The sequence below is a fragment of the Ruditapes philippinarum genome, unplaced genomic scaffold (genome assembly GCF_026571515.1).
Source record: "Ruditapes philippinarum isolate M1 unplaced genomic scaffold, ASM2657151v2 ctg219_1_1_1_1, whole genome shotgun sequence".
NCBI classification, from domain to species: domain Eukaryota; kingdom Metazoa; phylum Mollusca; class Bivalvia; order Venerida; family Veneridae; genus Ruditapes; species Ruditapes philippinarum.
In genome coordinates, this window is record NW_026859162.1 from 5,619 (window position 1) to 77,707 (window position 72,089).

The 72,089-nt window shown below is 31.2% G+C and overlaps 5 protein-coding genes across 7 annotated transcripts; all 5 read right to left on the reverse strand.

Moving 5' to 3' along the window:
- Positions 1–4,712: 4,712 nt before the first annotated feature.
- On the reverse strand, positions 4,713–19,153 carry LOC132755467 (major facilitator superfamily domain-containing protein 10-like). The gene is made up of 12 exons (XM_060746333.1): positions 19,057–19,153; positions 14,523–14,748; positions 13,824–13,920; positions 12,990–13,093; positions 11,443–11,601; positions 10,898–11,089; positions 10,415–10,511; positions 9,507–9,618; positions 8,404–8,459; positions 7,637–7,780; positions 6,107–6,244; positions 4,713–5,549 (listed from the first exon to the last, which is right to left on the reverse strand). The coding sequence occupies exons 2-12, from the start codon at positions 14,739–14,741 to the stop codon at positions 5,440–5,442; spliced, it is 1,428 nt and encodes a 475-aa protein (XP_060602316.1). The 5' UTR covers positions 14,742–14,748; positions 19,057–19,153; the 3' UTR covers positions 4,713–5,439.
- Positions 19,154–25,371: 6,218 nt separating this feature from the next.
- On the reverse strand, positions 25,372–29,900 carry LOC132755468 (uncharacterized). 3 transcript variants are annotated; one of them, XM_060746336.1, is made up of 5 exons: positions 29,734–29,900; positions 29,027–29,175; positions 28,682–28,793; positions 27,777–27,944; positions 25,372–25,961 (listed from the first exon to the last, which is right to left on the reverse strand). In XM_060746336.1, the coding sequence occupies exons 2-5, from the start codon at positions 29,135–29,137 to the stop codon at positions 25,723–25,725; spliced, it is 630 nt and encodes a 209-aa protein (XP_060602319.1). In that variant the 5' UTR covers positions 29,138–29,175; positions 29,734–29,900; the 3' UTR covers positions 25,372–25,722. The 3 variants fall into 3 exon arrangements, with proteins under 3 accessions (XP_060602319.1, XP_060602318.1, XP_060602317.1); XM_060746335.1 differs by having other exon boundaries at positions 29,027–29,166; positions 29,715–29,900; XM_060746334.1 differs by having other exon boundaries at positions 29,715–29,900.
- Positions 29,901–30,753: 853 nt separating this feature from the next.
- Positions 30,754–34,496, reverse strand: LOC132755492 (protein crumbs homolog 1-like). Its single transcript, XM_060746373.1, has 6 exons — positions 34,459–34,496; positions 33,692–33,817; positions 33,374–33,417; positions 32,573–32,947; positions 31,355–31,454; positions 30,754–31,132 (listed from the first exon to the last, which is right to left on the reverse strand). Exons 1-6 carry the CDS (start codon positions 34,494–34,496, stop codon positions 31,075–31,077), a joined length of 741 nt encoding a protein of 246 aa, XP_060602356.1. The 3' UTR covers positions 30,754–31,074.
- A 4,276-nt stretch (positions 34,497–38,772) lies between these two features.
- LOC132755489 (neurogenic locus notch homolog protein 1-like) lies at positions 38,773–52,630 on the reverse strand. Its single transcript, XM_060746371.1, has 8 exons — positions 52,342–52,630; positions 51,536–51,679; positions 45,710–45,801; positions 43,492–43,617; positions 43,226–43,269; positions 41,565–41,939; positions 40,747–40,846; positions 38,773–39,960 (listed from the first exon to the last, which is right to left on the reverse strand). Exons 1-8 carry the CDS (start codon positions 52,381–52,383, stop codon positions 39,897–39,899), a joined length of 987 nt encoding a protein of 328 aa, XP_060602354.1. The 5' UTR covers positions 52,384–52,630; the 3' UTR covers positions 38,773–39,896.
- A 5,057-nt stretch (positions 52,631–57,687) lies between these two features.
- Positions 57,688–64,978, reverse strand: LOC132755469 (putative ferric-chelate reductase 1). Its single transcript, XM_060746337.1, has 12 exons — positions 64,833–64,978; positions 64,342–64,433; positions 63,328–63,421; positions 62,728–62,925; positions 61,883–61,981; positions 61,416–61,584; positions 60,911–61,027; positions 60,163–60,278; positions 59,700–59,786; positions 59,072–59,228; positions 58,325–58,477; positions 57,688–57,891 (listed from the first exon to the last, which is right to left on the reverse strand). Exons 1-12 carry the CDS (start codon positions 64,938–64,940, stop codon positions 57,710–57,712), a joined length of 1,572 nt encoding a protein of 523 aa, XP_060602320.1. The 5' UTR covers positions 64,941–64,978; the 3' UTR covers positions 57,688–57,709.
- Between the last annotated feature and the right edge of the window lie 7,111 nt (positions 64,979–72,089).

The window sequence follows — 72,089 nt, forward strand, 5'->3', positions numbered from 1 at the left end:
ACACCCCTTAGTCCAAAATTCAAGTTTGTATGTCAAAAAACACAAGAATGAAGGTCAAATTATATCAAAAATATCAAAAGTAGGTCAGTTGATATCAAAATTCATTTCGGCATCAGAATTTACAAACCTGGTCCAAATTTACAATCTGAATGTCAAAATACAAGAAAGTAGGTCAAATGGTGTCAATAATATCTAAAGTAGGTCAGCTGGTATCAAAATTGAATTCAACATCAAAAATTACACAAATTACACCCCTGGTCCAAATTTCAAGTCTGTACATAAAAGACAAAAAAAGTAGGTAAAGTGATATCAAATATATCAAAAGTAGGCCAGTTCATATCAAAATTCAATTCAGGATCAGAAATTAAACCCCTTGTCCAAATTTCCAGCAGGTACATCAAAAAACGACAAACTAGGTCAAACAATATCAAATAATAATATCAAAAGTAGTCAGTTGATATCTTAATTCAATTCGCATCAGAAATTACATTCCTGGTCCAAATTTTAAGTCTCTGTACATCAAAAACAAGAAAGTATGTGCAATGGTTTCAAAAATATCAAAAACAGCTCAACTGATGCCAAAATTCAATTATGCACATGAAACTCAGGTTCAACAGTATGTCCCAAAATTTATTGAAATGTGCTTTCTCCAAGTTTAAATCCAATTCAACAAAAAATGAAAAAAAAATACAATTTTTAACAAAATTCAATAAAAAAATTGAGCATACAAACTCATCTTTGTTAGTATACAGAAACAAATGTAATGTTTCTTTAGGCCTAATTTTTTTCCTGGTTAATGACCTACAACTGACCTTACAATGATGCAATATGATGTCCGAATTCTAGAGCTGAAAGATATTTACACATCATAAACAGGTCATGACATTAAGACTTTCTCCAAGCCATTGAATCTCTTTTGGAAAAATTGCATAACATATGTACACATTCCAACATGAGTTGTTTCCCTTTCATTATGAAAAGATATCCTATGCCCATCTTTGAGTCATAGAAATTTATTGAAATTTATGAAATTCTTACTGAAAATGTCTAATTTGGATAAAAGAATGAATAAACTATGTATGGGAAGCTGCATATCCTATTATAGGCCAAGTAAAGTTGGTCTTTTCTATATAAAAAAAAACAGTTTTTTTTAATGACACTATCATTATATTTATACTGTGACCACCTATAGTGTGAAGAGTTTAAAACATAACATATCTACTTTGTGTGAAGTCAAAACACGTTTATTTTATATTTATAAAGAGACTGTGTATCCATTGTCAATATTTTCTAATATTAAATTTGAGCATAGAATATCTTTAAACTATAATTTGAAGAAATGCCATGACCTGGGGCATTTAAGCTTTAGCTTAAACAGGGCCAATCAAATTAATATGAGCAAACTTGATAAAAGACTACCTAAGAATGCTACAGACAAAGTTTGGTGATCATCCATCAAATATTTCAGTAGGAGATGATGTTCAAAGGTTTTTCTATTTTTAGCTTTAGCGGCCCCTAAAAGGGGCCAATCAAATTAATATGAGCAAACTTGATAAAAGACTACCTAAGAATGCTACAGACAAAGTTTGGTGATCATCCATCAAATATTTCAGTAGGAGATGATGTTTAAAGGTTTTTCTATTTTTAGCTCTGTTGACCCCTAAAAGGGGCCAATTGAAATGACATGAGCAAAATTTAAGTGTGACTGTCACAAAGATGCTACAGACCAAATTTTAGGTAAATCTGCCCATCAGTTTCAGAGAAGAAGACGATTGTTGACGCATGACGATGGACGCCGGAGTATCCCCCTTTGATACTAATAGCTCACCTTGAGCCTTCGGCTCTGGTGAGTTAAAAAGCCAAATTAGGCGGCAGTAAAATTTTGATTGTTTGTCATGATAAGAATTACATGCAAGAAAAATATCATGTATTCTGACAGCATTTTAACAAAAGCAGTAAATGAAGAAGCGTCTTAATTTTGTCTTATTTTGTGAGTTTCATTTTAAAATGAAATAAAAATTCCTGATCATAACATTTAACCTTTACAATGGAAAAAGACATTTACAATAATGTATGTTATCTATGACAGGTATCATCACTAAGGGATAATCACAAAACGTTAGTACCTACTTCAGTTTTTCAAATCAATTGTTTATTTAGAACATGGATTTTTATTGCTATAAGTTTAATCAAATCCATTAATTAAATAATTATCATTTATATTATTGTAACACATAGCCATGACAGATGACTGCCTGAAAATTACAGACCTTAAATATCAAAGATATAATCAATATAAGGTGTCATAAATGGGACTTATGAAATATCAAAACCTGCAAGGTGTAATACTGTGTAAAAATCACATACAAAATGGAAGCTTGGCTGCGATATCATATATTTATAAACTATGTGACATGTACTGCTGTGATCTGTATTTTGTCATAATATCATATGGTTCCAGTAACAATTTTTATTGTCACATTTACACGGTAATGGTCATATAGCAACATACTAGCTTTACTTGTGGAGGAATTCTTGACAATTATCATATACACTTATTAGCCATAAAAGTGAATATATTAAATATGAAATAACATGTATATAAATCATTTTTTCAAAGACTTTGTCAGCTACAAAAAACCCAAGTAATTTATCTACACGGAGGGAAAGATAAGTTGTCCAATGAAACATGTGAGTAATGTATAAAATTCAAACTTAGCAAAGTGATAATTGCTGCTCTTTGTGAATTGACAGTATAATTTTATGTACATTATATATAAATGTACATGTACAATAAAATTGTTAAAACTTTGCATAATCTGTTATGAGAGTACATGTATAGGTATAATCTGAAAGACTTGATTCTTGTATGTTAAATAATACACAACATGACTGTTAAGAGTGCAAATATGAAGTAAATAGCCAATTCAACTATATCTCCCTTCACCATAAATCAAATAGAATCAAATATAGTTAGCAAATTAATTTTAAAACAATTATCTGAATTTTCTAACAATTATCTGAATTGACAGTGAAGACATATTTACAGGGCTACAGAACATCAGTAAAGCAATAAAAAATTAAGTATATTGTATTTCACTTCAAATGTGAAACAATAATCTTTAACTTTGCACTGGTGTGGTACGATGATGCATGGTTTGGGCTTGAACTTAAAATCCCCTGGTTGAAAGAAAGACACTATATAACTTTAAATGAAAATATTAAACATATGTAACAATTTACTCAAACTCGTTTACCACTATTCTTTATACAAATGGCACAAAACTTGCTGGATATGCATCAAAGACATGATTTCTTCCTCAGGCATGAAAATATGCATCAAGAAACATAGAAATGCCATGAACCCAGGTTTTGAACATGAAAGCATTATTCTAATTTTGGTAAGAGTAACCCTAACCTTGACCCGAGGAAGCCTAAAAGCAATTCAAAGCGAGGTCTCCACATAAACTTGCTATATACCAAATCAGATTACAATAATTTGTTCCAAACTTTATTAATCAGATAGAAACTGTTTCACGCCTGCCAAAATATCTGACTACACGTGATTCTCCAATCTAATAACTAGTATTTTCAAAATTGAAAACCTGGTTAATAAACATAAATATATCTGAGATCTGGACAAAACTTCAAGTAAAGTTCTAAGCATATGCTACTCAAAATAATTAATATGATTAAAAGATATGTTTATTTATATAGAAAAATAAATCTGAAGCATATAAATTTTACAATGATACAAAATAAGGAAGAATACAAAATAAGTAGACATAACAAGAGCTGTCGGTAGGACAGCATGCTCGACTATTCTTAGTGCTTGATAGTAAAAAAAATGCCTGATACAGTTACCTCCTCCTGTTTACAGGTTGGGGTCATGATGGTGAACAAGTGTGCAAAGTTTCAAAGCCATATGTCAATGGACTTTGAAAATATTTGAACTATTACAAAAACTTTAACGTAAATTCTAAGTCGAAAAAGGGGCATAATTCTGTCAAAATGCTTGATAGAGTTACCTCCTCCTGTTTACAGGTTGGGGTCATGATGTTGAACAAGTATGCAAAGTTTCAAAGCCATATGTCAATGGACTTTGAAAATATTTGAACTATTACAAAAACTTTAACGTAAATTCTAAGTCGAAAAAGGGGCATAATTCTGTCAAAATGCTTAATAGAGTTACCTCCTGCTGTCTACAGGTTGGGGTCATGATGTTGAACAAGTGTGCAAAGTTTCAAAGCCATATGTCTATGGACTTTGAAAATATTTGAACTATTACAAAAACTTTAACGTAAATTCTAAGTCGAAAAAGGGGCATAATTCTGTCAAAATGCTTGATAGAGTTACCTCCTCCTGTCTACAGGTTGGGGTCATGATGGTGAACAAGTGTGCAAAGTTTCAAAGCCATATGTCAATGGACTTTGAAAATATTTGAACTATTACAAAAACTTTAACGTAAATTCTAAGTCGAAAAAGGGGCATAATTCTGTCAAAATGCTTGATAGAGTTACCTCCTCCTGTCTACAGGTTGGGGTCATGATGGTGAACAAGTGTGCAAAGTTTCAAAGCCATATGTCAATGGACTTTGAAAATATTTGAACTATTACAAAAACTTTAACATAAGTGGTTACGCCGACGCCGACGCCGACGCTCGGGTGACTGCAATAGCTCTACTTATTCTTATCGAATAGTCGAGCTAATAAAAAATATGCTCCCATTTACCAGAAGGGTGGAAGACATTGAAAATACTATTCTCTAAAGTTAAAACAGCATATAAGCATAGAAATATGAATACACATTAGAAACACTCCAAACATCAATGTATATGTTCTTCTTGTGGTAAAACTAAGTTTCTCACATATCTTTCCTACATATAAAAGCTAATTCATCATATTGACCTGTTAATTCATCAATAAGAAGCGTAACTGCATAACATACATAAGCAAAATAAAGGGTTGCATACAAAAATTAGTTTGACATTTTCTCGTAACATCAGATGCCTGCAGCTGATGTAATATCTAAAGTTTTAAAGTAATGACATATCTGCTATGATCTATATCTTATTTCTATCAATGAAAATAACCAATGTCCTTCTAGATCAATGAATACATATATACTTTATGCCAGCATTTCATGCAAACATCTATTAAAAATTCAAAAATGTAATGTTAACAAAACTACTTTGGGATAAAAAGATTATGCTGTTTTCCTTGACTATATGTTAAAGCTTAAATGGACATTTTTAGCAATGAAATGCTGTGTTTTGAACATGAACATATGAGTGAATCATTTCTATAATTTCTAATATATCATTCTGACAATTGGTAACCAGCCATATAACATGTACAAAAATATTCTACAACAAAACTTCAAAAATCTATAACAGATAAAAAATAAAATAAACTCTGTAAAGGTATGGTATCCATACATCTATTGTTTTTTCACATGATCTACAGAGATACGTTTGAGAAGAAGGTAGGGCAGGCAGAGGAAAACTCCACCTGTTATATAACACACGGTAGCTCCACAACTCCAGTACACTGAAATATAATAGTGAGATTTAAACCCTATGCCATCAACATAAAACAGTTAATCAATTACAGTATGCAAAAACAAAACCGTTTTGTAAAAACAACATTGAGACCAGTTCTGAACAAATGGTCAAGAACCACTTTCCCTAGCACAAAACAATGAAGTACAGAATTAATCAATAACATTCATAATGCAAAAACATCTTTACCTTTATATTTTAAAGCCAGAAACTTTTTAACACAATGTGCATTCAAATCAAAATTTTCTAGTACTCATTCTTTAAATTTTCGACTCACTAGTTTGTGGTACTTGTACAAAACAATGACAGTACATTCAGCCTGATACTACTGAGCAAATTCAATACAGACTTTAATTTGGTAATTTAAGTCTATGAAGATGCCTGTATCCTTAATATCATAACAAGTAACCTCAAAATAAGCTTTGCAATCATTAACACTAAATTACATATTAAACAAGTATCTTCAACATTTATGCAGTGTAAATCTTTAATACATCATCTGAGGATAAATTCAATATGTAATAGATAATAAATTATTTTACTTACTTGTTGATGCAAAAACTGGACCTAGTGCTCTAGCTAGGGCACCTAATGATCTAAATATACCCATTATAGTGCCCTTCTGGTCATTACCTCCATATAGTGATATCATAGTGGTCAAACATGGTACAACAGTAGCTGATGCTGAAATATGTATCATAATAACAAATACAAAATGATGAATAAATAAGTTTGCCATTTGAATTACGTTTGTTGCACAGCAATGTTTTAGACCAAAACAAGAATTAAAAGAAAACCCAAACTTAAACATGACTAGTGACACACTTCCAGGGCTCTCGGAAACGCTTATTTGAGCGTATTTTTACGCATACTTTTTGCAAAAGGACGCTTAAAATATCCAATCGTCAGTCCCTTGTACGCATAAAAATTCCAAATCCGCGTGTCACTGCGTCCTTCTAATATGCAATACACAGCGGCTAATGTGTAAATTTTAAGGCGGGGCTTTACGCTTGTCAACTGCAATGCATCATCAGCCAATCAGGACGCAAGTTTTTCCAATAATCTAATTGATTGCAGCTGAGGTCGCGTGTTTATGATGTTTCGGCATGCGACAAACACGGCATAGTCAATCAGTGGAAATTGCGGTGTTGATTTTATTGACCGTTTGAAGTCATATGTGCTGATTCTTAATAATTGATTGTTTGACGGATAATTGACGGATAATTGATGGGGACTTGTGCATGCGTTTTTCACAGGTGTCTCGCGTAAAAGACTAATTAATGCTACTCGATTTTTAATTGCTTTTAATTATTTTAACAATGGATACGTTTACCGATATAAATGTTGGTCAACAGATCGTGGACATGTTATTTGACAGTAAATGTTTATTAAATAACTTTGGTGTTATAAATGATTGTGGATAAAGAAAAGACACAGTAAAGATAAAGATATTTTTATTAAGTGTGTGTGTAAACTTATAGCATTAAGCTGAATGTTTTTCTTGATTCTACAATATCACACACCAACACAATTTCCCAATGCACAACACCAATATCGCACTTTTAAAAGCTACATGTACCAGAAGCTCTTAAATTAGGTCCAGGACATATTACCTCGAGCACATAAGGTAGATAATAAACTGTTAGGTAACCACTCATATTGAAAATTCTATCTTTCATAGCAGAAACAAATTTGGACCTTCAAACCTTTAAAAGATATTCTTCAATAATTAAAAGATAATTATCCCTTGTAGGAAAGATTTATCACTTGTTTTTCAATAGAATTTCTTACATTTTCTTAAATGTTTAGCTTGGTTGTAATTTACATCAACACCTTTTTTTGTCTAAATTGTTATAAGAATTACCCTGTTTGTAATTATTCCGTCACCAGAAAACACTATGGTACATGGTGGAATGACCGACTCTCAGTTAGTTTGATAGGGTATAGCTACTCAATGGCCATACTTTATACATAAGATTTTTTATTTTTAAGTAAAACAGCCTGTTATACAAATTGATAGCCATAACATTTCAGTAGCATTGCTTTTAAAGAAAAATATTGTCACAGGGTACTTACCAAATGAGAAAAGAGCTAGTGATAAATATATCCAGACAGCAGAGTAAGCAAATGCCATGATTATAAATGATGGTACGAGGATGAGAATACCCTGTGCTGCCATCTTAACTTCCTTCCCAGCAGATGCTCTACGAGTATAACCACCTAAACCAGATAAAATGTAAACTTAGATAATAACTGTCCTTCACAAACAATGCCTATTACTATCACAGATGAGAAAAATCTGTGTCTGATAACAATTTGTAATTGTCTTGAAAGTCTTAATAGCCTATTTCTGACATTCAAACATAATATGATGTATATGTTTTGTATGGACGTGACTTTAATAAAGATTATATATATTTCTTTGCTCAAAATGATAAAAATGAATATAAATGAATATAATTATCTAAAAAAGAAAGAAGCATAAATACCCCTTAAATACCTGCTACAAATGAAATCTCAATAAATTTAATTCACAGTTTTGCTTTGAGTTTCAGTTTAATGAAAATGTAAACTGATTTGCATTTCAGTACTTAAATTACTAGATTATATCCCTGAGTTGTAATTGTCACTAATTTATTTATCTATTTGTTTATCTATAATTAGGCAAATCATTATGTCAAACAAAATACCCAGTGTAAACAGCAGTTATGTAAGAGAAATGACTGTTAGACTCTATAACCGTGTGCAACAGTCATTGAGAAAGTTCACCATGCCCGCCACCCATGGATTACACATTGAATGTTATCCGTATTGAGCTAAACAGAAGGATATAAATATCATACCTTGTACAGCAGCCATTATAAATCCAATAAAGAAAAACATCTTTCCTTGCTGCATACTGTAAAACATATCATGAGAGAGTGTAAAACATCTTTTTAAAACAAATTTCATCTGATTATAAAACAGCTTTATAAATAAATATCATCTTTTTAGTTTGGTTTTATCTTGAATTAATATAATATTACCAGTATTCCATATATCATGTTATCTTTGAAACAAACTGATTAAAATCATCTCCTAACTAATGCTATGCATAAGGATCTGATCACCACCAATAGGTTGTCATGTTCTCGTGACCAATCATTGGCAAGCTTTCACAATTCTAAACATGATGCTGTCTCTAAATTCAATCGTTGGAAAACTGATACCAAGTAGGTAAATTTCACGATTTTGAGAACTAACATTGTGTTGTCCATACTGCCAGCAGGGACACTGGCAAAACAATCTTGCCAATAAAAAATTTAGTCTATTATTTCCAGTTTATTTGTTTCAAATTACTTCAAACATTTTTTTCCCAACAAAAATCGACAATTTATTCTACTTCCGTGGACAGCAATATTTTGCTACTTCATCTATTGCCTATCTGTAAAGGACAGTTTGACTGCATGGCTAAAAATAGTTTCTCATCATAATGAAGGCAAAATATATATACAGTATGTGGCAATCATAATTATATACATGTAAGAAATAAGTAGATCTGAACTTTAGTCAGATTATCTTTAAAATTACATTAATACATACCATGTTATCTTAAATACAATATGAATTCATATATTATATATTATACCTTGAATTACCAATGTGTACCATAAAATTAACTTGAATATAATATGAATTTCTATCAAAATATTATCTTTAATAAGTTATAAATCTATATCACAATGAAAAAATTTATTTTAAAGAATAAGAAAAATAAGTTGCGCGACACATTCAAGACAATTTAAAAAATTTTACATCTGATTTTTCATTTATGATACAAACTTTCTTCATAGTAACCTTCAAACATTTTTTATGCTCAGCGGCCCTCAACACTTTACCATGGAGGCCCTGCTGCCTATGAAACATGATGTCTGAGTAAATGTTAAACATAAGGAAATAACTTTACCTGTCATAATTTAGCCTGTTATGGGTCAGGAAGGTCAAGGTGAACTCCAAACCAGAGTAGAAAAACAGGTAGAGAAAATACACAACCCCATACTTCCTTATATCTGACATATCTATAAATAGAATGTAACAATTCATACATGTCATCATTTTTTTTCTTTTTCGTGAGATCAAAATTTAAAGATCATTACTTATACTGAATAGAATGTTAACTGAACTCAAAATTTTTAGATATATCTGTCTGAAGGCTGATAAGATCAAAAATTTTCTGTAAGGAAAATATTAAGTTATGGCCACATAATTGATAAATATATTTTGCCTTTTTCAAACGGAATGTAAGATTTCCTGCCCTTTAAAAATGTGTTGAGCATCTCTTGCTTTTTCCCCCACGGGAATGTTTAAAACACGGATATATCAACATAAATCCCCTTTTGGACAGTTTGCCATTGTTGTCAGATATCTAAACAAGGAATGAACAAAAGACTACAAAAGACTTCTTGATTCAAAGTATATATTTTTTTAAATATTCAATGTATGATGCAGTTTGTTTTTATTTGGGGACCCTACAGCTTTACCAATTGGGGAGCTCAAATACTACATCTAAATATATTAATAATTTTTTGGGGTTGGGTTTAATGTTGCACCAACATAGTATAGGTCATATGATGACTTTCCAGCTATACTGGTGGAGGAATACCTCGGGTCCCCCTCTGTATATGATTTCAGGTACAAACGGGCATCTGAGTAGAGCAAGCGATTTAAAGTATGAAACTTAATCAATGAAGCTCTATGTAATCCTTATATGCCATTAGTCTTTTATTAAAATGATAAAACTAAAACACATGTTCATTGGAGCATATCAGGAAAAATACATTGTGTGTTCAAATTTGGGCAATTCTTGTAACATACCTTTTGTAGACATATTTGTAACAGATGAAAATTTAAATAATGACACTGGGTTGATGAGGTATGAAGTATTCTTCCAGCCAGATGATATAGACTTGGCCTAAAATATAAATTAAATCAAACGTTTATTCTTTTCTTTTGCATTATATGTTGAATTTTAAGTCATACTTTCAACATCATATGTACAACTTTCAAACTTTAGGAGCACACCCCTCTGTGTATTATTTTAGGCACAAGTGTGATCATTAATGCAGAACCACCAACCTTTCCATAAGTCAGTGGACAGCAAGCTCACATTTAAAATTAAATATAAGTCATCTTAAATGTCCAGATATTGACATAGTATGTATATTTTCTACTGCAGTTTTCTCTACACAAATAATAGTTGATTTCAATAGTTTTTTTTAAATGAACATATTACACATTTAACACACACATTATAAAACAGAAAAAACAACAACAAAACAACTTAATTTGTGAACCTACCCTTTTAGTTTGAGGTAATGTTTCCTTGAATAAGACAGCTATATATATGACATCTATCACAGACAAGACAAGGGCAAATAATGCTGGATACACGTAAAACTCGCCTTGTTGCTCCCGAGCCCAGCGGGAAAATATAGCACCAATCAGTGGACCAAACACAAAACCTATAGAAAACGCCACTCCTATCAGAGCCTGAAATATAATCAAAATTATGGAATTAATTTTTTTTAAATTGTTCCAAGGTTTAAATACTTCTCAAGTCTCTGTTATATATGAGTGCCAATATTACACAATAAATATTGAAAATAAACTGCTTTTTGGATATTTTCTTTTTTTTTCAATTTCAAATTATCAAATGCATAGTATAATTTAGACCTTTCCAAGTGATAAGTAAAGGATACTGTAAGTTGCAAAACTTAATAATGAGCTAATAAAGAAGTAATCCTAAATTATTTTTTCATTCTTCAATAATTGAATTATCAGATTTTTCCATTGAACTTCATGATACCTATTGTCATTTGATTACATAAATAAACACATCTCACCATGCCTTTTCCACGTCTCTGTGCTGGTAGAATATCAGCTACTATTGTTGTACTCAGACTTATATTTCCTTTACTTATTCCTCCAACAAATCTAGCTATCACAAATAAACCAAAATTCCTCGAGACCGCCCACAAAGCATAGGAAAATGCAACACCTACCTGAAAATGTTAAACATGAAGTTTAGAAAAATGTATACTGACCTAAATAGAGAATGTACAGCCTTTTGAGGCTGACACACAGCAAATTTTTTATCTTAACCATGAAATGATAAAAACAGAGGTATGTTATAGGTATACTATAAGGTTATTATGTTTACACATCTATGCTTTCTGAGCAGACCCTAGGTTGTTTTGCTTATTTTATTATGTTTATATCAAAACTTCTGAAACTACTACGGATACTCCTAACATGAATTAAGTTCATTACAAAAATTCAAAAGTTTTGGGTAAAGTATACATTTTCAACAAATCTGAGGGAGTGATTTGCTTGACCTTGATAACATACTTGTATACATGAATGATTCTTTAAATAAGTTTTCTTAATTGTCTCTAATTAATTATCAGATTAAAAGCTATAAGAAGGATAGCATGCTTAACAATTTCAATTGTTTGATAATATAACAAGAGCCGGAAAAAAGTAGGAATCAACAAAGAGGAATACTTCATTGGAAATACATGTATATGTCATAATAGTAAGTTATGTATTTTAAATATTGAAGACAGAATTTTGTTCATAAAGGACCATATTTCATTCAAGATACATGCCCGTGCAACAGCTTTTAAAAAGTGACATTTAATTATAAAGTTTCAAGTGAATCCTATCAGTTGTTTTGAAGCTTTATGTTGCAGACCAAGATTTATATTTAGTTTTGAAAGGGACCTAAATAGATCTAAAAAAATATTCCATGCCAGAGTTATCGGACTTAAATGGTGACCTCAAATCATGTTTCCAAAGACATTAATTTAGTTTCAGTTGAATACCTTCAGAAGTTTTAAAGATTGATGCTAAATGCACAACTTATATCAAGCTCAGAAAGGGACATAATTCAGTCTAAATCTCTACCAGAGTTATTGATTATGATCCCAAAGACATGGGTGAAATTGTAAGCAAATACAATGTATCTTTAGTGATTGCTGAGATATGTACAAGAAGTTGCTCAGAAAAGTGTTATGTCAGCACACAGGTCAAAAGGATAGCCCCACTCTTCTTTGAATAGATAAAAATATTTTTTCCCCACACCCAACACCACAGCTGTGACTTGACACTCGACTATTCCAAACAGCAAACAAGATTCAATGACCCTAGTAACTCTAATATAATCAATAGGCTTATAAGGTACTTTTTTGTTTGTTTCATTTTACGCATTTTCTCAACAGTATTTCAGTTATATAGGCGGTAATAACGTACATGTATATTAATAATTAAAACTAGCAACAACCAAATGTGACATATAGCCATATATATGACAGACAGGCAGAATTATTGACAATATTGACAATATACACATACTGTATCTACCATTTTGAAATAATAAAACATATGTTACCATGGAGAGAACAAGAACAGGTTTTCTACCATAAACATCTGATGTAGCGCCTATCACAGGTGAAGCTATAAACTGCAGCAGTGAAAACATGGACCCTATCAAACCTGAAAATATTATATAAATACACGATATTAAATAAGTGTAGATTTAATACTAAACTTATTGAAAGAGTTGCGTAAAATCATATTATGCGAGCCTCTGTTCAACTTGGTCAATGAATTTAGTATTGAATCTATACAAATATAACATTCTACTTATCACATATATAAAATAAGAACGGTAAACTGTCAAAAAGAGTCAATTTTTATTAAGGTGCCTATAGTGTAACGCTAATATCAATGCACTTTAACGCTGTTTATATATAACGCAAATGACATAACATCAAAGTGTTATTACACTATTGTATTACATCTCTGCACTGCAGTATATGTGATGAATGTACATGTATTTGAATTCAACTTCTGATACACTCAACTTCTTTATCTACTGTTTTTGCAAGGATCAACAATATTTCACTTTAGGGCAGTCTGAGAACAACTTTGAGGAACTCATATGAAAACTTTACAATATTCAACCTATTTATGTTGTAACAATGATAATCAGATATTCAAATTTAGGACAGGAGGTCAGACACTGGAAATAATTTCCTCACAGGTAACTTTGCTAAAACTTCCTTCTACATGTATATTTGTTTTGTTTTTTCCACATATTATTATATCTGAGGTAGAAATGAAGAAAGAGCATGGAAAAGTACATGACATCAGATTGCCAAAATATACAAAACCACCAAAATACAATATTTTACAATTAATCAAAATAAGCTTTTGTTTTTACCTCCAAATAACACAGAATTCCATCTTGGGGTGTCTGGTGCCCCTACCAGCTCTCTAAAACTGCTCACTGAATCTTTCAAACTTTTATATAGACCATCCTGAAATCAGTTATAATATGACATATTAAAAGATGTCAAACTGTACAAATAAAAAATAAATAAAAATGTCCTTTATCATGTTAATAAATACCGTTAAACCTTCTTTGTTCAAACTTGAAACGTTTGAATACCTTCCTTTCCTCAAACTCACTGTCCAGTCCTTACAAAATGCTGTCCTATTAAGTATTGTTCTATCTTGAATCGATAGAATACAAAAAGCTGAATCTCTTGACCACAGAAATATAGAGAAATTCACACCTTTTTGGTCATACACAAACTGATAACGAACACTGCTGGTTACAGGTTGACTCCCATTTCATTAGTAGCACAACTTAATCATATCAGGGTGGTATTTTGTCTTCTGTACTTAATCGCAATAACTTTTCTAAAATAGCCAAAAAAGCACATGATGGTCCAGTTACATGGCCAATAAGAACTTTTTTGGAAACTGTGAAAGAACATCAAAAATAGACATTTTTAAGAAGAAGAAAAATAACAGCATTTTTGCGGGCTTTATGAGTCTATAAGTATCCAAACATTATTAAAGAGTAAGCAAATATTCAAATACAGATTAAAGACATCAGTGACCACAATTGACCTACCTCTTTAGTTCCATAGTAGTCTAACAGTGACGGCAGTAAAGGGAGTATCACAGTAAATGCCAGTAAATCTATAACCAGTGATATGAATACAGTTCTTAGCACTTTCTTCTCACTAGCAGACAGAGTGCTGTCCCCTGATTTATCTGTACCATCAGTTGTCTCCCTTGGTTGCTCGCTACTGGAGACATCTCCATTCTTTTGAGATCTTGTTACAGCCATTTCAGACCTACAAAATAAAATAACAAGTGAAATGTTATGAAAAAATAAATTTTTCGAGACAATATTGCATTTATAATAGTTGGCAAACAAAAATTTCTGACATAAATGGAAAGAATTCATTGTATTTAAACAATAAGAAACAATCTGTAGCCAGTTTTGGCGATACTTCTCTGAAAATATCACCATTAAAGTAATACATGTAATTTTCAAAAATAATTTTTACAAGAGCCATGTCAACATGGCCATCCCCCGCCGAATGTGTTTGCTCATTGGAAGAATGTATATGTAGTAGAGCGGAATAATTCTATTTTAAGAGGTCTTTTGGTAATGAAAACTGATGGCTATAGTGATTACAGATTTGAAACCTATGTGAATACTGATGGCTTAAAATAACAAAAGGCAATTACTGAAAAATAATGCAGGGTAGGTTATCATTATTGTGTGCTGCATCCCTCCTCAGTAAAATCTATCCACCTATGAAGTTTCAAGTTGATACCTCAAATACTTTTTGAGAAAAAATTAAAGTATGAAAAAGAACAAAGGGCAATAACTCAAAAATTATAAAAGGTAGAGTTATCATTCTTGTGCAGTGCACACCTCCTGAGTCAGAGATCTATGCACCTATGAAGTTTCATTTTGATATCTCAAAGGCTTTTTGAGTTATGCTCTGGACAAAAATTAATTTTGAAAAATAACAAAGGGCAATAACTCAAAAATAATGCAGGGTAGAGTTATCATTCTTAAGCACTGCACTTCTCCTCAATGAGATCCATCCACCTTTGAAGTTTAAAGTTGATACCTCAAATACTTTTTGAGATAAGCTCTGGACAAAATAGCATGAAAAAAAAAGGGCAATAACTCAAAAATTGTACAGGGAAGAGTTATCATTCTTGCGCACAACATTCCTCCTCAATAAGATCTATCCACCTATGACATTTCATGTTGATATCTCAAACACTTTTTGAGTTATGCTCCACTCAGGTGAAAAATTAGGTATGAAAAATAACAAAGGGCAATAACTCAAAAATTATGAAAGGTAGAGTTATCATTCTTGTGCACTGCACACCTCCTGAGTGAGATCTATGCACCTATGAAGTTTCATGTTAATATCTCATAGGCTTTTGGAGTTATGCTCTGGACAAAAATCAATTTTGAAAAATAACAAAGGGCAATAACTCAAAATCATGCAAGGTAGAGTTATCATTCTTGTGCACTGCACTCCTCCTCAATGAGGTCTATCCACCTATGAAGTTTCAAGTTGGTAACTCAAATACTTTTAGAGATATGCTCCGGACAAAAATGTCGGACGGAAGGATGGACGGACGGAAGGACGGAAGGTCGGACGGACGGAGACTATTTCTATATCCTCCGCCGAAATTTTTCGGCGGGGGATAAAAATGTTTCAATATCAACATCATATCGTGAATTAAACCTGAATGACTTTAAAAACTCAGCCTATCTATTAACTTGATAGAAAATACTTTTCTTATAAACAAATTATTATGAACATGGAACAATGACTCTAAATCAAACAATGTTATAAACAATGGGCCTTTTTCTTAACAGAATAGCCTTAAAATATTGCATTTCAAACTAACCATGTGAATAGTCAGAGTTGTTTGACTGTTTTGTATTTGACTCCCCATTAATAATTATGTGACTAATGTTTATAATAAGTATAAATAAAGTAAATAAAATGCAAAACTGACCTCTTTTCTAAGTTCATCATTATTATTATTCCTTAAAATATAATAATAAGCCACAAAAATCACTCACTATATACTGTACTGAACACAGTTAAATGAAATAAAGATATAATAACTTACACTAGTAAAACATACAGGTTTTTGCCTAGGGGACTGGTACAAGAGTTAAATGACTGGAGTATACCTCACTCCTCGTCATAACATTTCAATGATCTTCTTAATTTTTCCCTTGGGCAAAATCTTTTCTAGTTAACATAAGTGAAAAGGTATGCTACAATGTTTAATTAGAAAGATCAAACATATTATGTCTTATCTAACATTAAACTACAGTATTACATATTATAGCTGACTTGGATCTTCATGAAAAATTTAGTATTCTTATCAGAGGAATATATATGTAGAATTGTCAACATTTTCTTCTTAAACCAAGAGAAATATATGTATATAAAAAAATCAAACATATTCATAGGTTTGTTTTTATTTAGGTATTCATGCATGTAATTTTATGTAGCTTAACCATAAGACAGCTGGTGATGACTGGATCTACCTTAGTCCTTCATTGAAAGACATTGCATTTTCTCTTTTTTTTACAGTTTTACGTTAATCGGAAAATGCGTTAAAGTGGATTTGACCAATGTAAAAAATAGCTTCAAATCTGCGGTTTAAGTCTAAATATTTGGACTAGATCTACCTGTACAACAATTGCAGATCAATATCAGGTGGCAAATAAGTTTATTGAAACAATCTCAAATTTGTTCCTGGAACAACCTATACTAAGCAGTGAGTGTAAAGTTCCTTGCTAAAGGAAACAACCGCTTGCCCCTGATAGGGTTTAAACCCATGTGGTCACCAATCCTTAGATTACTACTCCGACACATTAACCACTCAGCCACGCCACCACTAATTTCAATTGATTTTCAATATTAGATTATATTACTATTCAGTCAGCAGGGTTGTCATTATAAGTTTTTCAAGATGATTAACTTTGAATTTGAGGCAATAATTTTGTTTTACGTAGTTTTATCACATATAAAACAAGAGTGTTCTCTTTAAATAGTTTTGAGACAGCTATAATGCATTGCATTATTTGGTTCATATTGAAAAATGGATGGCTTTGTTTAAACAATACAGAGTGAAATTAACAATTTTGATATCATAACTTCACAAGGTATCTTATTTTTTTCATCCCAGATAACCAATTTTTAAATAAAGACAATATTGACAGAGCATTCTGCCAATTTTATGAAGATTCAAGTTTCCAGAGTGTTAACTATGATCTGGTGACCTAGATTTTGACCCAAGAACACTTATCTTTTTATCCTGTTCTGTTCAAGATACATGTATTAGTAAGGAAAACTTTGATTAAACTTATTTAACTACATTAAAATCAAATGAAAAATAACCTGTCGGAGTGTAAACCAAGTTTTATTTCGCCTGGTGATCTGACAAATATCTGTTTAAGTCTAATTTGTTATATATACATGTATGTTTAAGAGGATATTTTGACAAACTTTTATAAAAATGCAAGCAAAAAGTGGTTTTAAAAGTGTTTTTAAGTGTTTTCCTTTTATTTTACTAAATGACCTAGTTTTTGACCCAAGAAGGCCCATGTTGGTACTTGTCATGTTAAGATGATATAATTAACATGTTGACAAAGTTTAATGAAAATACAAACAAATTGTGGTCTTAAATGTGTTAACTACATTCTTCTTTGATTTGATCCAGTGACTGAGTTATTGAACTAAGTTGATGTATGTTTGAACTCATCCACAAAATATTATTGGAATAAACATACTGACAAACTCTGTTGCAAATCCAATCAAAACTGTGATCTCTGTATTGTTAACAATCCGAAAATGTTGACAACAGTCAAAGATTGATGGAAGCAGGTCTATAGAGTTGACAGAACCATCTATCAACATCTACCATGAGGGCATGCATGCAGTCCTGTTTCCTGTGCGCCGCGCTTTGAAGATGGGAACCAACATATAACCAAATGGCTCTAACTAGAGCCAACTGGTTTTCATTTTCAAAGCGCGGTGCATTTGCATACAGCAAACCTGGGGAGCCAGTTTGAATTTGTCAAAAGATTTTGTAAATCAAGTAAAATGGCGATAATCTTGATGTTTATAACTTTATTTAGCCTGTTGCCTTGTTTATATTGATGTTGAAGTTTAAATTGACCATCATCGTGGAATAACAACTTCTCTGTCCATGGACAAAAGGATTATATGAAATATTGGAATTGGAATAAAATACATGGTGATTTTCATTTTTGACAGTAGGTGTGCAAATATTTTCCCGTGAACATTTTTATCTTGTGTATTAGATCTATTACAAACTTTGAAATATGAAAGTGTCTGTGAATATGCACATAGAACTGTAATATTATGGCAAAAAAGCTCCACTTCTCTAAATACTTCCTGTTTGTAAACTAAACATAACATACAAAATGTACAAAACAGATAAACTTTCCAAATACTATCGTTTCTTACGTTATATTTATTTTGTCTGATCTACTAACGCCTGAAAGCAAATAAAGTATAAACATCAAATAATATATTAATATTAATTATAATGTTTTGGAGTAAGTATTAATTTAAACTTACACGAATTGACAAGAAGCTCAGTTAGCTGTCATGTGTATTTTCGGCCGCTTGGTTAGAAATAAATTTCGTATAGAATATGTTCTCTTTGTTTTACAAAGAGCGAAACGAAATATTTATCCGAAAAGAAGTAACAATTTTATCGGCAGAATAACAGCTGGAAGGTGATTTTCGAATTTTGAAATATTCATTGATATTTCAGCACTTGTACAAACATTTTAACAAATCTTTACGCAGTTGTCATCCGTTACAATTGTAATGATCAAAACTGTATCGACGGAAAATATCTTGATCAGTAAACTATATGATTGTCTACTTGAAATTAAGAATAATAAAAATAATTGGGTTTATAATGTTAAATCTCTTTTAGATGAATACGGATTTTCCTATGTATGGTACAATCCAGGTTTAGTTGACTTGAAAAAAATTCATATTTTGTTTAAAGGAAGAGTAACTGATGTTTTTAAACAAAAATGGGAACGTAAGTTATCTACCAGTGAAGTATCGTATGGATATATTAAAAATAGTTTTGAATTTGAATCTTATATAGACATTTTACCTAAAAAGTTTAGAATTGCTACATCCAGACTGCGTTTATCATCACATAAACTGAGAATTGAAACAGGCCGATATGCGCTAAATAGAATAGACCGCAATCAAAGAAAATGCTTACTTTGTAACAAAAACGATATAGAAGATGAATATCATTTTGTAATCATTTGCCCGTTTTTACGATGAATTAAGAAAGACTTTTATAAAATCTTATTATTACAGACATCCAAGTGTGTACAAATTTGTAGAATTGATGCAATCTAGGAATTTTAAAATAGTAAAGAATCTCGGTAAATTTTTGTATAAAGCTTTTTCTGTTAGAGCGAGTCAAATTGTTTAGTTTTTCATATCATTTATACCATTTAATAGTAAATGTTATCTGCATATTGAACTTTACTAAATCTAGGTTGTGTATAATTTTTGTATTCATAAACTGAATTGCAACTGTATTTACATACCCATCCTCCTTCTCCATGTGATAAATATTATTTTTTACCGTAGCATGCGTGTGTGAGTGAGTGTGTTGGTGTACGTGTGTGCGTGCGTGCGTACGTGTGTATGTGTGTGTGTGTGTTTACTTTCTCCCACTATGTTATGCACTAATTTCAATGTTCCTATGTATGCCAATGTCATGTGATTGTAAATTTGTATCATATATTATTTGTTATAACGAAAAACTTGTAAAAGTTTAAGTTAATAAAGTATCTATCTATTAAACTTTAAAATTACCTTAAAAACATGAATTTATAAATAAGCGTGTTTTTGTCCAAAAATCATTGTACAAATGTTAATGAAAGTTTTTATCCTTATTTTTTTTTAATGTGGTCAATTTAGTATCATTCGTAATTTGAAAAAAATATATTATCTTATTTGCCATTAAGTTTTACGTATATGAATATATTATTTTATTATACAGCATTTCTATAAAGTTCATCGATTCACACCTCATCATCAATAAGTCTACTCTAAATTTCTATATCGTCCGCTTTTTTCCTCTATATCTATATCGTCAGCGTTTTCCCTATACAATGTATATCTATATTGTCCGCAAGATGCGTATCATGTTATCTCTAGCTAAGTGCCGACACGATTAATCAGTAGCGTGTTGTTCACACTTATATAATTACCGTTAATTTGCAGCACGCTTCTGCTTATATTGTATCAATAAAAAACAACAGCCTGTTTCTTGGCACGCTAAAGAACCAGGAGAAGCTTCTGGAACTGGGGCATCTTTCTGTATCTGTAATTGCACTATCCTCCGAAAAATAAAATGACTAATACTCTTCTGGAGGGCTCGCCCATATGGGCAACCGGTGGCGAGTATAAATAAACGCAAATACACACACACAACAGCCTGTCATTACTTATTTAAATCAATAATTTATGATTAAAAATTACTCTTACGAACTTTTGATTTTGAAAAATCAAGGCTTTCTTTATTTTGCGAACAAAATTTTGTCCGCCTACTGCACATAATGACAGACAAAAACAATGCCAAAATGAAATACATATCCTTAATTACATATCCGCTGTTGCCAATTTAATAGTACCATCATTGTAATTCTAAAGACATTCATTTGATCCATTTGTTTCATATATTAGTTTTCAATATTTAGAAATTCCGAAAATGTGTCATATAAATATAATATAAAATTCATTGACATTCAATCATAAATTACTTTAATATTTCTCCCAATTTGCTAATTGATTATATTTTTTTATATATTAAAGTATAAATCCAATTACACATCATTTTTATAAACTTCATCAATGCCCAAAATCATCACCAATTAGTCTACACTATATATCTATATCGTCCGCTTTTTTCCTCTTTGTCTATATTGTCAGCGTTTTCCCTATATGTTTATATTGTCCGCTTAAGGCGTCCGCGTTTTAGACAGGCCCCAAGTGAAGAGTCCGGGACCACCAACCGGACACTTTTTGAACATTTTCCATACAAATTTTATAATATTAAAGCTAGAAATCTGAAAATTTGACACAGTGCAGTTAGGTTCTTTTCATAACTATCGGACTTAAATTTGTTTATTTCTGATTATGTTGACATTTATATCTGAGGCCTGTGAAGGAGGGTATCAAAATTACCTAAATTTTCCACACTACAGTTCCATGTGTCCGGACAGATATGTCCATGATGATGATAACATAATTATACATTAACCCTATGACATCCACTCCATTATTTCCATTGGGTGTAAAGAGCAAGTATACAAAGAACACTAGAATGCTTTAACTACTTTCAATTACTGCAACCATACATTAAGCTACACGATATCGCGATGTTTCGTCACACCCGTCGTCTAAGAATCTTTTGTGGGCTTAAGATTTCAAGATTTTATTGATAAGTCTTTAGGCCTCCGGCCCATAAACATTTACAACATATATATGATATATATACATAGAAAGTGAGTGATACAGACATAATTACATACAAAACTAACAGTAGTTCAGTATTTATTGAAAAATATCTAAGTAACTTCGTCTTTTATCTAATGCGTAGAACAGGTACATTGCAGTTTTTCTAATTTCATTTTTGTTAGACATTAATGAATAAAATTTATCAAGTGTTGGTAGCGTTCTGTAACTTTCCGAAATATATTGGCAGCGTATATCATTATATAGAGGACAGATTAACATAAACTGGAATTCGTCCTCTATTGAAGTTTCACAATAAGGACAAATACGTTCCTCTCTACTTAAGCCATAGTGTCTACCTGGTTCAATAAGAAGATTGTGAACAGAACATCTAAAAGAAACAGAAAATTTTCGAAATTTGACAATATCCAGTACATGTACATAATATTCAACTGTAAATTTTGTTTTATATGATGAATAATATGTCAAGTTCTTATTAAGCATACCTTTGGCACTCCAATTTTGTAGGTATTGATCTTTTAGTCTATTGACATACACATTTAAAAAAATCATCATTAATAGTTTACTTTTTGGTTTTCCCAAATATAGCCAAATCCATTACTAAATAAATTTTCTCTGATATCTGAAACCCAATTTTTCCTACCTATTGTATCATAATATAATAGCATATTATAACATAATTTAGGATATCTATCGTTTGGCATTTTTAACAGTCGTAACCAATATTTAATACCATTTTTTGATTAGTAGATATACATTGGGTATCGTCCCAAGTCACCCATAACTGCATCATTACAAGCATTAGAGTTTACTTGTAAAAATCTTTTACAACAAAATATATGGAGTGATTCAATAGAGGAAATATTACTAAGACCCCACAATTCCGAACCATACAACATAATGGATTTTATATTAACATCAAATATTTTAAAGAAAGTATGCAACCGTATTCCTGAACAGAACTTAGAATATACAGAAATACTCGTTTTGCCTTAATAGACATAATTACATAATAATGTACATAGATAATTTGCTGGTAAAATGAACACCTACATAATCAAATCCTTTAACAACTTCAATATTTTTACCAAAATAATGCCAATGCTCATATTTTGACAATTGTCCCCCATTTTTAAAAACCATAATTTTTGTTTTGTCTATATTAAAAACAAGTTTATATTTAAGTGAACAGGTTGTTTGATTTTGTACACATTTACAATTTACATGCACGAATATGTGTGTATTATCTTAAGACAAATAGCAAGAAATAGTCAATAATGTATTTTAAATTCATAAAAACACCGTATTTTCGGCTTCTAAATGGCATTGGTTACCTCTTTGCTATTTGTAATGTTTGGTACTTTGTATGGACAATAGTCCACCATAGTCCAATTATATTAACAATTAAAACAAAGTGTGTGGTCATGATATTAACAATTAAAAACAAAGTGTGTCTTGACTGTTTAATTTACTGATTCCAAGTGAGTTGGAGCTGCACACATTTAGGCGAGAATTAATGTTACAGAGAATCATGGGAAGTATAGACTTGCTATATAGTGATAACATGAATTGTAAGTGCACAATTCTACACTATTGACTTTTCCTATCACAGGTAACCTCATAGCATTTGTACTTTTTGCCCGGGTTGCACTGGTGGAAAAAACTTTCGTAACAGTTTTCTCAGCAACTACTTATCACAGCCCCTTGATATTTGGCATACAGCATTGACACGTGGTCCCATAACGTGGGATTTGATTTAAGGTCTGTCGCTCATCCACTTCCTGTTTGCCAACTTAGTTAAATTTTCAACATTAATGGTCAATGGTAGGAAATTTTCGTAACAGTTTTCTCAGCAAGTACTTATCACAGCCTCTTGATATTTGGCATACAATATTGACACATGGTCCCATACTGTGGGATTTGATTTAAGGTCTGTCGCTCATCCACTACCTGTTTAACAACTTAGTTAAATTTTCGACATTAATTGTCAGTGGTAGGAAATTTTCGTAACAGTTTTCTCAGCAAATACTCATCACAGCCTCTTGATATTTGGCATACAGCATTGACACAGGGTTTCATACGGTGGGATTATATTTCAAGTCTGTCGCTTATCCTTTTCCTGTTTATCGACTTAGTTAAATTTCCGACATAAATGGACAATGGTAGGAGGAAATTTGTGTAACAGTTTTCTCAGCAACTACTTATCACAGCTTCTTGATATTAAACATACAGCATTGCCTCATGGTCCCATACTGTGGGATTCGATTTCAGGTCTGTCGCTCATCCACTTCCTGTTTACCAACTTAGTTAAATTTTTGACATTAATGGTCAATGGTAAACATTTTTTGTAACATCACAGCCTCATGATATTTGGTATACAAATGCATCCCGGCCTTTTCTGTCTTTGACCCAATTTATTTATTGTATTTTGCATTGTTGAAATCGAAGGAAAAGACAGACTTGAGTATGCGATAGAAAATGCAAGTTTACGCACTACTAGTACTCGTATATATATTAACATCTAAGAGAGTAACATTGCTTATTCCCTACGTACCGGGTTAAGAGGGTACCCGTGACAGGAAAAATGATTTGCAATGTCAGAGGTAATCAGAGGTAATCCGTGCCGCTGCAAAACCGAAAGTAAAGAGTTTTCATGAATCTTAAATACATTTTTTTACTATTTATTATCATTTGTCTGAAAATTATGTAAAATAGAAACATATATGTATGCTGTGTACATAATAATAAAATAACTTGTTCATTTTAGCACAAAGAGCATATTGAGGCGATGGGCGTAGCAAATTTTGCAATATTGTATAGCTTATTGTGGAGATGTAGTAATAAGAAATGAACAAATTCTTAAGAAAGACATACTTAAAACATTCTAGTGTTCCGTGGTATACTTGCATGTACAAAGAGGGTACTGTTTTAATAGGTTATCTATATGGATGTATTTAATACTAGTAAAATGGGAAAGTGTGCTGATCATAATAGGAATATAGGAGTGCTAATTTTTCACTTACCATCTGTTTAACCGTTTGTCTGTACATATACATATGTGACATACTTGATATGAGTTTGAATGCTTTATTTTTATATGTTGTCGCACCGATTGCTTTCCTTATTGACTCGAATCTACACACATACTTGGCTTTTTACCGCAACAAATGAACTTATAAACCTTGTAAAGTGTATGTTGGAATATAAATGTTTTTTTTACATTTCCTTTAACTATTTGTAAATATTTCAATGACATGGTCATTTGGTCATTTGCCTTGTGTGTAAGGTAATGGTTTAGTTTTTTCTTTATCATTTAGACAGAAATTCTTTTTAAAACATCTTGGAAACTAAGGTAGTAACACATACATATTGTATATCTTTGCAATTTATTGTAAAGGTTAGTAAGCGTTGAGTATCAAATGGAACATATTTAAAGCGAAATATGCTAAATAACATTAAAGGCACACACAAATTACAGTGCATTTTCATTGGAATGGTATCGGTACCTTTATATCTTTATTATGATGTTTTAAAGTATTTCTCAACATTTGATAAATATGGAAATTAAATAGCGACTAAAAATAAGCAGAAAGTCAATATGATATCTTTATGGCAAATATCCGTGTGCAAGTATTGCACTTGCATTCAAAGAAAATTAGAAGCAAGGACCAATACGTAAAGATAGCAACGTACACTCCAATGGGAATAATTAAAGTATTTAAATTAGTCAAGATTGTACATTTGATATGAAATGTTACTAAGTTGCTTTTTGTCTCTGTCCATAGCAATCCTATAAGCAACAATTATGTACGCAATGATCGCTACAAGTCCGCCGAGTCCTGTGAAGATGATTGAATAAGGGATTCTATATGGAGACTCATTCTCAAGTATTGTATTATAAAACTCTTCCGCATGACGTATCCTGTTGGAGAAATGGGCGGCTGTTACTATACCAAGTATACCTGAAATTTAATTAAGTAAATAAAATATACTTTAATGCACAAAAAGTGGATATTATATTGCTTAAATGCTTTTATATAATATCCTCCTTTAAGTTTGCATGTAGAATCGTATGACCATGTCAGTTAAGTTACTCTTTCAATTAATGGGTAAAATATTGAAAATGAATCGTATAATGAACATATATAACTAAAAATTTTGTTACTATTCTTATAGTGATACCTCGGTGTGATATACCTAATGTTAAGCTTAAAGTAATTCAGGTTGTTACCATTGATTGAAGTTAAAGCTAAATGAGGGTCCATCCGCCCTTTCGGGCACAAAATGCAGCTTTCGCTGTCGAGTATGACAATAGGAATAGTTAGCCCTGAAAAGGGCTGTTTGCGCCAGGAAAAGGCCTGCCTTTCAAGCCGTCTAACCGTCCTCGTAGACCCAAGCACCTACTTTGTAGGGCCACTCCCCTCGGCATTAGTCAGGACACCGGCAGCTGGTCCGCAGTTGTTGACTAAGTAGCGGTTCCGTCTTTAACGCCCACGGAGGCTTCAGTTTAAGTTAGCCACCAGCCAAGCTGTAAATCTTCTGCCGATGCCCTGTGCCTTCTCAGCGACGCGCACGCTCCGAGGGGAAGTGAGAACCACACTTAAGTGAAATTTTATATATGTATATAATTATGCTCCTAAAACAATTTTCAAACATCGAAGAATATGTAAAATATATACTGCAAATATTTGTCCACATTATATGTAATCATTAAAATATATGCATTCATTTCTTATTGAAAAATTTGACTTAGACTTTATAGAAAATATATTTCTAATTACCTCCCTTTATTAACATGAAATGTAAATACAAATAATGCTTTTTGGAACTTACAATATTGATAAATCTTCATTTGAGCATTATATTTATGATATAAAACCATAACAAATTGAGTTACAGGATCTTTAACATGTTCTTCTAATGAATGAATTGTTTTATCATATCAATATAGTGTAGTCAGACATTTATGTAGGTATATAAAATTACCACAGTATCTGATAGATACCATATCATTAATATCCCTAATTTAATTATTTGGTAGGATATTTTGTTTTCGGATATCTTGTATTTAAAGTGAGGATTGCACTTGGGGACCAGACGCCACTTTTCATGGAATGGCAATAACGAATCTATTATCACATTGAAGGTTCAGTGATCATCGCCGTATGAACACATCTGAGGATATTTCTACATTTGAAACTTTACCATGAGCATGTTAAAAGTCGAATTCTGTTTAAGCCGGTTTGATTAATAGTAGCATGATTTAACCCATGTAACCCTAGTAACAAAGGGTCAATAATATCATATAACTACCTTATGTTAGAAATAGATCTCTAAAATACTAAGAAATAATATAATCTGACAAAATCCTTACTGAAATGTTACTAACATGCATGTTTTCTCTTTATAATGTAATAGAAAAAAAGTCATAGTGAAAATGTTACTTAACTACACGTTTTCAAGATTTGTAAAAGTTTAATTAATAATATTTGAATTATCAATATATTTCGCTGATATTATGAAATGTAAAACTTCTTGCTATTTGAATATATGATCTTATAAATATTATTGAATTTCTTTGCACATTTTAAGAAAATGTGAATTATAAAAATATATGAGAAATCTTTTTTTTCTTGAACCTTACAAAATCTGTATTATAAAGAGTGAGAGTTCCAGAGAACTCACTTTACATATATTCTGTATTAGGAACTTGCAATTAAAGTGCCAGCACTGGTTATAATGTGTGAAAAGATCTTGTAAACAAGATGCTCTATTACCTGCCATAAACATTGCAATGATGCAGATGGCAACAGACCAGATGAACCTTAACTTCTGATCAGTCTTCCTGTGAACTATATTCATCAGAATAGCAACAAAAGATGCCACCAATGCTACTGTATCAATCACCTGATACTTGCTCAATACACTTGACAGAGACTCCGAATCTAAAATAACAACACTCTGATGTTTATGTGTGTATATACAGATAGCAAATTTGTAATTATTTCTAGTCTGAAAGCGTTTAATTAAATAAAGTGTATCTTTAATATATATAATCATCAACACATAATTGAAAATTATCGTCTTAATATTGATTTTCTTCCCAATCATTTTTCATTTTCTTTTAATAATAATCTATATCGTGGGAGGCATTGGTTTGGTCGTATCAGCACTGAATTGACTAGTTGTGTCTTCAATTAAAGTTTCCAACGGGCTCTTCCTAAACAAGAACACTTGGTATTTCATTCTGTCATGTATTGTGTCGTATCTGGTCTTTACCGTATAACAGTGCAGGCTTTTGCCTAATTATTTTTTCTATTTGATTTATTAATTCATATATGCATATTTGATTTGAATAATGCACAATTGTATATGGAACAGCTATTTATTAATATTAGGGGAGGTAACATTTTATGCGAAACCTCTTCTATTTATTGATCATCGTTTTCTATATTCATGATGTTTGACCTTTATATTTTCAAAAACATGCATAATTTTAATTCTTTCAAACACGTGGTATAGTTGGGACGATATAAATTGTGTATGTATTCTTGGCTTAATGAGCGTCCATCCCCCTTCAGGCACTGAGAGTTCAGACCCTAGACATGTCACCATTCATGTCCTTGGACGCTGGGTTTAAAAAAACAACACCACATTATATATACGAAATGTCACGACGTACCTTTGAACTTAAAATGTGATTGGTCAAGGTTCCAAATGGTATTAGTAGAGCAAGAACTACTATCACAATGCACCCCGTACCATAAACCAGTATGAATGGTGCCGTTGCTTAGCTGAAATGAGTTTATAAACAAAATATAAAAAAATGCCTGTAGAAAATTTTGTTTTATTCAGCATACATTGTGTTTTTTTATCAATATTCAAGCAATCAACTTCAGCGCGATATTTGGCACAAAATGAAAAAAGTTAAACTCGTATATTATGAAAATAGCATTCAATATATCCACCGTTTCTCATGGAATATTCGCAAGCATGTTTTGCTTACAATAAGAATGTTAGAAAATACCTTCATAAACAACCAACCAGGCGTTGCAAACCCCATGGAATGGAAAATGGCTGACAAAAACATCAACGCCATCACTTTGTTTGAAAACATAATCCTAGAAGCTCCTTCCATCTCTTGTCTCGGGTAGGTTTTACTTTATCCTGAATAAACTTATAATATTATGAGTAAACATCATTTGAGGAATATAGGATTATAATACCCGAAAATTAAGGAATATCACATTTTCATATTATGTTTGATTTTTTTTTTCTTAGATTTAAAAGCATAAATCGCACCATATTGTTGCAAAGTTTGAACACGGCAACAAATATCGAATAATGATTGTCGGATAGAGATTCTCATCAAATTGTGTCTGATAAAGTAAATATTTATATCAAAATTTAAGAAATAGATATGCTAAAACAATATGTGACATTTGGGCCTGACCCATTCAATGTCTTTGAAAAATCTTGCAAATAAATGTTGCAAAATAATGCATTGTATACAATCTTTTTATTTGCAACAAAGTATTTCTGTAAATAATATGTAGTTATATAACCAAACAAATATTTAAAAGGTGGATGTTGCAAAATGTTTTGCATGTATTTCATCATGTAAAGCACTTTGGTATTGTTGTTAACGCTTGAGAAAAAATCGAAAAAAATAGACTTATTTATCAGTTACAGTTGTTATAAACGTTGTCACTTACTTGTCTCAAACCTGCATACCTTCACTTCTTATAAACTCCAAGAATCTAACATTAAATGTCATACAGTCCCAGATGTCCTTTTCCCAATATTTAATTGTCTAAGCGTTAAATCTTGTTGCTGCTGTTTTTGCTTTATTCATGTGTACATAAATGTTATGAATTTAATTAAAAGTTACTAAGCGTAACGAACGACTTGCAAACGTTGTAAACGTTGTACAACGTTAATAATGTATATGTGATTAATTATCTGTACCGTTTAATTAAGGTCAAAAGGTTAATCTAAACACCATCTTATGTTGCTGAATTTCTGAAAGCAACATCAAGGAAAAAACACACAAAAACAACAACAACAAAAAATAAAATAAATACAAACAAGATAATATACCATTTGATGTATATTCGTATTTTTATTTCCTTATCCTAATATTTCTGTTAGATAGCAGGAAAAAGCGTTATAGTAATGAGCTTTAGGTTAAGACGTTTACAATTGCCTTATGGGATTGACATAAAAACATACTGACTGTACCTATAGACGGAAAAAATAGCTTTTGGGTTGCATGACTGAGTGGTTAGGCTTACTTATTTGAAATCACAATCTATTTTTAGTTATGCGTTTGAATCCCACGTAAACTAAATATTGCAATTTACAGATTAAAATCATATCTCAAGACATTTTTCTTTTTTACTTAAAGATATTATCGAGTATTCACATATAAATATTAAATTATTATTTATCACTTATTAGACGTAGTAAAGTTAAAAGGTCAAATGAGGTTGCTTACAGATGGAGATTTCAATTAGAACCTTTCAATTATGGCGTATAGCCTATCGATAATGATAATATTTTCTTTAGTTATGCTGAGATATCAGAAGGCAAATATCATGAGTAAGTATGCCATGGGTTGTAAAGCTACTGTTGATTGCATATACATGTAATTTAATCCAAATCACACTATAGGCTCATGGCAAAACAAACATAGTATAACACATCAGAATATCACACACTTACATGACAAGTCATTAACCTTAGAATGTATGACAGAATGTACAGTTTATGCATATATATTTCGTAAAGACAATCCGCAGAAAATCTACCCAGCAAAAGTGTATCACTTGAAGCTAATCAAGACGATTGCAAATTCAACAGGATACAATAAATTACAATAACAATTTAAGACATAGTGTTTTTTTTCAAATATATCACACATCAGTGGGAATATTGATATTGTCCAGTTCATTATAAAGGTAAAAAATTAAAATACGACAGTCCATTGATTTGATTTCAGCTGACAACTGTACACGTAATGTTTTTATTTTCCTTCTATTTTCTGTTGTCACTGTTACTCTGTTTCTGCTATTGTTATGTTTGGTCACCTGCATGATGTTCACTGTCTACTAAAGCACTACGTTTACACTTCCTACAATAAATGAAAGAAAAAATAATTGCAAATTATTTAAAATTTGTCTTCAGCATAATTGATAACTCTCTTGACAAGACAAGATATGACATGACCGGCTAAAAACACAATTAATCGGCAAGAGAAATATAACATTCAGATGCACAGCACTTTTATAATGATACCAATCTATATTTTACAGTTTATAGGTTTTTAAAAACAATATAAACTTGAGTAAATTACCTTTTGATAACAATAAGAACAACGATGAGGCACCCCAGCATCAACACTGAGCCTACAACAGATCCAATGACAACATACACGCTTCCGGTGTCGGTAATTTCTGTAACAGAAGAGGCATTTTGAACATATTAGTTACATATATTCTTCTTTCTTATAATATACTTATCTAGTTTCTTCATATTTACATGCTATAATAATGCTTTTTGTATTGATTTTGCAAAAAAGATAACAGTATATGTGTAGCTTAAGTAACAGTTTCTTTTTCTTTTTTTGGATTTGTTAGATGTTATTCATCGTATATATCCAGTAACGCAGGAATGTGCAATTATCGTAAAAGTAACGCCGAATCTTTGCAACGCTATTGCCAAAACGCACAACACAGTAAGTAAACGAAACAAAATATTTTATTCTAAATCAAATTTAAAGAAATGAATTAGCGCATACGGCTGCTACTACATTATACTTAAACCAGCATTACATTTTTTTCAGGATTTTTTTTACTTTCTTAGATCATTCGTGAGAAAGACAACCTTATTACCGTTTTGAAGGTGTCTTTTGTGTTTCGTCAATTAAATATGTACATTTATAACATTTAAAACCTTTTTTTCATATTCTATATACCCAAGACATTTGTCAAACTACAAGTGTCGTATAACAGTAGAAGGAAGCTGGTAAAATTAGGATTTAGCTACTTTTAATGAGAGATAACCGCCGTTGCTTCAGTGCTTCATTCACGAATTCGGCGTTACCTCGTACAAATGCTTTCAATTACTTTTTATCTGCTAAATATAATGTAATATGACACGCGTAGGTTGGAAATGTCTCAGGTACACCGAATATAAAAAAAATCATAAAGTTATATGTTCGTTATTGTATTTAGAGATATCCACGAAACTTAAAATCGCCATCAATATGCTAGTCAGGTCGTCATTTATACGAATAATCTTGAAAAATAAACATTATCATGGGAATATTTTTGATGAGGTTGTTAGCAACCGTATGCGCTAACTCATTTCTTCCAATTTGATGTTCAATAAAGAATATTAGTCCATTTACTTATCGCGGTGCTCATTTTAGCCACTAAATTGCACAATTCTGCGTTACATTTACACATTCCTGTAAACCAGTCTATATATAAACAGCTTATAATAGTTATATAAAGCAGACATAACGTAAAGACTACTAAGGTATATACAAATGTAACACATAGGTCATAACCTGAACATGTATAAGATCCAGGGACGTTTTCGCAGTTGGTAGAACCATTGCATGGAGTCAGTGAGCACTCGTCAATATCTTCTTCACAGTTATCTCCCGTCCATCCTTCTGCGCATGTGCAGTTGTAACTCCCTGGTGTATTCGTGCAATTTGATGAATGTTTACAAGGATTTGTCAAACATTCGTCCACATCAATATTACAGTTAACTCCCTTCCAAGCAGAAAGGCAGTGACAATCAAACGAACCCGGTGTGTTAATGCATGTTGCAGTTTTTGGACATGGGTGTGTTCTGCACTCATCTTTGTCAATAGTACAATTTCTACCAAACCATCCAGGAGCACAACGGCATTGATGACCACTTGTTGAAACTAAACCTAAATAAAGGATTACAAGAAACTAGTTCAATCATTATTGTTAATGTGAAATTTATAAAACTATACTAGTAAAAAAATGTACAATATAACATTCTTGTATTCTGTTCTCTTTACTGGTACATCGGTGCAGTATATACTAAAATATCTAAATATTTATGACCCTATAATAGTGCTATTTTCGTCTTAGAGCCATAGTACTTATGACAAAGTGTGTGTGTGTTGGGAGGGAGTGGGGAATAAATAATAAATTAAGCAATGCTACTTTTAAATCATATTTGAATTCATGTTCTGACCTTATTGCATGTTTATGACTTTTTATTTAAATACATGTAGTTTTCATAATAATGTACTTGTTATTGTGTTTAGATAAGTTATACATAAATGATGGTTTAATGTAAACGTTTAACAGTTTTAGTAATAGCTTACCGGTATTACGAAAGGTGCAAAACTCGTTTGATCGGCACATTGTACTTAAAAAAGAACAATATCTAGTAATGAAGACATATTTAAACAACTAGAACTTCTTTATAAAGTTAAATAAACGTAATAATAAACATTGGACTTTAAAGCATTTACCTCATATATGATGCACTGAGAAAAATATTTATTTGATGATTTGATTTGATGAGGAATAAGAAGATATATTCAATCTTATTAAATGCCATATCCACATATATATTTGTTAGCATAAATTTGTTACACTTTGAGGGATGACCTATTATTAAACTTTAAGAATGACCATACTCATTAAGACACTGATCCTGACACCATTCCCCAAACCATCCTTTGTCGCATTCACGTACAGTGGTTAAATTGTCCTTTATCTGACAATGATCTTCCTCGCCAAACCAACCACTTAAACACACACATCTAAAATAAAAAAATGTACACGAGTCACACATTCCATCATATACAAATGTATAAGAAAAAAAAGTATTTAACTATATATCTACCTTTTTGTATCTGTTTCCTTTTTTTGAATATACCTTTACCATGCAATTTTGTTATTCTATTCATAACAAATATAAATGTGTTTGAGGTGAATAACAAAAACAGGAAAACGGATAAAATCTTCTATGACAACGGTAATAAATACATCACAAGGGTCAAGTCATACTTGTAGCTTCCGATATTATTTTGGCACCGTCCGCGGTGAAAACACGGGTCTCGATGATAGCATTCATCTTCATCTTCACCACAATTGTGTCCCTTAAACAGATTAAAACCTTTATGTAAGGAAAGTTACAAAATGTGTGTATCGGTGAAAGGATGTGCTAGTTTTTTTTAACAAAATGTAATTAGTTCTCAATAAATTATTTACTTTAGAATATACTTTCCTTACTTTAATTTCTCGATATTTAATATTTTACATTTGTTTGATGAAAACTATTTTTATGCTTTTAAATCAATTAAATAAAACACAAGGATGAGAAATTGACAAATATTATTTGCATATCCAAGCGTCACAAAAACGCTGCCATACATAAGAATTATTTGTAACATTTACTCACTTTATATCCACGTGTGCACATGCAAACTTGTTCCCCATTACTTCTGTTATAACATCTGCCACCGTTAAAGCAAGTAGAATTTCCACAGTGAGTGATTTTAAAAGTTGATAATGAAATTGGTATGGTAACGTTTGAAGTAGTCATCTAGACAAAATAAAGGAATTGGTTGTCAACACAGTACATATACATTTATTATACTCCTCAAGTAATTCATATCTTAATTAATACCAAAAGATACTTTAAAAACATTTTTTCATTAGAACAAGATAATTGAGAGCGAACTCTTCACAATATAACGTATGTAGTAAAATATCGGCTATTATTCATAATATCATCGAAAACAACGGAGTGAAAGTAGAACTTTCGGTACAATTGTGATTGAGAATATGTCTGACAACCATTGTTTATTTAAATATTCCTACTGATGTGCAAATCCGACTTCATGTCAGCAGGTTGGCATTTTTGTACTTTCGGTTTCTACAAACATAAAAGTAAGTATATATACTCGTAAAGAATGTACTGTTTACTTAAATATCTATCAATTTACTTATTTTAGGCGGACTTTTACTTGATATATTGCAAAAGATGTCAATAACTAGCATTTAATTACTATTTCTTTACATGTTTAGTTTCTTAGCGTATAATAGACCGAAATACCGTATATATTCTGTGTATTCCTACTATTGTGTTCGAGGCCCTTATTCGAAGACTGACGGAAAGGGCCGAAAAGTTGCGATTGGCAAAATAGTAAAACAGTGAATGTAATATAGACATTGATTTAATTATAAAATATGTTGGTTACTACCGGTATCTTGTACTTACCCTCGCGACTATTTGAAATAATCTTGATGGATTCAAAGCATTTTATTTCTTGAAATTGTCAAATTCAAATATATAATAGTTACTTAAAGTATATATCAGTTTCATTGTATCAGAGCCAACACTGTGTTGTGAAAATAAAGGAAATAATTTAAAAACTTATATAGAATATTCTGAGTGTTTTAAACTATGTTTTTGTAAAATGTTAAATATCTTTCTGAGAATAATATGCAAGTTAACTTAAACATTAAGGCTTAAATCATCAGTTAAAACAACGCATGGTTTTTGCTTGTATTGTTCCATGACAAAAATAAATGTGAATGAAAAACCGTTGGGTGCTCAACAGTAACAATGAAATTGATATATACGTTTTGTAACGACGAATATAAGGGAGAACAGGGTACAGACTGAATGAATAGTGGTTAACGTTCATGCAAGAAAAGTGCATGTCGTTCGGAACGTTTTGTATTCTGTAGTCGTACATAGGTGTTTGAAACGCTGCCATGTGGTATACTTAACTACATCATTATCAAGGGACAGGACGTGAAGTAGTTGCACACTTGGTTTAAGCGAGAAATTTGATTGCAAACTTGACAAAATGGCTACCGAGTCATCAATTTTCCTAACACTCGCGCGTATTTTCTCCAGGTAAGTGAGTTTGTATGTTATTTTGGAATTCTTTAATATGCCCATTCCTTAAAGCAATGTTATGGCACACTCAGTTTAAGGTCTCAGCTTCCTAGCTTTTGATTTGATGAAGTTATTGAAAATATAACCTTGGTCGTGTAGATATTTGAGATTTGACAATTGACAATCCAGGGCGATTTTTATGCTAACTGTAAGTTTTAAAGTTCACCAAAGAAAACAAAATAAGTATCTGTCAAGACTGTGTTTAATTTGCCTGTTTCAAACAAAGCTTCAATACACAAATATATTTTGTTCAAGCGCACTTTGGTTGCAAACTTGTACTTCAAGAATCTCTGGTTGCAAACTTATTTGTCAAATATAAAACTGCCAAAGGATTTAACGACTATCATATTGATTAGTCACAGTTATTTCTTAGTCAATGTTATACAGTTATTTCACTGGCTTTTAAATTGTTTTTATATGGTTTTGACATTTTAGTTGTTTTTTTATTTAGTTGTTAATTGTCCCAACTTCTTTCACCACCCTGCTTTTTGTTTGGTGCCCTAATGAGTACCTTTGCGGTAGTCGAGTGTGACAGTGCCAAGATTCAAGATAAGGAGATCTAAAAAATCCCGGCAGATTTCTTCCTTTTTTAATTTGGTTTTTCAGTCTTTCCAAAACTCAAGTAATATGTATAAAATATTACCGTATAACGGTTATTATATTTTATATCATTGCGAGATCAAGAGTTGGTTAACATTGAGTGAATATCAAATGCACTATTTTCAAGTGCGGAAAGCTCAGACTGAAAATAAATAAGGAACTGCTGACACGCGACCGAAAAAACGGCATTTTTGTGCATGCAAAGGGGATGTTGATCGTTTTCATTACCCTTTATGTACAGGCTCAATAAAAACGAGTTTGCAATGTTAGTGCTTCAGAAGGATCGCTTTTTCCAGATATTAATACATTTTTTGTTTTTGCCGAGTAGCATCTAACGCGACAAAGTCTTTTCGTTGCAAAGTCCATGAAGAAAGTTTTATTTATTATGACGCGTTTTCCAACTGAAAAATTCTTTCATTCAGTTTCTATTTTATGTTATTCTTTTTTAAACTTCATCTAAGCTATTCTGATAACTTCCCATTATATTCCATAATTCTTTTCCATTAATGAACTGAGAACGTGCAATTAATAGAAATACGCGAGTGTATTATGTCTGTGAAACAGGAAAAACAAAAGAACAAATGTTTGCAATGCAAAGGACATTACCCCATATAAATCTAGTATTACTTGACTGCCACAAAGGCACTCAGAAGGGCACATAACAAAAGGCAGGAGAGGGAACAGAAGTCGGAATATGGTCATACGAATAAATTATAACTGAAAACTAAATAAAGAACCCCTAAAATGTCAAAGTCATATTAAACAATTTTAAAAGCCGTTGAAATAACACAACCTTATACAACTGTCAAAGAAATGTGACTAATCAAGATCATATTCGTTAAATCCTTTGGCAGTGATACATTTGACGAATAAGTTTGCAACCAGAAATGCTTGAAGTACAAGTTTGCAACCAAAGTGCGCTTGGACAAGATATTTTTGTGTATTAAAAGTTTGTTTGGAGCCTGCAAATTGAAACATTTACACAGTTATGACAGATATTTATTTTGCCTTGTTTGGCAAACTTGAAAACTTACATTTGTGAATAAAAGAGCATAAAAAACCGCCCTGGATTGTCCCTTGTCAAACCTCAAGATATCTACACGACCAGTTTATATCTTCCATAACTTCATCAACTCAAGAGCTAGGAAGCTGAGACCTTAAACCGAGTGTGCTATAAACATTTCTTGAAGGAATAGGCATATTTGAAAAAATCCAAATTTACGTACAAACCCACTTACCTGGAGAAAATGCGCGTGAGTGTTGTGAATATTGATGACAGGGTAGCAATTTTGTCACGTTTGCAACCAAATTTCTCGCTTGAACCAAGTGTGCAACCACTTCACGTCCTGCCCCTCGGTTATTTTGTATGTTTTGTTATTACCAATTATGCTTTTTTACACATTTAAATAAATAATTTGTCAGTGCAGTTATATTATTGCTTACAAATACTGAACTATACCTTCATTAGTAGAAAAACTCCGGCCGCATAAAAGATTTTCATTGTCTGCTTCTTAGATCTATCCTTCGTCAAATGAATATTATTTTTCAAACAAATTTGCTCAAGTTGTCCTTACGAAACGTTTTATATATTCGATCGCCCTTCAAATGACATCATTAAAATCGAATGTAATTTTTTGAGATACGTGTTAAATCTTATTAATTGATATGAGAATATTTCTTTATTTACGTAATATTTACAGTATCTCAGTATGAAACAAAGATAAGACATCTATCTAGCTAATAAACATATTGATAAATACGTGTTTTTAAAGGCTCTTTTACGTCAAAACGTAAATTACCGTTTCCTGTATAGATAGAACCATATTGATCTTTTTATACAGCTGAAAAAAGATAAAGTAAATTATACGAGTACTTACTAGTATTTCAAGGAACAGTAAATTATAAAAAATTGTGTAAGGATGAAAGTTTGGTTTGTTTGGATATTGTGTATGAAAACAAAATATATTTGAAATTTGTGAATAACTACCCAGTCCTCAATGTGACATTTGAGTCCACCAAGTAAAAGACCTATTTCGGCCCCTAAGAAAGTAACACACTTAATGAATCCTGCCTGTTATGACCCTCTGTCAAAGTGTGTGTGAATAATTTTTGTGTCTATCCAGATCAAAGTTATATTAGTTACTGTCTTTGCTCTCGAATGATGTGTGTAATTGTTTCTCTAAATCAAAAATCTAAATCAACTCATATGTCTCCGGATGATTATATTAATAGTGATTTCGTGATTTAGCACATAGTACGATGTAATGATCATAAAGAACTAAATATATGAATTTATACTATACGAGATATAGATTTAGACATGTTCTTTGCTTACTTACAACTAAAAAAGTAACTTTCCAATCTTATTCTGACATAAGACATTAGTACCTAAAAACTTAGATAATGTTGGCTTCCAATATGGTTACATTGATCTCGTTGTATTCATAGAAATATAAATTGTTTGATTTTAATAAACCTGCCAATTGCTGTCAATGCACACAATATATGAATCTCTGATAGTTTCGGTAACTTACGCAGTAAGATGTGATTAATTTGTGTTTATGAAATAGTTACACTGAGCGTTAAAGCGCAATTGGGTAGACTACGGATTTTAAATATTATTTCCAAAATTAATGTTCTATGTTGTAAGATCCATACCGCGTAGGTCGATGCTATTTCTGAATTAATTTTTAACATTATTGAAGCTGTGGTTGATTTTTATGTTGTTCGTTTTGTTTTTAACAAGTTATGCACTAATTTGGCAAAGTCTATACTCTTTTTAAATAGCATGGTTCATTCGGATGTATGTAATGAAATAAAACCACCAGATTTGTTGTTAGTGGAGCATCCTATGACACAGAGCTTATCTTTCCCAATTATCACAAGTGGTATACAATCAAAGTGGCAATTTGAACAATGCACATTATATCTTTTTATATAACTGTTAAAATAGATAGCCAGCATAGAAAATAATTTGTGGCTTTTCATATAATAATTATATCGTTTATAAACATCTCGTGTCCTTGAAAAATGTTTAATAAACAGAAGTTGATGTACACATAATGTTATATTCTTTTAAATCATAAAAAGGTTCAAAGTGTGATGCAGTCATTATTTTTGCTGATTTTGATATTGTCACCATTGTCACATCTTATCTAATTATCATGTTGTTATTTTTGTTTTTCAGTGGCCAATGCTACTCTGATTATGTTGCTCTTCTTCAGTGTAGTTTACTCTACTGTAGTATTTATTATGTCATATTATTTCAGTTATTTGCTGTTGTTTTTTAGATATTGTTAACAGTTGTCCCTGCTTCACTGTAAATGATGCTACTGTTCCTTGTCTTCCTTATGATGTTGACTAGCGACTGAGGTTGTACACTTCCGGGATTTCCTACAATATATATTTAAGTACATATATATCAATTAAACTTTGTTATATACGTTTATCACATACCCGTGCCGATTTTGCGACTCCGTAAAAATGGTATTGCACGGCCGTGCATATATTTTGACGTGACGTCATTTGCGTTATATAAACATAGCGTTAAGACGCGCTAAATGTTAGCGTTATACTATAGGCGCGTCAATGAAAAATGGTTCTTTTTCACTTCAAACGGTCTTTATTTTTGGTATGTGATAAATAGAATATTAAATTCGTGTAAGTTCATTACTGAATTTATTGAACTCGTTGAATAAAATAATATTATGCTCGCCAGAGGCTCGCATAATATAATTTTATTCAACTCGTTCAATAAATTCAGTATTAAACTTACACTCATTCAATATCCCCTATATATGTATTTTAACTACCTATTCAGCAAATAAGCTTGATGTATATTTAACTTTTCAGAAAACTCGGACGTGATGTCTGCAAATCTCTTATTTTTCATTAACGATTTTGATGAGACAAAGCTACCCTGCATTCAAATGGTTGATATAAAATATAAGTATTGCTTCATAACATGTAAACAAAGAAACAGAATCGAAATGGACTTATAAATAAGCTTGCAATCTGTCTGATTGTATGGTATCAGCAGACAGTTACGCTGAACAAACTTATGATAAGTAAAACAAAGTGAGACTTTTTCATTGACAGAATTTTATAATTCATATTTATACTGAATGCATATTTCACGGATTAAACTTAACATTACATTTACCAATTTGAGAAAATTACCTTTTAATAACTAGAAGACCAACCACGAGACATACGAGTAAACACACTGAGCCTACAACCGCTCCTATGATAACATACAAGTTACCAGTGTCAGAACTTCCTGTAAAAAATAGAGAAAAAAGACGAAAATAGGAAAAGAGGTCAAAGTTTCTTAACAATTGACCAGTATTGATTAACACATTACATGTAGTCAGTTTCTAATGATGATCTCTTACTATGATAATGATATTATGTAAATATGATGGCTGATTTGTGTCATGTTGTATTTTCCCTTCCCCGAGCTGCCAGACAAAAATACGGCAAAGTGACCAATTTATCGTACATTTGTTTCACAAGGCGAAAAGGCGAAAACATGATATCGCCACTAAGCACTTATCGTCCGGCGCCTTCGGAGCGAAAATAGGACATGGTACTAATCAGCCACCATATTTAAAAGAATGAACATCGAAATACCAGGTTATCTGATATGTTATTTCTTTATTGTATCAAAGTCAACAAAAACACTTTCCCAGTCGTCACAATATCAAAACCCCCAAAAAATGTAAGCAACATCCATGTAGCCAGTCAACAGTCAGTACGGAAACTGGAGTGCAGGTAACTAATACCTGCATTCCAGTGAACGCATTATAGACTTATGGGTATACGATTTAACTCTGACATATTTTCAATAGAAATGTCCCCAAACTATGATACAATTAAATTTATTATCATTTTGTGATGATTTTTGTGATATGTCATATTTAACATCCTTGAAAACAAAATTACATAGAGAACATATGCTTGTTTTGCGTGAATCTGCTTTAGTCATCGTGCCTTACCAGTACATGTATAAGATCCAGGAACGTTTTCGCAGTGGGTAGAACCATTGCATGGAGTCATTGCGCACTCGTCAATATCTTCTTCACAGTTATCTCCCGTCCATCCTTTTGCGCATGTGCAGTTGTAACTCCCTAGTGTATTCGTGCAATTTGATGAATGTTTACAAGGATTTGTCAAACATTCGTCCACATCAATATTACAGTTAACTCCCTTCCAAGCAGAAAGGCAGTGACAATCAAACGAACCCGGTGTGTTAATGCATGTCGCAGTTTTTGGACATGGATGTCTTCTGCACTCATCTTTGTCAATAGTACAATTTCTACCAAACCATCCAGGAGCACAACGGCATTGCTGACCACTTTCAGAGATAATACCTTAAAATTTTAAAGTCAACATAGAACTTGGTATCTAATATGCATGTATAATATGTATGCACAGTACGATCATTCTACTTTGTTATTCCCTGCGGTCTGGAGACCGCAGGGTATTGGTACGCGTTTAACTTTTGAGGCATGGAGGAGCACGTGACCTGTATTCGGTACTTGGAGGAGCATGTGATCTGTAAACCGTACATGATTGGTTAATTGACCTTTTCGAAAACCTAGCTAAATACCGTTTGCCGGTACTTTACGGATTTACCTGTAGGGAATTAGTCCGAATTACCTAATTAAGAACAAAAAAAACTATTACGTGATATTTCTAATTTCCTATAATTATTTTACCGTTTAAGGTGTAAAAGCTTGAATGATGTGTTTAAAAAATTATCAATGTTTCTTTAATATCTATCTCAAATTTACAAACAATAAATTGTTTATACTGAAAATCTACAAAATTAATATATTCGTAGTGGCATCTGCCATAATAAATAGAGATATTTTCTGCGTAAACTTGTGTGTTTACTTTATTTATTTTTTGCTCGGAATTATTCATAAAATGATAGGCCTATTTAATCATTTTCTTAAAAAGAAATAATTGTCTTATGTTCGACCTTCTCCGGTCTTCAACTGTCACCAGTTTCCAAAGACCTTCTTCTATATTGATCGTTTATCCAATCTGATACAAACGTTTATTTATCTATGGTGGCATATTTTTGCCACCAGATAACGTGATACCTAACTAGTTAATTAAGAGGTTAACTAGTTACGTAACTAGTTAACCTGATAACTAACTAGTTTATAAGAGGTTAACTAGTTACGTAACTAGTTAACCTGCTACCTAACTAGTTAATTAAGAGGTTAACTAGTTACGTAACTAGTTAACCTGATAACTAACTAGTTAATTAAGAGGTTAACTAGTTACGTAACTAGTTAACCTCTTAATTAACTAGTTAGTTATATGGTTATCTGGTGGCAGAAATATGCCACCATATATTTATCCCCCCAAATAATGTTGAAAATAGTTAAATGAAATATCTTTACATCATTAAAAAGTTCACCGCAGGAAACCATTTTACTTGTCATGTTAATGAATGAATGCTTAAATAGCTCATAGTATTGCTCTTATGTACGCCGCTTACTTCGGAAAAGAAGAATAAGGTATCTCCATTTCATTAATATAATATAGCATGTTATGAATTGTAGAGAAAAGTTCTTTTATTGCCTTCAAGAAGTCTAACTGTTAGTGTTAGGAAGTAGATATTTAAGAAAGTATTTGAGCTTACTAGTATTATGCATCACACACACTTCGTTTGGTCGGCACATAGAACTAAAATGAAGATGATAATTTCGAATTACTATTAAGGTTTTTTTCCCTTTATTTATGTCTTTTCTAAAATACCTTGATCATATTTTCATCTTGATTGAAAGTAAAAGATGATATTGTTTAGAAAATTAAGATTTTCTCATTTAGAAACGTCATTTAAACATATTAATGTCATTTTTACGTTTAATGGTAATATATTTTATATTTATGGGTTCAAGACATTACTCATTCAGACAATGATCCTGACACCATGGCCCGAACCATCCCTTGCCACATTCACGTAGAGTGGTTTTATTGTCCTTTATTGAGCAATGATCATTTTCGCCTAGCCAACCTTTGAAACAAACACATCTGTAATAAAGTAATCAATAAACTTGAATTGGATATCACCCACAAGATTAATTTTACAATAAGTTTCGTCGGACAACTAAACTTTTATAACATTACTCTAAAATAAGCAAATAAAGAAGAATTGAAACTGCATTCATTTGTAATTTGACGTTGACTGTTTTGTGAAAATATGTTCCATTATTATGATATCAATATTTCCTTAAGTCTGTAAAGGATAATATCATAACATTATCTGTCATATGTTGCGGTTCGGACCGGAATATCCGTCCCGAGGGGACCCGCCCATTGGGCGGTAACGAGGCTTGCTTGATTGGTGATTTATATTAAATTTATGTGTAAGTATGTGCGTGCATGCGTGTGTGTGCGTTTTTTTTTCTTTTTCTCACTTCCACTGACAAATCAATTACTTGTAACTATCCGGAAAATATGTAGTATAAAAGTTAGACTTTGTGGGAAGGGCTGTTGCTAATGTTGTAATAACTTGTAGCCCAACCCATTTGCACTATACTTATATTTACATTTGTTTCTTTGTTTGTGTGTTATTCATATCTGACATGTATTATATAGTTGCAATAAAATATTATTAAACTAACGAGGCTTGCCGAGTTACCGCCCAAGGGCGGGTTCCCGAGGGACGGATTTTCCGAATCGAACCGCAAACATATGTCAGATATTTTTTCTTGCATATTCTGTCATATTATTTCATATTTAAAATGGTTTACCTCAATATGATATATGTTCATGGATATTAAAGTCATTTCATCCATAACTATTTTCTTACAAAAGCGTATGAACTTACAACTTAAACAACAATGGCGAAATGACGTCATCCTAAGCACATATTTCCCTTTTAAAACAACGTCATTTTAACGCGGTTCATTCATAAAGTGCATGGGTAAAACTCACGGAAACGCCAGTCTCATATGCAACACATTGTTTGTCCCTCATGGTTTCTTGCATAGCAGACTGGCGTTTCCATTAGTTTTACCCATGCCGGAAATTTCATCTGGCATGGGGGGTGCCAGATGAGTCGCATGCCAAACAACACCGTCATTTTAGCACACTTTATGAATAAATAGCGTTAAAATGACGACGTTTTAGAAGGGAAATATGTGCTTAGGATGACGTCATTTCGCCGTTGTTATTTAACATGAAGTAATATGGCAGAAAAAATGCGAGAAAAAATATCTGACATATGCTTGCGATTCGGATTGGAATATCCGTCCCGTAATTTCTTGCATAGCAGACTGGCGTTTCCATGAGTTTTACCCATGCCGGAAATTTCATCTGGCATGGGGGTGCCAGATGAGTCGCCTGCCAAACAACAACGTCATTTTAGCGCACTTTATAAATGAACCGCGTTGAAATGACGTCGTTTTAGAAGGGAAATATGTGCTTAGGATGACGTCATTACGCCGTTGTTATTTAATATGAAGTAATATGGCAGAATATGCAAGACAAAATATCTGACATATGTTTGTGGTTCGGATCGGAATATCCGTCCCTCGGGAACCCGCCCATGGGCGGTAACTCGGCAAGCCTCGTTACCGCCCAACGAGCGGGTCCCCTCGGGACAGATATTCCGGTCCGAACCGCAACATATGACAGATATTATTTTTCTTGTATATCAGACTGGTGTTTCCGTTAGTTGTACAAATGCTGGAAATCTCATCTAGCATGGGGTGCCAGATGAGTCGCGTGCTATACAATGGCGTCATTTTAGCGTATTTTATGTATGAACCTCGTAAAAATGACTTTGATGTAAAAATGATCATTTCTGCGTATTTTAGAACGACGTCATGGATTCGTACGCTATTTTAAGAAGATAGATACCAATGAAATGGCATTAATTTCCATGAAAAAATGATATTTTGAGATAAGGAATTTTAAATATGATGAATATGGTAGAATATGCGAGAAAAAAAATATGCAAGCCTCGTTAACGCCCAATGGGTGCGTCCCCTCGGGACGGATATTCCTATCCGAACCGCAACATATGACCGATTTTAATATTATTCTTTTTAAACGACTAAATGAGTTTCACAAGTTTAGAAGGTTGATTATGTCAGGTTAAAGAAAACGAGTTATCTACTTGTAGCCTCCAATAGAGTTCTGACAATTTCCACGGCGAAAACATGGGTTTCCAAATTTGCATTCATCAAGATCTTCATCACAAGTCGATCCCTAAAATGAAAAGCTGTACATGTGCATTTACATACAATTTCTTATGTACTGTATATATATATAATTAATTGTACTGCATCAATGTTTTAATTTGAGTGCAAGTTTATTAGCTTATTGGTTCGATTTTGCTAGTGAGAATCGCTTTTGCAAGGAAGGGTTAAGAAAAACAGCATGACATCAACTAAATCGAAGTATGTTTCATTGCACGTATCTTCGTACAAATAATCGTGGCTAACAGTAAACACAGTTTTGACATACAAAACTGTTTTTAATATTACAAAAATTAATTTTCTCAAAAATCAATTTTGAATTGCTTGTCTTCAGAGTAGGTATCATGTACGGGTTTTAATTGCTAAACAATGTTAATCATACATGGTAGCGTATTAATGATTTATTCCATAATAATATTAAGTAGTAAACATTAAGAGTAGCTGTGCAACAATTTTGTTAATGATTTCACGTTAATTTGGATTTTACAAACGTTACTTTTACAAAATAATTTACGAGACTCTTAAAAACAATGCGTTTTACATTATTTTTTTCAATGATATCAATGTTATAATACTTCAGATATCTAGAGCAGTTATTTGTCTTGCTTATATTCTGTCATTCATGTAAACCATTCAACAATTTCTCGTCAAACAGAATTTTTCAACATTTACCAGCCTATCATTTACTGTCACCTTCTTTCACCTTCTCTGCTTGATTTGTTACATTATTTCATGTTGTTAATGGACGTTGGTATAATTGGAATGGTATTCTTCCACAAAAAAGAAGGTATCCATGTTTTTAAAATTAGTAAATTACGCATCTGAAATGTTTTTTTCACTTGCAGATGGCTTCTAAAAATCACAATTTTGATACTGTAATTGATATTTAGACGTTTTGACTGTTACAGAGTTCAATGGACACTTACTTTCATGGACGAATACATTTAAACTTATATTGTAATCACAGAAATTAAGTAAACATGAAAACAGGCGTGTCCCGTATCTGGCTGAACTGCCCCGAAAATAGTAAATTTAATTGTGGATTATTCATTCGAGTAATAGGAAATTTTGATTCCAAGTTAACCGGTGTAAACGCAATAATATTAGAGTATATTGTATTAATTGTAAGAAAGCAGATATTGTGACAACTATTTAGTATTTGTCCTTAAATGAATACATTCTGAAAACTTTATAACATTTTCATAGATGTTTTAGTTAAATGGGATATGACTATTCATTCACTTTATATAAAATATTTTACTTTATCTAGATTACTTAACCCTTTCCCTCAAGAGCATATTGTGAAAAATGGCCGTTTTCACTGAAAAGCCTCCTGTTACAAGTTCAAACTGCTATGAAACAATGAAATATGCTTCAATTCTAATCAAACTTGGCACAAATGTTGACTGGACCATTGCCTTTGTAACGACATGCTCAGTCTTAAATTTCCTGTTACCATGGCAACGAGGGGACATCTCAAAATTGCCAAAAATCACTATTTTGCCTCGATTTTTTCCATCAAAATTTCATTCAAAGTGCTGCAACTTCTCAAGGGATTGAGATAGAGTCAAAGGCTTTTCAGCGTTGGTTACACGTTACCTTATGATCGACCTGGGTCATTTTTAGCCTCTCACAAGTCCAAAATTTTCTTGGCGATGAGGGGGACTCCGCCCCCTTCAAACCCCCAAACAGAAGGGGGCACATCCCTGGCAACCCCCTGATGTATCTTTTGGATAGGGGCGGCGCCGAAAAAGTGCTCACTTTTTTAGCAACATTTCTTAAACGAAAACATGTGTTTGGGGCCCAAATAGGACATTTTTTCACTATTTCAGGCCTAAAAAGGGGGGGGGGGGGTCGAAAGTGCGTTGTTTCGCGTATATATGAGGTAAAGGGTTAATATCTGTTTTAAACAAACATACTGTACAGCATTTTGCAGTTTAACTGTAAGATAATAGTAATAAGATTGATGTGTCCCGTAAATGACTAAAGTGAAAAAAAATTATAATTTTATGATTTTCTCAATACAAATGATAATTCTATTAGAAAAAAATATTTGTTTTGATTTGTACTATTGTTATCCTTTACACTAGCTTGGATTTATATGCTTAACTGGCAATTTTGTTGAACTTCTAAGACCACATATACGATCTTTTACTCAATTTTTGACTATTTTCAGTTTAATTGTTTAAATGTTGTTAATATGGCTCAATCTTGCCAAAAGAATAACCGCTCCATTTCATAAATAAATATGTTAATCTTAAATCATTATAAATATATAATTCAAAGTTCTGTCAATCCATAGCATCTGGAGACTGGGTCACTTACTGGACAATTGTAAAATCATTTACGAGTCCTTAATAAATTGTCAATATATGAGATGACGTAAATTATTTTACATTCGACAGTTGAATAATAAATAAGTAGGCAATATCAAGAATTTGTCAGTAATTTTCACATTTTCTTACCCGTCTGTGGATTTTGTAAGGTTATTGAAAATGAGATTTAAGCATATTCGGTATGAAATGCATTTCCATGAGTTGTTTTAAAAAAGATGTTTTTTTGTCAGTTCAATGATTGATTCCCATTCCCAGATGTTCATATATAAAAGGTGATGGAAAGTTTATTCTATAAGAGACAAAATAGAATCGCCATACCATGGACCATTGTCTCGAAAATGACGAAATTTATTTTCTTGCTCTATCTAGAAAATCTATCATAGGGAAAATCTTGGACATCTGTACTGGTAATGTTTTATATTTAAGATGTCGAGATTTTAGAATGGAGTATATTGCATTAATTGTAAGAGAGCAGATCGTCATCTTGGCGCAAAAATACAGTAACTGGCATTTTAAAAATTTTACAGAAGACACAAAAAACTAATTTGTTCATTTTGAGAAAACACTTTGAATAACAGACAATAATGTGAAAATATCATTAATAAGTACCATTTAATTGGTTTTAAGGTTACAATTATTCATTATGTATAAAAAGTAATTAGACATTCTTCTACACTTACAAGACTTTTTGCACTGTTTTTTTAAATGCAAAAAGTGATGTAAGTGCACTTACAAGACTTTTTGCACTGTGTTTTTAAATGCAAAAAGTGATTTAAGTGCACTTACCATACTTTTTGCACTAACTTTTTAAAGTAACTACATTGCATAGACATGTAATGATGTTAATTATAAATAATTCAATTGTTACTTTGGTTTAATGTGCACCATTGTGAATTATGAACCACATTAAATACATTAAACATAAGAATGGAAGTTTAACACTGAAAATTTTAAAATTAATTTAAAATAGCTACAGTAAGTCCAAGGCAGAGTTGTTTTTTTTAATTTCAAAGTGAATGTTAATATTAATCACAACAAAATTACAAGAAAACTACAAATTCGGCTTGATTTAGTCTGCACATGAGCAATAATGAAAGAATGTAACATGCCTCATGCCCCCCTAGCACCGACTTGAGCAGTACTCAATTTTCAACACTTAAAAAGTGCTGCAACCAATGATCTTGAAGGACCAGAATAAACCTAACAACACTGAAGTGGAGTATGGGGCAACTTATTAAACCATGTTTTTGACTTTTGAAAGGGGTATTCAAAGGTCTATATATCAATGTCTTAATAATATCCAACCATCACAGGGATGTAAACTTTGAGATTTTGGATAAATACATAAGGAATCCTGATTTTTTCTATACATTTTGGTTTTATATACATTTTACACTTTTCTTCTCCAACATATCCCAGTGAGATCCTAAACATGACTTCACTGGAATCATGTTGAGAATCTTACAAGCCTTTTCACTTGGAACTTTATTCTGATGATACATTTAGGGTCAATGTTGCACTTTTATATTATCTCTCATGAACAGACTCAATAAAACCCAAGTCTTCAATTTTCATATATATTTTTTGTTTTCATTGCTTCTCCTTTTCAAAATTTGGATATATTCAATTAAATTTGTCTTATTTCCTAGCCTTATACACTATATTACTATCATGGTTTAATAGATTTGATTCTATACTAATCAAGTCATACTATATCAAGTGACAAAAAATTCAGAGTAATTTCTGTGACATAATATGTTTTTTTGTTGTTTTTTTTTGTTGTTTTTTGTTTGTTTGTTTTTTTATCTACAAATGTATGTGCAATTTGTACAATTGTTGAAAAATGTGATTTTCTGTTAATTAAGGGCTTTTACATGCATGACATAGGGAATGAACTGAGTCTTTCATATTTATTGATATGACTACATTCTTTATGTATGAATGTATGGGAGTTGTAGATTTACCACATCAGATGTAACATACTAGAAATTATGATTTTGACCAATATGTTATTGAAACAGATTACATGCCTTTGTCTGCCATGTTTTTATATAGAAATTAAATAGACAAAATAAACCCATGTTAGCAACTATTTCATTCCAAATGTAACACTAAGCCTTATAGTTGAGGAGGCTATAAACAGTGAAACTGCAGATACATTTTTATAATACAGTTGTCCTTATGTAATACAAAAAGAATGTACTTTAAGGCAAGTTTTATCTTTATTTCCATAATAAAACATGTAATTGAGTAAATAATTAAAAAAATACCTAGAGCTGTCATATTTATAAATGATATTAATGTATCGTTGATTTATATTTTTGATCAGTACACATTTTTAAAAATGGATAATTTTGATTTAATAATTGAATATCTAGAAATTGTGAAAATTCACCCAAAACATATGCACAGTGATGACAAAAAAGTGTTAGCAAAAATCATGCAATGGACATTTATTTTGAAACAGGACACATTTATTTATACTGGAAGCATTAAAACAATTATGAAAAAGAATTACAGACAAGTAGTTAATACTTAAAGCATGTAATTATCGATATATAGGTGTATCACCAATATTTTTTTCATCTTCTATTTGCTTTGCACCAAATCAATGACATCTCTCATATTACTTGAATCATTTTTGAAATATCACTAAAATGTGAATACTGAAAAATACTAAAAAATTCCTAGTTATATTAGTTGTTGTCATTTGTGACATGCAGAGATTAAAAAATATTGACAAAAAGAAAGATAAAATAAATAGAAATAAAATTTAAAAAAAAAAACGAAAAAAAAAACCATTTTCTTTAAATGTTTGCTTCCAAATGTAGAATTATATATAAAATTTGTATTTTAGGAATAATTTTGATATTTAATAAAATGCAATAGTGAAATATTTTAATGCAGTAACAATTTTGTAAATAATTGTAAGTGGACTTACTGTAGTTTTTCGCAAACAAATTCTGAAGCTGCACTTACGTTTTTTACTTTAATGCCAAAAAAGTCATTTTTTATCAAAATTCAGCTTCTACACTTCAGAGACTGGTGAAACTTGTATTTCTTACCAAATAATGACAAAAAAGTGATTTTCTCAAAAAAAAAAGTCAGTTACATGACTTTTTGCTCCAAGGTAGCGGGATATGGCGAGAACTACTTAGTATTTGTCTTTAGATGAATACATTCTGAAAACTTTATAACATTTTTTCATAGATGTTTTAGAATTTATATATACAAGAAAGTTCATTTTTCAAGTTAATAAATAAAAACTGTGTAAATAAACGGGCCTTAAACGTCGTTTTGATTAAAAAAATAATAATGTTTAAAATGTGGGCAAAATAAATGATTTATCTTTAAAAATAATAGCCTTAGTGCTGTCTTAAACCGATATAGTATGGAACATCTACTCACTTTAAATCCGCGTTGGCACATACAAAACATGTCTCCATTGCTTCTGTTTTCACACTTAGCATTATTTAAACACGTTAGATTTCCGCAGTAGGTGACGTTAACATATGTTGTTGACATTGGTATGGTAACGTTTGAAGTTGTTAACTAGATTTTAAAACAATAAGCCATTAAAATACTGTTAATAAAAAGATCGATCACGTTAGTTATATCCTAAATAGATTCGTTGATGAAATGTTTACAAGACTTCTTCCTTTATAAATCTGCAAATTTTATGTCGTTTATATAGAAAGACATAAAGACATATGTATGTTATTATTCATAAACTTCATAAAATTTAATTTTGTCCGACTTCACCACTTTCGCCCTTGTTTACACTAAATTAAAATGTGCTTGCTACATTTTCGGGTTAACAGCGACAGACGAACCGTTATATTTTATTTTTGATATAAGATAATTTCACAATTAAAAATAGGAGACAAATAAAACATTATGATATAAACAAATGAACATTCTTACAAGCATGTCTGTACGTAAAGGATAAAATTGTTCATAATTTATCTGATAAAACATTACGTGAAAAAGTTCAACAAAGAGTTTAAAAAAACAGCCATTTCTTTTTTAACTGTCTTATTCTAGAAATATCTAATGAATTTTGAAACATACTGCACTTTGATGGTTCATTTTAAGTTAGAATGCAAACATGTAAATCCCACTTGTTGTGAAGTTTATTCATTACGTTCAAAATACTTAATGCCGGATGAATCATAATAGATATTTAAGAAACGCTTTAAAAATTGAAAGTTTACCTTTAGAAATAAAACTGTTGTTGCAAATAATAAGATATTCATTGTATTTATACAACAGGTCCTTAATACTCACACATTAAGATCTATTTGTGTAAAATGTTAATAAATATATGAAATGTTGTACAAAATAAAAAGTTTTCCCTTTTATCAAATAAACACTCAAAGATTTTCATTTTTAACAAATACATGTACCAGGCCTTTTAATTTCGGAATAAGTGTAAAAACGTGCACATTAAGATGAATAAATTACCCTCTTAATGTAGATCTGTTTTTAACATCTCAGCATGTTACTGCGATAAGGTAGTGCTCATCTTACTTACTAATTGATAAATATATACACTTAAGATTGTATTTGTATGTGCTTTTCACTGAATTCTCACCATGATTTAACGTTTTTGTCTAAATAAAACCACGGGCATAGTTTTTTACCAAAACCGGAAAATTAAATTTTATTCTGTAAGAAGTAGAATATATTTATAACAAATTCGGTGATAAACAAAAATCGTTTTTTTTAAATGTCATATAATATGATATTATGTTTAATCAAGTCATGTTTTTTTCTTAAGTCAAGGAAATGATTGTTTTGCAATTTATTTAAAAACTTTATACAGTTAACCAGGGTCTTTCAAATATTTGCTATAAAAAATGATGCAATGATAATACCTCACTCAATTATTGTTTGCAAGTCAGTAATTAATAACATTTTTTATGTATTTTATGTGACTTCTTTTCTCAAAATCACATCAAGAACTAGCGCATTCATTCTAAAGAAAATCCCGAAAACAAAGAAAAAATATTTGTTGGTCGCATCGGTGAATAATAACAAACATTATTATATAATCTAAAAATAGCTGCAATCTCATTGGTCCAAATTGTAGTCATAAAATCATGTTCACTGGGTGTAGTATCATATTCACTGGCTAAATTGATTTTTCCAGTCTAAAAATAGATTTAGACATACACCATACACTGTTATTTACCCGTGTTAATTAAAAGATCATTGTTGCGTTTTGTTCTTTATGGCATATTTCTCGATTAAAATATCATCACTTTACTATTATACTCAAGATTTCAAGATTTCAAGATTTTATTTCAAAAGGCATAAACATTTTACATTGTCCGTCGCCATAAACAGAATGACGGTTACAAATAGTATATGAGAAAAGTATGTAACTGAATACAAATAATTTTTACATTAACATTCTTATATTGTAAAGAACACATATGCAATGTATTTCAATATATGTTTGTAAATAAAATTATTCTATGTATACCAATATCAGTATTTGAAAACAATCAATCATTCGTTCTATCACGTAATACATTTGCAAAGTAGATATATTTTGATACTCGTAATTACAGTTCCATGCTTAGAATTTTTCATTAAAGATATAAATTTTATCCTTAATTCCCTATAAAATGGACAAACAAGTTAAAAGTGATATTCTGTTTCAATTTCATTTAAATCAACTTGGATAGGACAATGTGGTGAAAGTATATATATCATGTACTATAAAATTTGAAACCAGGGGAAATAGATCATCCGAGCATATAGCATAGTCAATTAAACTATTACCGTTCGTTGACAAATATGTGAAACTTCCGGTCCCGGCATCATCGCCAACTCTCCCGTTTATAATATATAAATTACTGCTTTGAAATATTTCTAATAATCGATTTCCAGATGTATTTACAACAGGGTCCATTGAAAATCTACAAGGGATATTAACAAATCGATAATCATCACCGTCTCTATTTTTATCAGTTACAGAAATAAATTTATCATAGTGCGAACATTTTTGAATTAAATCATTCTTGCCGCCACATCTAGCGTTTACATCGCCAATCACGGCAATTTTTCCTAAAAGAGAGTATTTTCTCACGCCTCTTTCTGATAATAAAAAAAAGCCTTCTTCGTGCATGGTAAAATATATAGAATTACTGGGCGGGATATATATCACTATCTAAATTGAAAAAAAGATTTACACAGTTTAATCCATATAACACCATTATTGTCTATTTCAGCTACTGTAATACCACTTTTTAAATGACTTCTGTAAAATAAACATACACCCCCGTTACCTCTTTTTGAGTTTAAGCTTTCGGGTCGGGGAACTGAAATGCATTCATACCCATCTATTTCGTACACATTATTGATTTTTGCCAAGTTTCACAAAAGAAAACAATATCAAAATTTACAACAAAATTCAAAAAGTCTTCATCACTTGAACAGTTACCTAAACCTTCAATATTCCACGATACAATAGATAAGGCATACTTTTCTCGTCTGCCAAGAGAAAAAAAATGTACCGCCATTCTCGCGCATGCGCACATCACATACTTATAGGCTACTATAAACTTGAATTACTTTTACATGCGCAGCGTTCGAGTAGTCATTGTACGCCTAACACGTGCGTCTTTTTTCCCGCGCTTCAACGAGGCAAAATTTGTATATAAGGTTTTACTTTTTGTGAGGCTATCTTTTCCAAAAGTGCAATATGCCATCTGCCGGTGAATATCACATCATATTCATTAGCTAACTAGTCATTAATTGTATAATATCACGGACAAAAAGTTAAGCGGACATAAAACATCTGCTTTAATTAAATACAACAGGGCTCAGTTCATTGCAGAAGGTGATAGTATGTTATTTATTTGGTCTATGATTCGCCTGTGGCACAGAGCATAACAATTTCAAAAACATAAATTAACAGACTGAAAGGTCACCTAGCTTTCTATCCAGCGATTGGTTGGGAGACAACTCAATATATAAAATAATCATAAAGTAACACATGATTGTCAAAAAAGAAAAAAATCAAACCATTTCAAGCAGTTTTATTTTTACAAGCAGTTTTATTTTTATATTCAACAGGCAAAATGTGTTTTCTTTTACATTAATAATGTAAAGCATACAAGATAAGGTCTAATGTTAACATATTACTATGATAAAATGGAATGGTTAGGTCGGCTTTTTAATCTGTGATACTGATAAGAAATAAGTTGCAGAAACAAATGTAAAAACAAAAGTACAAACACGGGAACATTGGATAATTATATAAAAATTGCTCGTTTGTTGTTCCTATTACTTACTGACTGATCATTTTCATTTGTTTGGGTCGTCAGACCAAACAAATAATGGTAGCGAAATTTCAGAGTCTAATGTTGTTAATTGCAAATGCCGAAAGTAGTCCACTTTTTTGAAGCGGTTACTTCCCTTTTGTATGTACACTAAAGCCGAAAAATTCAGGGGAGATCACTGCGTAAAGATGGTCAAAGACAGGCGCATCAATTTTCAAGCAAAGTAATTCGCGAATGGTCGAAGATTTCTAATATTGTTTTATTGTATTTTCTGATCGAAAATAACTAAATACAAAGCGGACATTCAATCTCTGACACAGAAGTTTACGACAAACCTAACAACAAGTAGTTCTCAAAACAGCTTAAAACTAGCGATTTAAAAGAAAGAAATATTTTATTTTGTTACAAGTATCCAACAAATTACAACGCATTTAAAGTTAAACAATAGCGTTGGCTTATAGAATTGTCAATAAATGCACAATCACAAATTACGCGGATGAATATGATTTTATCAATGAAAATACTATTTTTAGCCATGTCGATTACAGAATACTACACAAACCGAGTAGTGGAATATATAGATTCTACAAGTCGGACTGTTTGGGCGAGAGGATTTTCGCTAAAACATTTACTTCAATTTTAAACAACAGGTTTACCCTGAACAAAATACCTCGAAATTACCCGAACTGCAATGGAAGTTCTAAATTTAGAATGACTTCTTATTATTCAGACTTTCTGTGTATAACTTCTCCGTGGTGCAGTGGTAACGTGCTCGCTTCGTGAGTGAGAGGTCCCGAGTTCGATTCCCAGTCGGGGAAACTTTTTTTTTTTTGTTAAATTCTTTTTTTAAGTGTTTTTGTTAAGGAAGTAGCCATGATATACAAGGATAAAGTGTGGCTGTCGTAAAAAAAGAACATAAATGATTTTTTGATGCAACTCTAGTTATGCAGAATTCCGTATGTATCAAACTCTGGTGCCTTACAAAAGGAATTATAATACATAAAAATAAAGTTATACAGGAAAATGCATACAGATATACAGTACGATTTAGATTGCAAAGATCAGAAAATACCACAGAACTTGCAGCCCTTTGATTCTTTATAAATATACATGCTTATAGTAAGCTCCAGGATTATTTACATCTGTGTTAAACAACAGTTAAAGTCGTTACAAGCCCTAATTTAGAATAATATGGTTTTCTTCATGCCGTTCACATATAAATTCACCGTGGCTGAAGGGTTTTCGGGCTCGCTTAGGAAGCGAGAGGTCTGGAGCTCAAATCCCAGTAAAGGTAACTCATTTTTTTTAAATTGTTAAAGTCAAATAAACATTGGATTGAATATCAGTGTTGCAATTAGTCTTATAGCCAATTTACTACAATTAAAACCTGGAAAGCATTGGTGGCACTAAACATATAATCTCACAACCTGCACCTTTCTTACATTCTGAGACCCAAACAAATTCAGCGCCTTCTGTGCTTTGATTATTTGATAGCATCACTTGATTGTATTCTACATAGGTTGAGAAAATTAGAATAGTAAATTAGAATATAAAATGATGAGAGAAAGGGAAACCGAAAAGTATGTCAGTTTGTTAAATGTACAATAAATGGATACGAGACAAACAGTAAACCCCATTCTTTATAGTGATCATGCATTATTATCGTCACAAAGTAAAGGAAAATATTTTCATTCTTAAAAAAAGTTAAAATAAATATAAATTGCAGAATTCAAGTACTCCAAGCAGAGGCAACCGGTCTGTTACATAGATATTATAACAACTGTACTTTCCTTACGAGTTGGCTATAAAAACAATATATACAAATTAACTTATCTATGCTGACGTAATCTTAACAGAGATGTATATAATAGTGTCACGTTGTGTTTATTTTTGACAAAACGTTTTAAGGCAGCATGCCTCCAGATTCATGCTTATTTTCATGAAAATTTTGAAAATGTATTTAAAAGTAAAATATTGTGTAGTGAACATAGAAAGTAATTTACACATTGTAAATGGCACTTATAACACACGTAAATTACCAAAAAGAGGTCAAAATATACATAAATACCTCTGACAGGGTTAGTAACGCAGTAGAATTATAGTGATTGGTACTGCAAATATAGTCATTAATCGCACAAATGTAAATAATTAATAAGATTTTGACTCTTTTAACTTTTATTAAAATCTTAATACATTTTTCTAAAGACTGAATTTCTTGAAATATTTTCGCTCTTCTGGAGGCGTGCAGCCTTAAATGCATTACACAGGTGTGAGATATCAAACAGTTAAATTAGAATATAAATATGGAGGCCAGCGCTGCCGCTGTCATGATGATCATACTAATGATGTACAAACAAAGAGATTTATCCGGTGTTGGGGTTGAACTGGATGGATTTACGTAGTCATCGTCTAATTTCTTGCCAATACTCCGTCCATTTGACTTCTTAGACATGTCTTTAAGTTTGTATTGTTCTTGAAAATAGAAATGAACCAATTAATGATTTCTCAGTGATGTGATTTTATATGGAGCATTCTTACTGCGTTACACCAAAGTTATTTTTGGAAAAAAAAATACAAAAAAAATTACAAATATCATAATATTATTGATATAGGGACCTGCCATGCTATATGTATAAACTATTTTTTATTATGTTAATTTAGTTTCACTTTAATGCCCTTTTGAAAGCGAAAATTTCATATGTATTGAATGAAATGCGTGTTTAAAGTAAAATTGCATTGCTATGCAAACCAATACTTCAACAATAAGAAAGCTTTATAAAAACCTTCAGTAATTAAAAATAATATCACCAAAATTTGATATAAATGAATCAAAATTTCATAAGAAAAAGTAAATAGTTATTAAAGGAAATGAACATAACTAAAGAAACCTCCAACATGTACTTACCGGAATGGTTGCGTGAAACAAATTTCTTGCTGATTTCAAACCATAGCTCCCACAACACTTGAATACCAACATAAACACCAAGAACAATGTTTGCAAAGTACGTTTGGGGTTGAGGTATTATCTCATTGTTGAAAGCAAAGAAAAATGTCACAGCTGGGTGGATAAAAAATAATTTAAGTGAAATAAATAAACAACAGAAGGATAAATATTATTAAAATGTAATATGCTTGTTTCTTGAAAACTCTGAACACGTAACAGTCAGGCTAAAATAGGATATCTGTAGCTGAGTGGTTAAAGTCGTTGACTTCAAATCACTTGCCCATCACCAATGTGGGTTCGAATCCCGCCTGTGACTTGATTCTTTCATGTGATGAAGGTATTCAGCTACCTTACAGCACATCGGTGATTCTACCCAGAACTAATGCACAGAGGGTGGCCTTCGGTCTCCCTCTAGCAGTAAAGCTGAAAAGTCGCCATAAGACATATTTTGTGTTGTACGCCGTAACACCAAACCAAATATAAACCCCAGGCTAAATGTTTTAGGTTTTTATGAATTATAATATGAATCCTACTTAAATCAGCCCAAATAAAAAAAAGAAAATGATAAATTGATAACCGGAGAATGTATGGCACGTGATCATTCACAATTGTTATCAATTAAAGACTTTGCATTACTGTTTAAATATACAGAATGAATTATATTGTACTAGAAAACGTTCAACATAAATGAAATTATACAGTATGTACCTGCAATGATTATTGTACTCTTCCCTAAGAACCAGTGACCCCAATTAAATATAGTTCTCATTTGAGAGCCTGGTTTCGGTCGTAGCAGACCCATGGCTACTTGTATAGTCGAAGCAGACATCACAGTTATTCCTAAATAACTATGTACTTCTGCGAGCTGAAATGTCCGATATTTGTTCAAATTTACGGTAATGCATCTAATAAACAAAACAAATTAACTGCAGTACAAATTAATTTAGGATCATAACTTTTCGCACTGACACTATTGTTTACATAACCATAACGGATATTTCGATTAAACTTGTAATAGCTGATATAATTGGAAAATAAAATTCTTAATACCTGGCAAATGTGCTTAATAAATTTGATTTTCAAATACAGTATGGTATGATCATTTGCATTTGTGCGCTAAATATCTTTCAAGTAGTTGTCCATCTTTTGATTGGACGAAGCACTCCTCATTTTTTAGGAAAACTTTCAAACAATGACTGGATAGTCAAAACTCCAGCCCATGATCAGGCGGCTAGATGTGCCGGTTTATATGGTCTGCACTGGTCTCAAGGGTAGAATCAATTACTTCCAGTAGTAAGCAAGGAGTTAATGTCACAATAAGTATAATATAAATTACCTCGGTTAACCCGTCGACAACTACAAATATCAAAATGAAACTTGCAACTGTAAGAAGCCATGTTAGAATTGTCAAAGTTCTATGAATCTGAAAATACATTGAAATAATTATTTGAGCAGACTCTTATTCTTATTGTTGTCTTGAAGTTTTCAGACGAATTTACCTTTTTGTCATCTTTTCTCTTTTCTTACATTTTCAAAATATTTGAAACAAATAAAAGTTAGATTCTTTGTAGGCCATTTTTTATGTAGCTTCGCAGTCCTTTATATCAAGAGAAATTATTGCAACTTAATGACTGCGAACACAAATTGCTTGCAAATTGGAAAAAAAAACAATTAAAACTGTACGGATATGCTTGCGTAAAAATGAGCAATATAAATGAACATAAATATAATCTAACCGATAATTTAATGAGCTTTGTAAATAAGAAGCGAAATATATTTTTGAGAACACAGCATCTCACCTGGAACCATATTTTACTTCCACATGCTTCTTTATTCTTAAATCCTTGTTTGAAATGTCTGGCCACGATTGTTGCTAGGCAAACTAACCACATCCAGCCAATCAACATTAAAGCTCCTATTTGTGATATCAAATTATATACAAATTATATACATGTACATCATGTTTTGTCATTTATCCTTATTTTATTGCTTTATTGCAGAAAAGGAAAGCAAGGGGTCACACATATTCAGGGTTAATTCCAAATACAATGACAATTGTATGTTCTAGGTCGTTTACCTGTATAAAAAATATCTAACCATTTTTAATGACTAGCACTCGTATTTTTCTTAGCTGATTGTTAAATGAGACACGCAATTCCTTAAGAAAGCCAAAGACGGTAAAATTAGAAATGTTGCAAGCTCGTTGTGACTAAGCCTGTTCTTGGACGGACGGTACTGGAATGTGAAAGCTACCGCCCATACCCTAGCATTAGCTTAAGCAGAATTCATCATTTAAACATGGAAAAGTGGTCATAAAAAGTAAAAACAAATACAGACGATAGAATTAAAGGAAAGTTAAAGAAAGGAAGTATTTTGATTTCATGCAGAGCAGAGTTATCAGTAATGATTAGGAATAGAATTTACCGACATTATTGTCATCCTCAAATAACAAGGAGCAACACTTTATTTGGCGCTTTTAGTACACATTTAAAGTAGATATCTCGTTCTGAAGACATCGATACTCAAAATAATGAAGAATTAATTTACCATGTGTTTGAGTCAGGAGTGGTAAAGATGATCCTCTGACGATACCATGACTTTGAAAATTCACCTTTTGACTTGATATTAGAGGTAGAACTTTGTGTATTCCCATCACTTCAGTTCCTTTGTTAAAGAAATTGAATTTTTATTCAATGTTATAAAACTATTTGTAAATTTTACATTTGCAAAGGAAATTAATGCGATACCATAACAAATCATTACAAAATTTAATGTATATTCTACTTAGTCTATAAGGGACAGAAACGAATATGAAAATGCATGACTTTGTATACTGTACCGGTCATCTGAATGGGTTAGCTAATGGGCATAGAAAAAATAAAATAATAAGTAAGGATAATAATAACTAAATCAAAATTGTAGTATTGCAATTAGAACAACAGTTTTGAACACACAAAACTCATTTCAAGTAAAAATATGACATTTTATCCAAGGTTAATTGAAATCTGTTTAAGAGCACAACAACAACACTTTAATAATAAGAATATTTTACCATGATAAATTGGACCCCATGCAAGCATCAGATAAAACTCTTCAGACAGGTCATAATAATGCTTTGCTTTATGGCCCTCTCCTATGTAGACAAACATTGACAAAGGACGTTTATATCTGCAGTATAGTCTACCATCACTGTATGTCCCTTGTATATCAAATAAACCGTACTGGGCAGAAAACAAATAAAATGTTAATAAAAAACAGAAAAAAATCATAGATATTCTGGTTAAATCATTATGTAACTTCAGTTACAAAAAGCCTCTAATATCTATATATAATTAAGAAAAGAAATGTATGTAAATATATGAATTGATAAATTCAGCTTGCCTGAATCAATCTAAATAACTCAACCATATAGTTTTATTCAAATCACACTATAGATTAATTTTACATTTTATGCTTAGTGCTGCAATGCCAGTCAAAACCCTTCGCTCTGTTTTCAAATTTCAAGTTGATTACACAAACCTTTAGCTGTCTTTCGTTATAAAGTTCTTCATGGTTGTAACCACGTTGTATCGCATGCTTCGATCCCCCTGTAGTGCAGGTGATTGTTTCATCATTACCCTGTAGTATACGATGACATGGTATATATAATAATCAGACATAAAATATAAAGTTAATTAGCCTTGGCTTATTGTCTTGTAGACCATTTATTACTTTATCTATTGTACACTTGTATATATTTATCGTCTTTTATTAAAAGTTGCAGGAAAAGCTATCTTAACAACTGTTGTAACCTTAGGGTCGAAAGTTATGAAGTATGAAACAAAAATATGTATAGATATGTAGATACTAGTAGGTGTTTAGAAAAGAATGCAAGTTTCAAAGACCCCCACACGTACAAAAAAGAACTAACAAAAGACCGCTTTTCTATAAGGACACAACTAATTTGGGGAAAGGGTAGACATCTTTGATAGATCGATACATTTAAAAACAAACATTAGTTTTAAGATATATCTGTACATTAAAATACGGTAGATCGAGACTAACGAAGCTTAGTCACAGTGTCAGCTTTTCATTTTAGTAATCAATATAAATGCATCTAGGGACAAAATTCAGATCAAATATATTCTATCGCATGTTTGTCAACAGAAAAACTATCAGGAACGTAACATTCTGGTGAACTCAATCTGGTTATCTTAAGTCTTATATGTAACAGCAAACAAGAAACATTCATTACCGATCCCACATATCTATCTAAAATGATGGTTACAGTTTTCAAAGAAAAATGTCCATAATTTGTTATTGAGTACTTGTTTTAAAACCTCGTTGACAGACCAATACACAGCATATGGAAATTTCTGGCTTACCATATGAACATCTTCAGAAAATCCGACAGAAACGTAACCTTCTTGTGAACCAAACATCTCAAATTCCACCGTGTCATTTGTTGTCTTAAATGTTACTGCAGCATAACAGTCATGACCCGAGCATGTTCTTGGATACAAGAAACATCCTTTACTGTTCCCGCACGCCGACCAGTCAATTATCTCAAATGTTGGTGACAGCTGTAAAATCATTTGGGGTATTCAATATTTCACTTAAAATAAAAATACCGTATCAATAGAAATATTAATGATATCAAATGACATTAATTTCAAATCAGTATTTTGAAAATTAATAAGTGTTGTTGCTTTATACAAATGTTCTAATTTGCAATGTGGAGTAACTCATTTCATCTATACATCTCATTCGAATTCATTCATAATGTGTCATCGGTCAAATTACTCATGTTTGGTCTTATATATTGCAGACTTTATTTTTGTTATCGTAATTTACATTCAAATACCATCAAGGTTCAATATGAAATGTTATAATAATTAGTATGTTTGAAATATACTACTTCAAATAGTTAATATGAAACAACAAAATGAAGAGAAAAGAAAGTATGAAAAAATCGAAACAGTTACTTCTTCAGTTGGTGGTTCATCTACTATTTCAACTGCTGACAGTTCTACAATCTCGTCTACCCAGAATATTGTAAATTCTTCAACAAAGCTAATGCTGTTATAACCAAATATGAAAAAAGAAGAAATAAATCAACTTGTGTCCTTATTACTTTACTGAATGTCTTATAAAGACAGAGAGACGTTTTTTCACACAATAAGAAAAAGTATATTAAAAATGATAAGAAGAATTGTTGCTAATGCAAGTCATATAAACATGATAAATAATGTATTAATAACGAAGAACATTTATATTAAGAAAACTACTTTAAGTTACCAGATTATACAAAAATTGTGCTACATGTTCTCGGAATCATGCGCATTTTATTTGTAATAGTTTTTGGCTGAAAACATAAACAACTAATGTTGAAACATTTTTGATCAGATAAACTAAATTGATCTGTCCTAAATGTAACTCTGACTTAAATATAAATCTCCATTGTTACACGCTGACGTTAGCCCGAAACACGCTAAAATTAGCATTTGGAGCTTTAGATATTGAGCTGAAGTGCCATTAGAACATTAGGTCAAACAGACCCCATATCAAAAACAAATAAAAACTTCTAAAACAACGACGTGAGCATGCGACGTGGCCTAAAATTGGGTTCGATTTAGTTCAAATTTTTACTTAGAAAATCACTGTTATAGACTTTAAGAATGATAAGTTCATCCGAAACTTTACCAAAATTGGGAAAAAACGTTTGTGTGATTATGGAATGAGAGATTCAGGGAAGGTTGGACGTTTAAAGTTTATAGAACACGATAAAAGAGCAGTAAAGAACATGTTTAAATCATCGGTTGAACACAGAACATTTGTCGCTCACATTTATGATAGGTACTTATTCTTTTATTTTCTTCAATATTTGAAGAGCATAACATATTATTGAATCATTTTTTTTGTATTCACCGTGTGTGTATGCTTAGATTAAAATGTTTTAGCGCAGTTACCCTTATTGAACAGATCTCGTATATACTCACACAAATTCTATATCACCAACTGATACATTCGGGGCTGTCCATGTTAGGTCTATGTAAGGGACAGGTGCATTATTGCGGTGGGTAATCATATTCTGAAAGAAATAAAGGCAAATTCAAGTTTTGCTGCAAAATTAGATATTTTAAGTAAACACTGTATTGTATTTTCTATTATTTGGCACACGAATGTTGCTAAATTTAATTTTAAAATTTACAAATGCTTTTAATACTTGGAATGTTGATCGATAATTGGGTTGTTGATTGATAAATAAAGAGAAACATTTCGTACAACAAAGTCTTTACAGCAGCTTTAGACTTCATTACTCTATATACCAAATAAATCTACTTCAATTTAAATGATATTGAATATATTATGTGGATATGGTTGCATAATACAAGTTTATCTAAATTTTAACCTTACTGTAGACATGTATACTTAAATTGAAAATACGATACAACTGCTGACAAATAAAAGATTCCTATGATGACATTACCTTCACTCCACCAAGACAATCTAGAGTTTGTATTTTGTTTGCTGGCCAATCTATGAACCGACCCACTATTTTCTCCGTATCTCCGTATTTCGGCCGTGCACGAATCATAATTCCCTTGATCGTATTGCCGGGTATACTAGCAGATATATTAACTGTGAAAAATGAAAAGTGATTAAGCTAATTAGTCCAATATATATTTTTATAAGGTCTTTTAACCTCAAATTAGTGAGTTGAATGAAATGCGCTATCAGTGCAAACATTTTCTTAATACAAAAAAAAATGTATAATATGTGCTAAATTATTCGTCACCTTATATATAATATATATATATATATATATATATATATATATATATATATATATATATATATATATATATATATATATATATATATATATGTGTGTGTGTGTGTGTGTGTGTGTGTGTGTGTGTGTGTGTGTGTGTGTGTGTATTCTAGTAATAACAGAATTGATGTAGAGCTGTATATTATTAAATATGTAAGAACAATTTTGACAATAAGAGAAATGAAACAAAAACAAGGTGTTATTATAGGGAACCTCAATTTCAAACAAACAGAGCTACTGTTATTATTCTATATTACCAACAACATATAAAGGTGCTCTAATAATAAATGCATTCATGATATTTTTCTAAGTAGCTGCTAATAAATATATCAAAGATAACGTTATACAGAAATGAGTTTGTGTTTACTAACCTCTTATGTACATTTACAACAGGGAATATTCATTAAGTATGTTTTCATTATCCGCGATACGAGTAAAATATGCCATACAATAGTTATTAAATGATTCACGTTGGTATGAATAAGTGCAGTAAAAAGTATTAATGAGTCGTTCATCAATACGTATACATTATAATACATGCCAAAATTAACGATGAACATTTACGTTCACTTAAAAAATATCATTTTCGAATATATAAGAAAGGTAATATGTTACGTTGTAATATATCTGAGGGAGAATAAGTTGATGTATTTGGTGTCAGTTTGAAAGGACAAGGCGACGGTTGACGTTGTGTTCCACTGTGTTTAGGAAACATAGTAAGACACGTGTCCCATGGTGCTCCGGACGGAAATCCATGAACTGAAAAAATAAGATAAGATAGCGAATAAATGGTACATGTATACGTATATGCTATAAAACATATAAAGTGTTTTGTTTTAATGTTGCTAGTATTAGAATCCATAAGATTTTACCAACAAGTATAATTGCAGTGTAAACGACTGATACTGTAATTATCTTAGAACAAACTACTAGTATTGATGACTTATCTGTACAATATTATAGATATTTATGTATTGTCCAGGTCAAGCAAATATAACTGGCAAGACGAACTTGTTTGGTATGAGATAAAACACAACACTTAGGTTGAATGAAATAGGGCATTTATTAAATGCCATAAATGACAAATGTTACATAGTAACAAACATGGCATGTACATATTTGCATCGAAATAACCAAACTGGGAGGTAAAAAACGCCAAAAAGGGAACCTTCCGCCTTATAAGGAGGCATTGTACTTCACAATTTAAAGATGATGGCTGAAGATAATATACAAGGGTCAAGTGTTTATCAAGAAGAGTTTATACATTACCTACCTCTGCGTGATATTATTCAAACTAGTGACTTTAACATACTAAAACATCTAGATTGTGCTTGTTAGTAATAACAACAAATCTACACAATTCCTATCATTATCATCAGTACCAATCAGTTACAAGAAGCCGATTTTGTATAATTTGAACAAGGCATTTGATCAATTTGGCCCATTTTTCCTCAGGAATGCTTTCATTTTTTATTTCTCAAAAGCTTTTTAATTTTGATGAACTTCTTTAGTATCCCCCAAAACTACTCATTGGCCAATTACCTAAACCATATGTTTTCATATGTTGCTTTTTGGCAATAAGTACTAGTGAATTAGTATTTTGTATGAAAGTCAAAATACTACTCTGTTTATATTTTCTTACTGACAAATTATTTCAATTTTATTGTTACTAACTTCAGGTAACAAACATTTTACTTTCTCTAAAACCATAATTAAAACATAAAATGTTTCTTTTTTCGAAAGAAGTAAACACTTATTTGTTTCTTTGGCATAATATGCTTTAAATAAGTTTATCAAAAACCATTGAACAACTAATAAAATCAAACATGTACATGTACTTTGAAGTTGATTCTCCGTTAAATAGTGTACTGGTCATTCTACTATAATAAAATGTGACTGTTAAAGGGAATGATTAATAATGGATGACTCTTAATGGCTATCAAAAGAAAACTTAATACAGAAATATAACTGGTTTTTTCTATTTTGTTAAACTTTTATTATATACAATTGATAAAAATGCTTATAAATCTTTTTTATGAACCGCCACGCGAGGAATAACAAACTATCAAATTGTGTTTAATGGCCATACCATACTATAAGGTATGGCCTCTGTTTATTGTTTTAACCAACAATACTTAAACATGTGCAAAGAATAGTACATACATCAATATTATGCAAATTAATACAATATAGAAAATACACATGTAGGAATAATAATTAATCGAGTTCTACTATAATAGTAAGAAATGTGAGGGTTTCGTAAGAAAAACTTAATCGAGTTCTACTATAATAGTAAGAAATGTGAGGGTTTCGTAAGAAAAACGCACTGAAACATGTGCAAAGAATAGGACATACATTAATATTATGCAAATTAATACAATATAGAAAATACACATGTAGAATTAATAATAAATCGAATTCTACTATAACAGTAATAAATGCGAAGGGTTCATAAGAAAAACACCCCTTACATAATCATTAACATTACAAGTGTTACAGAAAGTATTGCATGTATAAAAAAGTAAATACTGCCTATCTTTCTAACAATCACTGAAATATGTGGGTTACACTGAGACCCTTAAAATTTTGTTGTGGTGAAGGGGGTGGAGGAGGGTAAAATTTTTGCTTCCTCTTTCTACGCTTCTTAGTAATTGCTAACTGGTTCAAGACGATTTTATGTAGGGCTATTATCCGTTCAGCCGTCTCTACGAACGGCTAAAACCCGTACCTCCCGTGGCGGCGCATAAAGTTCGCTGATGCTTTTCGGCATAGCTCATATTTATGAACCGCCACGCGAGGAATAACAAACTATCAATTGTGTTTAATGGCCATACCATACTATAAGGTATGGCCTCTGTTTATTGTTTTAACCAACAATACTTAAACATGTGCAAAAGAATAGTACATACATCAATATTATGCAAATTAATACAATATAGAAAATACACATGTAGGAATAATAATTAATCGAGTTCTACTATAATAGTAAGAAATGTGAGGGTTTCGTAAGAAAAACGCCATAAAAGCTAGAATTAGACTAGCTTTTCCCCACATTTCACTGCATAGGAGAGAAGACCAAGGTTAATGATCTTGAAACTTTAACCAATAAAGGGCTTATTTAACAGAGAATTCCCGAAGGTATAAAAATTGGTTAATGGTATTATTATTATTTTTTTTTTTTTTTTTTTTTTTTAACTGAAGCTAACCAACCTATGATATTTAATGAAATAATAATCAAACATATCATTTGTCACAAGCCCCAGCAAGTGACCCGAATACATATACACGCAATATAAAAATACACTTACTATCACTATTAGTATTGTTCTTGAAAAACCAAGAATGTTAAAATTAGAGTCACTATAAACAGATCTTATCTTATCTCATCTTATCAATGTATATTTATCACAAACTGTTCTTAAGTAAACATGAAGTTCAAAATAAAGTTAGGATTAACGTGTTATTTATACATAGTTTATTATCACTCTTGTGCGTTAAACTACAAAAACATTTTGATTTGTTAAACTGATAAACTAAATTCAATATATAAGCTATAATTAACATTTAAGCAATACATAGTTAACATATACTTCAATATGTTAAATTAGTCTAACTGTGATTTAATTTATTAAGACATTTTATTCCTTAAGTGAATGCATAGTTCGAAAAGAACATACAAACTTTATGTAATTGTTAATTCAATTTACAAGTTAAAATTAACATTTAAACACTACATATTTAACATACACCCAAATATGTTAAACTAATATCTTAACAAGTACTGTCTCATAACAACATATTTATTAGGTACAGGATGCATAGTTCGAAAATAAAATGCAATATAATTTTATAATTAATGTATACATTATAATTAATATTTAAACAACACATACATGTAGTTAATATACACCCCCATATGTTAAACTAGTGTCGTAAACTGGGATTATCGTAATGCTCACATATTCACTCTATTAGATTAAAATCTATTAACTTGTAAATCGTTAATGCATAAATCTTGACAATGTTGTCAAATTAAATCAATTTCAACCAAAAAGTTTTATCTTTCATTCTAGCATCTCATTTTTAACATACACAATGATGCATCAAATTAGAAATGTGTTATAGACACAATATTACTGTGTTACATACGTAGTCAATTTAGGGAATGTTTTAACGTCAATAACGCATATTATTGCTAACATACTTAGAATATATCACAATATGTTTAAATGGTGTCGTAAATAAAACATTTCTAAAATTTATAAAGAAACTCGTGATTAAATGAATAACATAAAATGTAAATAACACTTTCGACGTTAATAATAAACACACGCTAGGATTGTAATTTTTCATAATCGTTACCATTTTATAAATTCAATTGTACTGAATTAAATGAATATAATTCTTTAAATGCTTCAGAAGTAAGTTTCAGATTGATAAGTCTAACAAATGGACCTATTAAATGCCTATAAAATCATCCATACGATTTGTTACATGTGGTATTAATTAACACAGGTACTTAAACTACGCTACACTACAGTGATATTGATTACCCATCAACTAACATTGCATGTGTTCAATAGTACTATCAGCAGTGTTATGTAATATTGTAATGATTATCATTTCTGCATTGCAGGCAGGCAATGGTATATGCTAAATTATGTAAATTATCAGACTTGCATGTAACTTGTAGCCGATATCGCAACGAGAACTTCCAACAAATAATTAATATTACAAAAAAAAATCATTTGTTGAAATTTAACTAAATTGTTATTATGTTATTATGACAATCAGTCACTATAAAATATGAGTTTGTCAGTATAAAAAAAAAAAGTGTGTTATTAATACTCTTTCGACTTTTAAATTTATGTCTAAATGAATTGTCTACTTATTACCATACACCCCAATATGGTAGCAGTGGGTAAAGTTCACAAGATATCACAGATCAGGTGTCAGAGTCTTAAAGTTGTAATCCAGAAAGTCTCACCAATGATATTGTATACATGATATGTAAAATTGTCAAACTCCTCAAGGTGCCTCATGTATTTTATCATGTACTTATATGAAAGATTTATGAAATGGTTCACACTCAAGAAATGTTAAAAAATTGAAATATTTGGAGTCGGTTTGTTTTTGCATCAGTTTTATTTTTAAAGAAATCGTTTTTTTTTTTTTGTTTTTTTTTTTTTTTTTTTTTTTTTTTTTTTTTTTTATTTTTTATTCCAAATGCTGGAATGTAAGAACAGTCATCTAAGTGTTTCCATCCGTCAGATTGTTTGTGGTCATGTTTAGGTTTTATTTCCTTTATAACAACTAATTATTCCCTGTATGTGGATGTCCTTCTTTAATGTTTTTGTGGTATAATCTCGTACACTGGTACTTCCGTAATTTTGTATTTACTAGTAGCTGTAAGCAAAGTTTGTAGATTCTCTTCAAGGCTCTCCTGTAAAATAAATGAGAGAGAACAAGTACCTTGTTTTTCAAACAAAAACATAAATTCATTTTCAAAGGTATATTCCCTTAACTGTTGTTTTACATAGCGGATATGTATGTCGGTAGTAATTGTATTGAAGTATAACGGTCAGTCGATACGCAAATAAAATAATAATAATTATAATAAAACTGCCATATTTTATTTATTTAAGGTTTTGTTATTCATAACAAAATCAAAAACACTGACTACTATTATAATAGTACCAGATTAATATAATAATCTGGTACATGAAATGGAGGCATGGCCTTTGCCGCTGAAACATTAAATATCAATTCATTAGGAACTGACTACTATTATAATAGTACCAGATTAATATGACACTGGAGGCATGGCCTTTGCCGCAAATATTTAAATTAAAAATAGTAACACTTTAAATTCTTAATAAGAATAAATCCATAATTTATTTAATTCGTAATTAATATATGCTTATGTTTTTAATCATTTTAATTTCATGTTGCCATATAAGAGATACCACCCATTAAAATTCTGGCTATTATATATATGTGTGTGTATTTTTTTTTTATCTATTATTATTATTATTATATATATATTATTATTATTTTATTTTTTTTATTATTTACTTATATTACAAAATATATACATATATAGATATGTATTAAGTTTTAATACTTTGTTCACTTGTTTAATATGTATTCATATTTTATTTATTTTCTTTTGTATTTAAATATTTATTATCATTATTATTTATTTTTATCTTTTATTGTTTATGATCATTCTACTTCCATTTGCTTAACCATACTGATAAAGTAATTAGCTAGCAATACAATAAAGCATGGACATCTTAGGGATGAGAATGTATATCAATGCCTACATCAAAGAATTCACAGTTCAATGTTACTATTATCCTGTTTGATGATACCAATATCTCTGCAGGGGTACTGAATTAAGCATGAACAAAGTTTTATGACCCTAACTTACTTCCAAGGCATCTTGCATCTGGCATTAATGACCATGACAAATTACTGCCAGACAGACAATTTCTCTATCTTCCTCTTTCATAAGTGCTTATGCTATCTAAAAAGATATATTCACACATTAAGTAAGTAAACATAAATTTATGGCGGTCCAGTCATTAAATAACTTTTTTTTTTCTTTTTTTTTTTTTTTAGAATGATGTTAAAGACTAATTGCTCAAAAAACAATTTATTAAAGCCTGCGCTAAAGCCCTAAGGACTCGCAGAAATTATAAAAACTTGTGCTAAAGCTCAAAAGCTCACAGAAAAATATAAACCTGCGCTAAAGCCCTAAGGACTCGCAGAAATTATAAAAACCTGTGCTAAAGCTCAAAAGCTCACAGAAAAATAAAAACCTGCGCTAAAGCCCTCAATGACTCGCAGAAAAATAAAAACCTGTGCTAAAGCTCAAAAGCTCACAGTAAAATAAAAACCTGCGCTAAA

Excerpts from the sequence above, each read along its gene's own strand:
- LOC132755467 (XM_060746333.1), bottom strand. The coding sequence starts at position 14,741 with ATGGCTGTAACAAGATCTCAAAAGAATGGAGATGTCTCCAGTAGCGAG. Across the intron at positions 11,090-11,442 it reads AGAGACGTGGAAAAGGCATG|GCTCTGATAGGAGTGGCGTT; the intron begins GTGAGATGTGTT and ends ATTATATTTCAG. Across the intron at positions 6,245-7,636 it reads ACTAGCTCTTTTCTCATTTG|CATCAGCTACTGTTGTACCA; the intron begins GTAAGTACCCTG and ends TACATATTTCAG.
- LOC132755469 (XM_060746337.1), bottom strand. The coding sequence starts at position 64,940 with ATGATTCGTGCACGGCCGAAATACGGAGATACGGAGAAAATAGTGGGT. Across the intron at positions 62,926-63,327 it reads ATGAACCACCAACTGAAGAA|CTGTCACCAACATTTGAGAT; the intron begins GTAACTGTTTCG and ends ATGATTTTACAG. Across the intron at positions 59,229-59,699 it reads TTGTCGACGGGTTAACCGAG|CTCGCAGAAGTACATAGTTA; the intron begins GTAATTTATATT and ends CGGACATTTCAG.
- LOC132755489 (XM_060746371.1), bottom strand. The coding sequence starts at position 52,383 with ATGAATATCTTATTATTTGCAACAACAGTTTTATTTCTAAAG. Across the intron at positions 43,270-43,491 it reads CAGGATCATTGTCTGAATGA|TTCTATGTGCCGACCAAACG; the intron begins GTAATGTCTTGA and ends TCTTCATTTTAG. Across the intron at positions 40,847-41,564 it reads TGGATCTTATACATGTACTG|GAAGTTCTGACACTGGTAAC; the intron begins GTAAGGCACGAT and ends TATTTTTTACAG.
- LOC132755492 (XM_060746373.1), bottom strand. The coding sequence starts at position 34,496 with ATGGGGAACAAGTTTGCATGTGCACACGTGGATATAAA. Across the intron at positions 32,948-33,373 it reads TTGCACCTTTCGTAATACCG|GTTTAGTTTCAACAAGTGGT; the intron begins GTAAGCTATTAC and ends TCCTTTATTTAG. Across the intron at positions 31,133-31,354 it reads GTTCTTATTGTTATCAAAAG|GAAGTGTAAACGTAGTGCTT; the intron begins GTAATTTACTCA and ends CATTTATTGTAG.
- LOC132755468 (XM_060746336.1), bottom strand. The coding sequence starts at position 29,137 with ATGGAAGGAGCTTCTAGGATTATGTTTTCAAACAAAGTGATGGCGTTG. Across the intron at positions 27,945-28,681 it reads ATCACATTTTAAGTTCAAAG|ATTCGGAGTCTCTGTCAAGT; the intron begins GTACGTCGTGAC and ends TTGTTATTTTAG. Across the intron at positions 25,962-27,776 it reads CATTGCAATGTTTATGGCAG|GTATACTTGGTATAGTAACA; the intron begins GTAATAGAGCAT and ends ATTAAATTTCAG.